Below are 58194 nucleotides of genomic sequence, written 5' to 3'. Positions count from 1 at the left end.
AGAGGAGGCAAAGAAGCATTGTTCTGGGTCAGCCATGAAGATGCTGCCATGTTGTGGTGTGATGCGTGCGCCCATGGCAGCACCATTGACTCAAAAGCAGTGGTTCCCAACCTGTGGTTCGGGACCCCTTTGGGGGGTCACCTAAGACCATTGGGAAACACCTATTGAATTACAGTTATGAAGTAGCAATGAGAATAATGTCATGGGTTTGGGTCACCACAACATGAGGAACTGTATTAAAGGGTCGCGGCATTAGGAAGGTTGGGAACCACTGCTCAAAAGGCATGCGATTACCAAAAAGGCAAGAACAAAGTGGCAAACCTCACTGGCGATGTCTGCTATGGCCCCATCTAGAATGATGTTCCCAACAGCTGGCAACCCATTAATAATAATAACAACAACCCATTCTTATGTGGGACGTTGGTACGTAGCGACTCCATATCCATGGTGGCTAAGAAGGTGTTCCCTGGACTCTAATGTTAATGCTGAACATTAAAACTTGGGAAATTAACTTACTGTTAATGATTAAAATAGTTTAATTTGTTGAATGATGTTGGTGGATTCGTTTCTTGGGCTACTACAAAATCAGGATTTTACACAGAATCCATTAAGTCCTAGGAAACATCAGAACTGCTCTTAATTTAAATCTGCTTTCTTCAGCCTTTTAACAGTTGGACTACGAATCTCATAGTAAGATTGTTGCTTGAGAATGGTGAGAGTCCAATACCTATAGAAACGTACGCCTGAATTATAGTGGTAATCACAATTAGACTGGAGTAGATCAGTTGGATTTACCTATGTGTGAAATCACAATTCAATTCGATAATTAATTCAGTGGGTCTACTCTGGAACAAGCCACTAGGATTTAGACCTCAGGTTGAGAAAGGCAGTCCCACAGCATCAGACCTCCCCTCACAACCTGTTCATTTAAGTGTTACCATTGATCTGCATTTCTCATCTTCGTTCCACCTTCACTATCCAACACATACACCGCTCACATGTCAGTTGCTTTGTTTGTTAAATATTACTAAGGAGCGATGTGTTACTTCAGTTAGGATATTGACCCACTGAAACTGCAGCAACAAATAATTGACTGCAAAGATCAGTCAGTGAGTCAATGGTGGATTTGCTAATCATATTATTTTGAGTGCCTCTGAATGTATGTGGAATACTTTTATGCTCAGCTGAATCACTGCACCTTCTCTGCCTCCCTAGTTGCAAAGTTCTGGGCTGCAAAGATCCAGAGAATGGAACATATACTTGTATTTCAAAGCCATAGATTTGTTATCTCCAGCTTAAAAGATAGGGTTTCTGACAACTTCACACCACCCTGTATCCATCTTACCTTAATACTGTAGTTGTTTAACTCGCTTAGCCTTGCACTGTAAGCCTAATGAAATAGTGATGCTGGCATTCCTTTATTTTAGTATGTCTGTTTCATATGGCATGTTGGATGCTTGCAGTGAAGGTCCAAGAAAGAATTAATCTGCCTAATGATAGAGAGGGGTGTGTGTATAAGCCTTGAAGTTGCCTGTTGGCTTATGGTGACCCCACAAATTTAATAGGGTTTTCTTAGGCGAGAAATACTCAAGAGGTGGCCTTTGTCAGTTCCTTCCCCTACAATATATGCAATAGCACCTGGTATTTCTTGGTGGCCTCCCATCCAAGAACTAACCAGGGCTGACTGCTTAACTTCCAAGATCAGATGGGGTCTGGTCCCTTCACCTCCTTTCAATCTTTGTTATTGCTGTTGGTGCCTTGAAGACATTTCTGATTTATGGTGACCCTATGACAAACCTATCATGGGGCTTTTCTGGGCAAGATTTGTTCAGATGTAGTTTGCTACTGCCTTCCCCCAAGACTGAGAGCATGTGATGTGCCCAAGATCATCCAGTCATGGGTTTTATGGCCAAGCAGGGAAATGTACCCTGGTCTCCAGAGTTATAGTCCAACACTCAAACCACTATATTATGTCAGCTCCCATCAGTGTACAACCCCCTAAATAAAAATGATGCTGTGATTCAGTGGAAGTTGTACAGTCCTCCAGATGTTGTTGGATTGCAACTCCCAGTAGCGCTAGTCAGCACTGCTGAGGAATGTTAGGTGTTGCTACACAACATCTGGGGGCCCACATAATTCCCATCATTGGCGCCAAACAAAGGAGTTAACTCTATCCACGTAGTTTCCCACATCAATTTCCTTACCCTGATGCTGCAAGTAGCTGCACTTACCTTCAAACCACCAGACCATCCTGTTCTCGGGCAATGATTTTCAAATAGAGTAGACCTCTGGTATAGAGCCAGTCTGTGCTATAATGGTTTGAGTGTTAGATTAGGACATTGGGAGACCAAGATTCAAATCCCTGCTCGGCCATGGAAACCCACTGGTGACCTTGGGCAAGTCCCACTCTCTCAGCCTCAGAGGAAGGAAAGGGCAAACCCCCTCTTAACAAATTTTGCCAAGAAAGCCCTGTGGAAACAAATGGAAAGCACACAACAAGAACTCAGGGACAGGTCGTCACTGGACATGGGGAAAAGAAAGAGACAAGATGCACCAATCAATTGTAGCATATTGTATATATTATATGTATAAAATATTCAGAACAATGTTCTCAAAAGCATGTATATGCCAATGCAATTCAGGAGCAAGATCACACATACACTGCGAAGTCTGGCACAAGTATGTGAGCTCCACATCATCAAACCCATCCCCTTTTATCCCTCAAGATTTTCAAAGAGAGTCACTGCAGGGCCTTTCCAGGTGATGATATATATATATATTTTCTGAGAATGTGAATATTTGTGGAAGCTTCACCTGAGGGAGTAATATTTTTCCAAAGTGCTCTTCTTGCAACAATATTGTATTTATTACAGCTGGTCAAGTGTGATCCCACTGCCCGCACCATAACATTATGTACAATGCAACAGCATAGGTATTTATGACGTGTTCATGAGCCAGAGATAAATGACACAGTTCTCCCTTCAGTGTCTCCACCACTTTGTAAACTTATTAAAATGTTTTATTCTTTTTATAAAAAAAATTAATCCCCACAGTGCCCCCCCCCCCCAAAATAACACTTGACAGGCTTATGCATGTAGCCCTTTCAATACTGTGCAAATGGCAACCATCACACTTAGTTCCTCATTATGCCAAAGCGATCCATCCTTTCTTCCGCAATTCCACAGCAGAAAGTGCAATCTCAACCTCGTCCTAAGGCATTCCTGGCACAAAACTAAAATTAGCACAAGCATCAGGTAATGAGGAAGAAAAACAACTTGAGAGACCCCTTACAATACTTTAGCAAGAGATTTGGTAGGATTAATTCACTTTGGTCTTATACTTTACTTTTGACATGGATAGTGTTGTAAGAAAGTACAATTTCTGTGCCCGATGTTTCTCCTTACTCATTCTAAAGATGTGTGCAATGAAATATCAAGAAATACACCAAAATACCTGGATTTGATCCCCCCCCCCCAAACCATCTTCTCATAATTCTTTCTTCCGGTACTAGAACCATGACATTACTACTCCCTGTCTTCCCATTGCCAGAGATTATGTTGGAGGCCAACAAACAACATGACTACTTCATATGATCATATGCAGTAACCACAGTGAAGCAGCAATGTAAGAAATGTCACACATCTTGTGAATCGGCTAGGAAGTTTTGAAAATTACCCAGCTGAGTATTCCAAAGTCTCTAGCAAGGCATTACATCTTTGGGTATTTCACTGTATCTTCTATTTTTACATGTTTTAAAAAAACAACAACATGAGAAGCAGACCTGAGAAACCCTGCCTCAATAACTGCAAAAGGCACAAAAATATCCATCTTAGGATAAGGGGAGCACAGAGTTCAGAACCAATTAAATCCTGAACTACTGTGCATGTCAAAGGCACTTCAATATGTAGTAACGTAATGGATAAAGCATGACTTCATATGGTTCATAACATGAGAATCCAGAACTCTGAGTTTTCTTGTCTGTTGGATATGGCTATTTATGTCTGTAGCTCTTCAACTTCCTGTGAACAAGACAGCAGACATGCCCATTGGTATCTGGAATTTCTTGCAGTCTTGAAATGTTCTGAGCTTGGGGGTGGGGAGGGGTCCGAAAGGGTGGAAAAAGCTTTGGAGGCACCAACTATTTGTAGCACCTTAAACAGGGATTGGATGGCACCTCTAAAAACAGCTACACAGAAGATACAGATTTCCCAGGCCTCCTCCCACATGGAAGAGAGTAAGCACCACAGCTGCCAACCTGTGTTGCACAGGATTCCTCCAGTGAACCAACTAGAACTAAAGTGCTGCTTCTAAAACCGAGGACATTCTGGGAATAAACAAGACTTCTCCAAAAAGCTATATGAAACCAACTCAGGTGGCCCAATTCCAAGCAGCAATGTATGATTAAGCCTATATTCATTATTACTCAGTACTAATACACTGAGGATAAGATCCAGGACTTGAGAATATGAACTGGCAGAAGTTAAGTTACTCAATAAGTAGTTTTGGTCCCAAAAGAATTAAGGCCACAAGAGAGGAAACACATTTAGTAACTGACACCTGATAGTAGAACGGGCCCCAGTGTCCCAGGTGAATATCTTTTCCTGGGGATGCCATAACCCTATGGCTGCAACGGAATGGTCTTGTACTACCCGGCTCCTACTGAGGAGTGTCTTTCTTCACCATTCAGGTTCTTGGCTGGAGATGCCAGAAACCACAGCATACCATCTACCACTAAGCTGCATCATCTCCCCAATACCAAACCTAATCCTTATCAAATGACAAGAGATAGTCTACCCAGACTACTTGGTATTGCCATTTTTCATTCCCTTGTGTGGAGTATTGGAGGACAGAGGCTTTGATGCAAAGGCAAGGAAGTCTGCTACCTAAAGGCCACTGATGGGACAGAGTATTTGGATGTGCTTATAACAGAAAATGCCCATGACACTGTTAGTGTAGCACATACACAAAATAAATGCAAGAGGAGATCTGAATCTCAGGCATGATCCAAAATAATGTTCTGACTTGTCCCTTTTTGGTTGCTCAGCGTCCCAGTAAGCAGAGCTTGTTCTGGCTCTTTCAGGAGCTCTTGTGCACACAAGCAGTCAGGCTCCCAGCAGCCATCCTACATCATGGCCATGTTTTCCAAGTGGTTGTGCACGTGTGACATACTTGGTGTGCTGCTGTCCACTTTGTAGCTTTTAGAGGTCCGCCTGGCTTTCAGGAGAACCAGGAAGGTATCTGTGGAAATGGCTCCGAATTCAGCAGTAAAGGTGCCATAGAAGACAAGGACATTTATGATAAACATCCATTCACAGAGAGCAGCCAAGTGTTGAAGAACAAAGCTCTGCTGGATAAAAAATACACCACCTGGGGGTGCTACAGTCAAGGCAAACAAGGTCAAAAGGAAGATGTAGAAACAACAAGGAGAACAAGCACATTGGAAGTATTCATGGAAGACTCTCTTCAATTACGAAATCAGCTTGGCAAGTGTCAGCTTTAAGGGTCAGGTTTAATAAATACAGCCCCATCCAGGCAAGTGCCAAGTCAGCATTTGTTTTACATTTCAAGTCTAGTACTTGAAGGCAAGGAAGGGCTCTTGGAATACAACTGAATATTGTACGCTGGGAGAATTAATATTCTAAACCTCTTATTTCTCACATTAAGAGGCATTACAAAATATTAATATTGAGGCCTGCTAGTTCCCCTTGTGAAATTCCCTAACAGTCTGATATAAGGAGGCATTCTGTTTTAAGGGACAAAAATGGAAGACAAACATGTTTCTTCTATGGGCCTTGCTTCTAGTTGTAACATGCGGTGATGAAAGCACAGCTGGCTGAAAATGCAAATGTCATTACCTGATGTGAAAGGTTTTATTTCTTCCTTGCAAAAAGGACAACTCTCTTTTTGGAATTTAGAACTGAAACAACCCTCATAGAGCCCTATCCTGGCTTTGCTTGTTTAAATTTCCAAAGGAGGCACATGGAACCTTTTTTTTTAGTATATTTAGTTGAAACCTGATATGCCATCCCTTGGTTTTTTTCTTCTATCCTCAGTGGACAAAAGGTGCCATCATCATCATCACCATCACCATCATCATCATCACTATTTCATTTATACCTTTCATTTTTACCTTTCTCCAGTACTGAGACTGAAGGCAGGTCACAAAAATTAAAGCAAATACAGTTAAAATTACCTGCAAAGACATAAGTAAAAAACTTACAACAGTTAGTAAGTTATTATTAAAATGCAATTAAACTATCCCTACAATTAACACAATTTAAATAAATTATTAAAAGATAAAATGAACCAAAGCAGCACATTATTAAAAGCCCTTGTAGTCAACTCCTAAAAGCTTGTCAGATCAGAAAAGTTTTCGCTTCACGAAGTAGTTCCAAATATTGGAAGCAACCACTGAAGTTGTATACTTCCTGCAACTAGCCTGTTAACAACTTGCTGTAGTTCCTTGGGCCACTTTTCAAAAGCAGCTCCATGTACAGCATGTTACAGAAAGCCAAACATGATGGCGACATGTTGCAGTAACATCCGAAATCCACAGTGATCTTTATTGGTCCAATCCAATGATACAGAAGTTTCCTTTTGTGTTGCTAATGAAGTTTAACTTTTATTTCCTGAGTCTTATGACTTTTTCGTCTCCTAGACACCACATGGCCAAAAGGGAGGAATGGCCTCTACCTACATGGATATTCCTCCATACCATCGTGAGAACAACTATAACAACATTTAGGCAAAATGTAGGCCTGGACTCTAACATCGCCATTTTCTTTATGCTTTTTAACTCCTTTGTGTGATGAAGAAGCCAGTGGAGCTTTGAAGGCTTGCAATCATGTATTTTGTGCATTTTGGTTGTCCCAATGACGATATCATTGTTTTGTGGATTTTGGATATTATTTTACTTTGCTCTATGGCCAACATAGCTACCCTCTGCATATGATGGCATCAGACATCTCCAGGAATGGCTGTAGCTGGCACACCAGCTTGAAATAATGCAGATGCATTCCTGGTCATAATGAAACCTGGTCCTCAAAGAACAAGCTGAATCCAGGAGTACACCCAAACAGCAGACCTAAGCCTTCAGGTGGGAATACAAAGCACTCCAGCATAGGCTGAAACCCCATTCCCTGGTCTGCCTTTCAATTGATCAGAAGAACCTCTGTCTTGTCTGGATTAATCTTCTATTAGCATATGTTCATCCAATCCCTTATGGATGACAGATACCAGTTTAACACAGAAACAACTTCCTTGGAGTTGGATGGAAAGCACAGATACGAGTTTAGTGTCATCAGCAATACTGATGGTAGTACACCCAAACCTCCAGACAACCTTTCCCAACAGTTTGATGTAAATGTTGAAAAGAATGAAAGGACAAAACAGAATCCTGAGGGACTGGGGTCAGTGGCCATGGAGTCAGAAATCACCACCATCACCTTTTGGGCTCATCTTTACAGGTAGGACCTGAGCCACTGTAAAACAGTGCCTTGAAGCCCCATCCCAGTGAGGCAGCACAGAAAGATACCATGACTGATAGTACTAAAATGAGAGGTCCAGCCAAACCAACAAGGGTCTCATCCTAGCCCAATTCCTAGCATAGCTCACTCATGGCAACCAAAGCTGTCTCTGCCCCATAACCTGGCCTGAAGCTAAATTAAAAGTCTCTAGATGATCTGTCTCATCCAGGAACCCTTGGAGCTGAGAGGCTACTACATACCTCAGTATCTTGCCCCAGAATGGAATACTGGAGAATTCCCAGTGTTTTATAGGCTATAAAATGCAGAATATATATAGTGTCTTATGCTTTACATATACAACCCAATCTTTGGCCTGTTTGTTTAAAAATACTTTACACAGAATTCAACAGGATTTACACTCAAGGCAGATCTTTCTGCTACTGCTGTTCTGGATTGCCTAGCAAAATTCAATTTCATTCAGTCTCATTCATCAGCCTTATTTGACTCTGGACCCACTTATTTTACCCAGCTATAATGCTGCAAGAAGGATACTGAAGATGAGGGTGATGAATGCCAGGGTTGCAAGGATGCTGCGCAGGTGGCCAGTCCAGTAATGGCCTCTCGTTGTTGCCATGCGGTAAGTCAGAACCGACTGAAGGAATAAAAAGAGCATGCTGGTTGGGAATGCCACGCCTGCCCCGATATAATGCAGCACTTTTGCATGGTCCACCTATGGGGGAGAGAAGCAGGCTTGCTCAGAAATTCAAACTGAGCCATCAGGACATAGGTCGCCTGGGCTTATCTCTGATCTATTCATGCATACAGCACCATGATGGGACAGAATCCTGAAGCAACCACATATTTTCAAGAAGTCTAATAGTATATCATTATTATTGTATGCCCCTTATGAGACAAGTTTGCTTTCTCCCTATATGTAGGTGTGTATCTCCGTTCCACACACACACACAGAGGAAATATTTAGATTTTATTCAACACATATGTCCTGTATTACTAATACTATTAACATTAAATATACAGTAAATATGATGTTCTTGCATTTTCTGCTGTGGAATGGGGTGTATGTGTGTAGTGTGGGTTGAAAATTGGTCAGTTCACAGTGAGCCCTAAAAGTCTATGTCTACAGGTCAAATGTTAATTTTGGATCTGCACAGCTCTGCAGCAAGGGAGAATGAAGGATGCCAGGAAACACGAAAACTTCTTCTCTCCACCTTGAGATGGGGGAAGCATCTCTTTGGGATTGTCGTAAATCTGAAGAGTCACAAAGCAACTGTCTGCTCCTGGCTGGGGCCTGGCTACCAGTAGCCACAGTCCGCTATAACTCACAGCCAGTTGCTAAGGGCAGCTTGTTGCCAAGAGGTTTACAGGGGCTGATCCTATTCTGCAATTAAACAAATATCACTCTATCTCCATTAAGAATAGCCAGAGGCAGGAAGAGAAAACCAGACACTCCAAGAAAGCAGCAGCTGCCCAAACATTTTTTTTAAAAAAGCTGTTTTTTACTCTGGCATCTCCTCATTCAGACACAGCAAACATCCAAAGCATGGCTGCCAATATAGGGAAAGCAAACATAGCCATGAATCTTTGGCCTGGCCTGCCGGGTATCCCAGTCCACTCTGTAGAAGAGGAGGTCAGCAATCAGGCTCTTAGCAACTTTTCTCAGGCCCAGACACCAAAGGAGGCCAAGGCACTGGCTGAGATCAACACAACCTATTGAAACACTTCAAGGAGTGTAGCTATGGGGGAGCAGTATGAGGTCTCCGTCCTCACAAGAATTCTGTCCTCTCAAATGAAATTTCCTTCAGTGCCCAACTTTCTAGCACTGCAGAGAGTGAGACAATAAAACTAGTTCACACCTATTTGCTTTGTTCACATTCCCTTGGTTACTTTGCCTTCCAATTTTTCATACCCTCCAGCTGTCCTGATTTGGCAGGGAAGTCCCAATTAATCTTCTGCCATCCCACATTTTCAGCTGTTTTTAAAATGTTACAGTTCCTCACTACCTCCCCCATTTCCCTCTTTTGTCTTTGGCTTAATTCCACCGAGTTTAGAGTGCAAAAGTACTTTGCACTCAGTTAACTGGGTGCACTATAAGTAAAAAAAAATTACTTGAAGACACACAACCTATGGTTAACCAAATAACCATTGTTGTGATGTGACAAGGAGAGAGTAAGCTTCAAGGGAATTTTATTAAGGAATGGCCTGCAGCTCACTTCTGTGAGTAACATATACTATGCCCTATCCTCTCTGTGGATTCCAAAGAATCCATTGTATGTGCATGCTCCTTCAAGTCACCTGTCACCCTATGGAACCCCATGAATTTCACAGGATTTTCTTAGACTCAGGTGGTTTTGCCAGGTCCTTCCTCTGAAGGAGGAAGTGCCTAGTATTCATTGGCATCTCCTATCCGATGCCGCATTCTGGTGACATCACATGGGAGATGGGACGAGGCTCTCTTTTGCTAAATATGTGATTAGAGTTCTAGACTGGGATTTAGGAAATAACAAAAAACTGTGGCCTGTTACAGACTGCCAAAATAAAGCTGCTTCGGGTCTCTTTGGAGGTTTGCTGTTTAAATGATGCATGCCTCCTAAGAATCCAGAAGCTGCACCAAAGCTGCACTCCAGTGCTTAGGAATGGAGTGTGGCTTTGGCGCGACCTCCGGACTCTTAGGACCCATGCATCATTTAAAGAGCATACCTCCAAAGAGACCCGAAGCAGATTTATTTTGGCAGTCTGTAACAGGCCTTAGTTTGAGCTACCTTAAAGAGATGGTGTGAGGACCAAATGTGGAGGATGAGATCCCACCTATACTGACTTATGCTCACTGGTGGAAAAGGTGAGATAGAAATGTTAATGAATCAAATAAATAAACATTGTGATGTCCATGGAAGTATTCAGGTACTTCTTGATGTATTCACATGATAATCACAGAATCCTAGGAAAGTGGTGCTCCCTTCTTTTCAAAATCTAATGGGCTCCTCTCTTGCCTTGAGGCTTTATATAGAGGGAGAAGTTGACTTACCTGGAAGTTGCCAACCATTATGAGGCCAGCTGCACAGATCCAACCTGCAGCCAGTCCCAAGGTGTTGAGAAGGGAAGGGCCATAATGCTCTATGACATGAGCATATCTCAGCAGGCCAACCAGCACCACTAGGAAAAGAAAACAGTGGCCAGAATCAGGTGTTAATCTTCACCTGCATGGTGAACAAGACCACCCTATTCCATAAGCACTAGAAACAGGGAGAAGAGGAAGAATACCAAACATTTACAAATGGACTCTCATTCCTCATGCTAAATCAGTGAGAAACGACCAAGGCCCAGGAAGAGATAACCACTAAGGCTTCAGGGTCAGGTATATACAAATATAGTTAACATCTGTAATTTCTTATTTCAAATACAGGAAACAAATGTCCAGCCTCTGGGTTAAAAAGTTTTAAAACATGCAAGTATTAACTGCTAACAGCTCCACCCTTCCTGGAATAGAGATGCTATGGCAAGTGTATAGCTTTCCCTTTTTCATAGCCTTCTGTCATATTATCCTACCCAAATGTGTCAGCCTTTTTTCCTCCCATATTTTGTTTCTGTAACACCTCTTCTTACACACAAGCCAACCTTCAGATGGGGATTGGGTTGAAAGTAAAGACTTACCCATGAAGGAGCCCAGACTGCAGATCAGACTGAAGAAGCAGCTCTCTGGTGGGAAGGTACCACACTTGCTGTGGAGCGGATATGGAGAGAACAGCAGAACATCAGAGCAGATCGGACTGAGGAACTGAAAATATTCCTATACTATACACTGGAGCTGTTTGTACAGTGGGCCCACCATATTGATGGACTAGCCATCCATGGACTCAAACCTCCACAGGTCTTCCCACCCCATTATTGTCAATGGTGGTGCATGCATGTCGCCACCCACTGACTATAATAGGGCTTGAGTATGCACGTTTCTTCTCATTTGTGGGGGGAGGGCAGAACCAAACACTCCCAGATGGGAAGGGAGTGCTGTGTTATATTTCTTGAACTCTTTGTAGTTTGTATTATACTTCTAATTGTACATCTGTGTGTTCTGAGAGCATGACAGGAGGATAGCCACATGGGTCTGCTCCATCCTGATGATTATTAGAACAGGAGAAAGAACAGTTCCTTTATAATACCACAGTTCTCTTACATGTACACTCAACATCCAGATCCACCAGTTCACCACTTAGATTTCTGGAAAGATGTTATACAAGAGGATTCATAATGATATCATGCTCTGAGACATATACAGAAGACCTTTAATTTCTTCTTTTTATCCTTCTTTTTCTTAAATGCAGCATCTGCAGTTTACTTTGTTGTGATATTTTTTTATTTATGTATATTGTATTGATTGTTCTTCTCCTAAAATAAAATTGATTTTTTTTTAAAAAAAACAAATAAACCACCTTGTATTTCCTAGAATACTTTTATTATTGGAAGAGAATGTGTAGAAATTGAAAGTGTAAGCTTAGGAATTAATTTTTTAATTGCAGCGCAAAGGTACTTTGCCAGAAACAGGAATTCTTAGCTGCACCTTATGAGTTGTTGCAGAGGACATAACTACCATATGTATTTTTTTTTTTAAATCACAGATTTACTTAAATCAGAACCATTGAAATTAATGGGACATAGACTAGTTGTGATAAGTTCCAATCATTTCAAGAGGTGTACTCTAGGTAATACTAAGGTTGGGTTTGTTCCCTGCATACATGTCATTTGAGGCAGACATTGCAAAGTCATTTTGTGCAGGATGGGAAAATGCTTACAATTTATTTATAGCTAGAATAGGTACTCTCAAGAAAATGACACAGAGAAAAAAATACTGAATATGCCACCAAGTGCTCAGTTGCATTATATGTTTTGTATTATAATTGCTCTTCTTGTAGTAAGTTTTCTTATAACAAATTAACTTTTTACTTTCCACAGAATTTGAAATAAAAAGTATTGACAACTTTTTTTAAAAAACACACAGATTACAGGAGAAACCTGAAAATAGAGAATTTGCATGGTTAATTTACTTCAGCTTCTGACAAGCAACTCTGGCCTGGCTGATCATCCCATTTCTTCTGAAGCAGAAGTGGCTGATTCTTAGGCTACATAACTTAAAGTCCACATAAAACATACATATACACATTAGCTTTCTTTCTCTCTCCTTCAGTGACTTAGCCACTTTAAAAAATGTAGAAGATTAAAAGATCAGCAGAGCGAGAGATAGTAAATGAGTGAGTGAAAGTTCACACTTGGAACATAATTTAAAAAGTAATTCATTACTTATTAATTTTAGGGATGTGTAGTTGCTGCTCTTCTTATTTGAAGACAAATCTGTTACCAATGTTTTGCTTTTGTTAAAAAAAATACAAATATTGCCCCTACTGACCCCAAAAGCAAGTTCTTAATAGCAATGAGTCAAATGTACTTTTCACAGAAAAACAGTTTATGTTGAAAGTCTTTATGTTATTTTTAAAAAATAATTTCATTATGCACCCTTATTACCACAAATGCTATTGTGTTGTGGTAACACTGTTACCTGTAATGCATAACTTCCAAAGTATGAGACGTTTTCTGATTGAAGAACTGGCGATAAATGCTTTGACTGAATTAACAGATAAATGATCTGTTTTTTAAATACTTTCTAGGTATTCTAAGGCCCCATACAGACAGGCCAAAATAAAGCTGCTTTGGATCACTTTGGAATTATGCTGTTTATTTGAAGGATGCGTCCTAAGAGTCCAGAAACTGCGCCAAAGCCACGATTCAGTCCTAAGGACTGGAGCGCAGCTTTGGCGCAGCTTCCGGACTCTTAGGACACATACATCATTTAAACAGCATACCCGAAGCAGCTTTATTCTCAACCATATTCTTGATCAGGAAGGGAACAAGACATCCTGGCATTTCTCATGGGCCCCAGAACTCTTCTATCAATCAATAAAAGTTGCCTCAAGCAACTTATGCAAGACGTCAAACTTTGCAAAAAGGGATGTCAGCACTGTTTAAATCAGGGTAACCAACAAGTGACACACTTATAGAGATGTCACCTGGGATAAAGGAGAGACAGGCCAGCCACATAGGCACTTCCAGAACTCTTCTAAGCATCATATGCACATCCTTTCTACCCCAAGACAGAAGAGGCAGCATCCCTTACCTGACAAGAGGAACATGATCCAGAGTGCAACAGAAAATAGGGCTATCCAGTTCACAGGACTGGTTATAAATCCTGTAGCAGAAGAAAAAAGGACTGGGTTACCTGAAGCCTTTGACCTCCAGACAAAATAAACAAACTTCAACTGGTACTTCAAGAGGATCACTTCACACATCGTCCTATCAAAATGGAAGAAGCTAGCCCAAGCTTCCGAGGAAATGAAAGGTGCATCTGTCATAATTCTGAGGGTCAGGTGAAAAATACTGGCAAGAGGAGGGTCTTCATTGGCTATTCCCCCACTTCAGCTCTGGAAGGTTGCTAAAATCCAGGATTTCCCACATGGGCAACAGTAAATATGACTATAAACCCAAGAGCCTGTGCACCAACAATGTCAGGAGGTTTGTTAATGCCCAGTTGGAAGAGTTTTTAAAGAAAAATGGCATTGAGCATCAAATTATGAGCCTTACACCCTACAACAGAATGGCCTAGCAAACAATATGCACAGAACTCTCAAAAAGTGGCAATCACCATGCTTTTTAGAAGCAAACATGCCTGAATGCTATGGTCTGAAGCCTTTATGACTGCTACATATTTAAATAACTGACTGCCAGTCAAATCCAGAGATGTAAGTCCAATTCAGTTATGGAATGGAATCAGACCTAAATTGAATCATCGCAAGGTTTTTGGAAGCAAAGCATATACCTATATTCCCAAGCAGAAAAGAGACAAACTTGACTGCAGGGCCAAAGGGATTTTTTGTCAGTTATGCTAGAAATGCTTATAGGATTCTGGAACCTAACTGACACACAATAAAATTAACAAGTGCAGTTGCTTATGTTGATGAAAGACCACAGCCCAAATTTAATCCAAACCAAGATGTAAGCAGATTTATTTGCAGTAGAAGAAGACTCCCACCAGAGTGTGTGGAATTCTTTCATCCTCCAGATGCCTTGCATCCAGAAGAGACATCGCACCCAATGGACCCGCCCAATTACGACAAACAGGATGAAGTGCAACCAAGTATTACAGGTGAGAATACTGCAACCGAGGTATGCCACATGACTGATTCCCTTACCTAGCCACAGAAGAAAGGAGTCCATGATAGGGTGGCTGTTGGGTTGCCATAAGTCGGAAACGAAAGCAAGCAACACACACACACACACACAGAGAGAGAGAGAGAGAGAGAGAGAGAGAGAGAGAGAGAGAGAGAGAAGAGCAGTAGCAAACCCCCCACATAAACTGGGGGACATTTTGGAATTCCTCCTGGCTGAAATGGAGGACATGTCCTGCAAAAGGAGAGCATCTGGCTCACCCTGTTTTGACTTATGGCGACCCTACCACAGGCTTTTCTTTGCTCAGAAGGGAGAGTGTGTGCTGCCCAAGTTCGCCCAGGAGGTTGAAATGGAGGACAGGTGCTGGAAAATGGAGGATAGGTGCTGGTCACCCTGGGCTGAGGGAAGCGACGACAAGAAGCTGCCGGGAGGTAGTCAATAGGCAAAAGACAGCCCCTGCTTACGAAACCTTTTTGGGAAGGGTCGTTCAGATCTCCAAATCGATTTGAAAGCGCATTCACACCGGCAGCGATGTGGATCTTTCAGGAAAACGTGGGGGGAAACTCAGTATCGAATATCCCCAGTTAAGTGGGGTTTTGGGTAGTCCCCCCCCCCCCGCTCCAAAGTGTACCAAGTACATTTGGGACCAGTGTGAACACCAAGGGAATAACCCAGCTTCACACTGGGGTTTTTTTCATAGTGGGAATAGGGCCCAAATTTGTTTTAGTAAAAACAGCATGTGATGGGGGGAAATGGCTACGTAACTTACTTTTGCACTTGGCAACAACACAGTCCAAAACAATCATTTTGATGTAAGTTAATCAAGACTGCATTAAGATTTTTCAGAGTGAAAAGCCACTCAGGAAGCATCTTAACATTGCCTTTCTCAAGGAGCAAGAGATGTAAAAATGAACTTGTTCAGCTAGAATCTGCAATACTGAAAAGGGGACTGTTGGAAAATTCTCTCTCACCTGAATCTCTCAGCCTTCTCTCTAACATGCTACAGTTTAGATAGGACCTAACTCCATGCATGTGAAATTCTTCTGTTTTTCTCATCTAAAGCCTCCCCATTTGCTCTTATCCTTTGAAATGCATGGACATAAATACCTTTTTAATACCCACATAACTAGATCATGTGACCTTGGAAAGGATGTCCACGCATATGTATGTAAATGTAAAAAGCTATTAGTAAACTTTTTCTAAGCTTGTAGCTTGGAACTGCCTGCCCTGTTTATTCTGAATCACTTTCAATTCTGGGAAGCAATGTGAGATTGAGGCATGCTTTACTCTGTCACGCTGCTAAAAGATGGCTGATCCCTGACATTTTTAGCTTTCATATTGATTCCCAAAAAGGCTAAACACCCTGGGAAACTCTAATTTCCAACAGAATCCATTGCCAAATGGTAGACAACCCTTACTTAATGATTTAATGTGTCTATTCTAGTAAGGAGAGATTTTGAGGGGGAAACCCTGAGTTCTATTTCGGTGTCTACTTCACATTACTGAATATGGATAGTGAGGGAGCTACTGCAGTCACCTGCAACAGCTATGGTATGTTTGTGTTCTTGCCAGAGGATTGGGTAGGTACATCTGCAGCAAATACAAAATTGGTTTCCTTTTTGGAAGAGAAGATCCAGCATTTTAGGGAGCATGAGGTTTTCTTGGACACAGTGGAGCAAACAGGGGAAACAGATGGGGATGTCTCTGAGGAGGATGTAGGTCCATTGTAGGATGTAGTCATTTGGAGGAATGTGACATGTAGAAGGACCAGGGATCATTCTGTGAGTTTGGCACTACAGGATCAATGTGATGCTCTCTCTCTTATCAGAAATAATAAGGAACAGCAAGAACAGCAACTGTGTCAATCCTCAAAAAATGTGTATGGGCCCATACAGACAGGCCAAAATAAAGCTGCTTCAGGTCACTTTGGAGGTATACTGTTTAAATGCTGCATGCGTCCTAAGAGGCCAGAAGCCGCGCCAAAACCATGCTCCAGTCCTAAAGACTACAGCATAGCTTTGGCGCAGCTTCTGGCCTCTTAGGACACATGCATCATTTAAACAGCAAACCTCCAAAGTGACCCGAAGCAGCTTTATTTTGGCCTGTCTGTATGAGCCCTATAAGACCTTGGAAAGTGAAGTACATGGAATGGCCTTTGCCAATCCTCGAAAGAGGCATACGGTGATAGTAGGGGACTCTGCCAAAGGGAATAGAAGCAGTAGTTTTAGGGCCTGACAAGATGCCTCAAGAGATGTGCTATCTTCCTGGGGGAAAATAGACAGTGTAATAAAAAGGCTGACAAGACTCATCAAATCTGCTGACTGTTACCCCTTCCTTTTGGTCCATGTGGGAACCAATAGCACTGCAAGGCATATAATAAGGGATTATGAGGCTCTGGAGAGGAAGCTGAAGGACCAGGATGCACAGGTTGATATTTCCTCTATCCTACCAGTGGAAGGGCCTGGCCCAGGTAGGGAGAGAAGAATAGTGGAGATGAACCACTAACTCTGCAGATGGTACTGCTAGGAGGAAAAGATGGCATCTTGGACCATGGTGGGTGGTTTCAGGAGGATGTGCTTCTGGCAAGGGATGGGTGGTACCTCAAAGCAGCCAGCATGAACGTTTTTGCCAAGAGTCTGAAAAATCTGATCAGGAGGGCTTTAAACTGAGTTCTGTGAGGGATGAATACAGTATGGGCAGGAGTTCATAAAGTACTGGAGATATGTTAGACAGAAAAGCAAGGCGAATATAGTCTTCTTATACACTGATTTTTTATATATGGATTCAAGCATCCACAATTTGAAAATGTTCAAAAAAAGTATAAATTTCAAATATCAAACCTTGATTTTACATTTTTATAAGGGACACCATTTTGCTATGTTGGGACTTGAACATACATGGATTTTGTTATTCATGGGGGATCTTGGAACCAAACCCCAGCATAAAACAAGGGTCCCCTGTATTACAAAAACCCAACACTTGAGGAAAAAAAACCTAAAGGCAAACGGAGTAATGACTCATGATGTTTCTACACTAATGGGCAGAGTATGGGAAATAGACAGAATGAACTTGAACTCAATACCGCAAAGTAATAATAATAAATGGCTGGAATGTATAATAGAGGAATATAACCTATTTCAGAGAAATAGACCAAGCAGGAATGGAGGAGGAGTAACATTATATATCAAAGATGTTTACATCTGTGAAGAGATTCATGACTTCAATTCTGGAAGGCAGGCTGAAAGCATCTGGGTAAAAATTAAGGAGACGAGAAACAACACGGATGTCATTGTGGAGGTCTCCTACAGACCTCCAAGCCACACTGAGGATTTGGGTGATGCTTTCCTGGAACAGATGACCACACATTCAGAAAGGAGAGATGTAGTAGTAATGGGAGATTTCAGCTATCCTGTTATTTGTAGGAAGTAAAACTCTGCCACGAATACAAGGTCTAACAAATTCTTCATTTGCCTTTTAGTGTCCAGAAGGTGAAAGAGGCAACAAGAGGATTGGTCATTTTAAATCTGATCCTAGCCAACAGTGATGATCTGGTTAATGGGCTGGAAGTGGTGGGATCCTTAGATGGAAGTGAGCGTGTTCTCCTGGATTCAGTTATACAGCAGAGGACCCAAATAATTACCTCCCAGTTAGCCTGACATCAGTACCGGGTACGGATTCTAGAACAGGTCATGAAACAATCTACCCTTTGAAACAGTTCCCAGAAATGGCACCCTCTGGAACCGAATTGGAACGCGATGGGAACGCACGGCGGCTGCGTTCCCCCATGCGGTAAAGTCGCGTTCTGGGCCCCATCCCGTGCTCATCGCGTTCCGTGCGCGCCCCCGTTGGAACGCGCTGGGGAACAGTTTAAACCCCATGCAATAAAGTTCATAGAAAAAAATGTTGTGATCCCTAAAAGTCAGCACGAGTTTCTCAAGGTGAATATTTTCTAGAAATCAGAAAAGTGCTCTAACTGGTGATCTATTTACTATACTAAATGGAATGCAATCTACTGTCCCTTGAGCTTTTGATTTGCCAATGGTTTATTTAAAAACAAGTTTCCTGTTTTTTAATATTTCTGTTCCCAGAATATCTGATGATTCATAATATGTCATAAATACAACATATCAAACCAGAAAACTAGGGATAGGAACTTTTAAGATTCCAGGAACAGTTTTTGCCCACTGCCAGACCTCAGTGGAAAAAATAACAAAGAACATCCCCAAAGACCTTAGAAGAGAGGTGAAATGCCATTTAAAACATTATTTCAGCCCTGCACTACTTCTTTTAGGTACAGGAAGTGACCTATTAAGAAGGCTGGGGATCAGAGGAGGCCCAGAATGATTTAGAAAAATAAAGAGTAAGTGCCAAGCAAGTTTTTTGGCGGAAATGTTCCAGAGATGGAAATGGCATTTTGGATTTTACCAAGAAAACTGGACTCAGAGAATTCCTTCTATAAGGAGAACCAGAAGAGTAGCCAAGAAAGGAAGTCCTTAAGGCCCTTCCAAAATGCAGGCAAAGAGCAAAACTGTGAATACATTGGCCTCAGAACCATACAGGGGCCTTCTGCTTCTAGCAATAACTTGTAATTTTGAATAAATGGTGACTAAATGTCAGCATGGTTTAGTGGTTTGAGTACTGAACTATGACTCGGGAAATAGGGTTTGAATTCCGGCTTGGCCATGGAAACCCACACTCTCAGCCTCATGTTAGAGTTTTTATGACTGTATAAGTGGTCATCGTTGTATTGTATTTTATCGCTGTGCTGGCTGTGTGTCGTAATAAAGCAGTTTTCATGTTTGGGACTCTCAGCCTCAGAGGATGGTAATGGCAAACCCCCTCTGAAAAAACCCATCAAGAAAAAAACATGATGGGGTTGCCATAAGTCGGAAACAACTTGAAGGCATACAACAACAAAAGGGCCTGTTTTTTAAGACTAATCACAGAAGCTTGACACAGTGTACAATATGAGAATAACACCACTTCGAGTTTCCAGATGCATGCACTCACATATCTAAATATTAGTTTATGGCATCCACACAAAACAGGTGTGAGCAATTTCTGAGGTTTCAGTAGCCATTTTGCCCCCTGGAAAAATGTTGTGTAGTGAAAGTAACCTTATTATTTTCTGCACACCCAATCCATATAAAAAAATAAATATCTGTGTGGTTAATAACCCACACCAAGAGATCAAATGAATATTATTAACACAGTGAAAAAGTGAAGTTACTTGTTGTAAATTCCTGTCTTCAGTAAATCTTGGAGGCATCCCATGCTCTGTGAGTTACCTTTCTCCATTTGGTTCACAAATAAGGAACAATCAATTCAACAATCAGCAGATAGAGGCCAACCCTGCCTTTCCTAGGAGTTTATCATACGGGGGAAATTCCATGCAAAAATGGAATTTAAAAGCTGGAGAAAACCCGCAATAGCAGGTTGATTTTCACACACATTGTTGTTATAGTGGTGTTAACCTGAACTAAAGTAGATTAAAGCCACTCCTTTTAACTTTCTGGATTTTTCAAAAGTAAAAAGGAGCAGCTTTTGTCTACTTTTCATTTGGGTTAACACCACTTTAACAACAAGGTTGTGTGAAAATCAACCAGCTTTTGCGGTTTTTTTTCTGATTTAAACCCCCATTTCTGCACGGGATTTCTCCCATGTGATAAATTTCCTAGACTAGAAAAAGGGCAATCCCTCAGCTTTAGTCCCTGAATTTATACATCAGAACCATACCCCGACCCTGTAGTGCAACCACTGCAGCACCACTGAACAAACAAACACCTAGAAACTCTTGGGATGGGAAAGCACCCAGTCTGCAGTTCTGAGAGTCAACTTGTTCAATGCTAACACTGACATGTGGCAGATTTTCTTTTACTTTTTGTTTTTCCTTATCTCATGTTTTTCTTTTTTCTTTTCTAACATCTATCCTGATTAGTGCAAGAGAGAGAGAGAGAGAGAGAGATGGGGAGAGGGAAAAGGTTTTTGTTTTTTTAAACTAACTACATGTTGTAGTTATGGGCAGTTAGACGAACTCCCAAAATTGCAGACTAGGTAGTCTCCCATTCCATAATTTTCTAGGTTTTTGTTCTGTGGTGTTGCAGTGGTTGCACTTCAACATTTTCTGTACCATCTAGCCTGATTCATGTTGGACTAGGACTTCAGGAGATGAGAGTTCAAATCCCTGCTCAGCCCCAGAATCCCACTGGGTGACCGTGGACAAGTCACACTCTCTCAAGCTAAGAGGAAGGCAGGAGCAATCCTCCCCTGGAAAAAAATATTGCAATAAAACCCCTATTAAAGTGTTTGCTTAAGTCAGAATTGATTTGAAGGCACACAGTCAGAAAAGAGAGATGTAGTAGTGATGGGCGACTTCAACTATCCTGATATTTGCTGGAAGTCAAACTCAGCAAAATCCTCAAGGTCTAGCAAATTCCTCACTTGCCTGGAAGACAATTTCATGGTCCAAAAGGTGGAAGAGGCAACAAGGGGCTCAGCTATTTTAGATCTGATCCTAACCAACAAGGATGACTTGGTTAATGGGGTGCAAGTGGTGGGATCATTAGGTGGAAGTGACCATGTTCTCCTGGAGTTTGTAATACAGTGGAAAGGAGAAGCCAGGCATAGTCAGACACGCATCCTAGACTTTAGGAGAGCGGATTTCAGTAAACTTAGAGAAGTATTGAGGGCGATTCCATGGTCAGAAATACTAAAAGATAAAGGAGTTCAGGACGGATGGGACTTTCTCAAAAGGGAGATACTGAAGGCACAATTTCAAACAGTTCCAGTGAGAAAGAAAAACGGGAGGTGTCTCAAGAAACCAGGATGGATGACTAAGGAACTTTCAACCGAGCTAAGTTTGAAACGGAACATGTATAAGAAATGGAAAAAGGGGGAAATCACGAAAAAGGAATTCAAAGAAATAGCAGGCATGTGTAGGGGTAAAGTCAGAAAAGCTAAAGCGCAGAATGAACTCAGGCTTGCTAGAGAGGTTAAGAACAATAAAAAGGGCTTTTTTGGATATGTCCGCAGCAAGAGGAAGAAGAAGGAAACGGTAGGGCCACTGCGTGGAGAAGATGGCAAAATGCTAACAGGAGACAGAGAAGAGGCAGAATTACTCAACACCTTCTTTGCCTCAGTCTTCTCAGAAAAGGCAAAGGGTGCTCAACCTGAGGATAATGGAGCAGAGGACAGAATAGGGGAATTTCAGCACAGAATAAGTAAAGAGATAGTAGAGGAACACCTTGTTAATCTAAATGAATTTAAGTCTCCGGGACCAGATGAACTCCATCCAAGGGTATTAAAAGAACTGGCAAAAGTAATATTGGAGCCATTGGCAATCATATTTGAAAACTCCTGGAGAACAGGAGAGATCCCAGCAGACTGGCGAAGGGCAAACATTGTCCCCATCTTCAAAAAGGGGGAAAAAGAGGATCCCAACAATTATCGTCCAGTTAGTCTGACATCAGTTCTAGGAAAGATTCTGGAGCAGATCATTAAACAGAGAGTCTGTGAACATCTAGAAGGCAATGCCATAATCACAAAAAGTCAACATGGGTTTCAGAGAAACAAGTCATGCCAGACAAATCTAATCTCTTTCTTTGACAAAATTACCAGCTTGGTAGATGAAGGGAATGCTGTGGATATAGTATATCTTGATTTCAGTAAGGCCTTTGACAAGGTTTCCCATGACATTCTTGCAAACAAGCTTGTAAAATGTGGGCTAGACAAAGGAACTGTTACATGGATTTGTAATTGGTTGACCGGCCGAACCCAAAGGGTGCTCAACAATGGCTCCTTTTCATCCTGGAGAGAAGTGACCAGTGGGGTCCCACAGGGCTCTGTCCTGGGCCCAGTGCTATTCAACATCTTTATCAATGACCTGGATGACAGAATTGGGAGCATACTTATCAAATTTGCAGATGACACCAAATTAGGGGGAATAGCTAATACCCCAGAGGACAGGATCAAGATTCAAAATGACCTGAATAGACTAGAAAGCTGGGCCAAAGCTAACAAAATGAAATTCAACACAGAGAAATGTAAGGTATTGCACTTAGGGCGGAAAAATAAAATGCACAGATATAGGATGGGTGACACCTGGCTGAATGAAACTACGTGTGAAAGGGATCTAGGAGTCCAAGTAGACCACAAGTTGAACATGAGTCAACAGTGTGATGCGGCAGCTAAAAAGGCCAATGCTATTTTAGGCTGCATCAATGGAAGTATAGTGTCTAGATCAAGAGAAGTAATAGTGCCACTGTATTCTGCTTTGGTCAGGCCCCACCTAGAATATTGTGTCCAGTTCTGGGCGCCACAATTCAGAAAGGACATTGAGAAACTGGAGCGTGTCCAAAGGAGGGCGACAAAAATGGTGAAGGGTCTGGAAACCATGCCCTATGAGGAACGACTTAGGGAGCTGGGGATGTTTAGCCTGGAGAAAAGAAGGTTAAGAGGTGATATGATAGCCCTGTTTAAATATTTGAAAGGATGTCATATTGAGGAGGGAGCAAGCTTGTTTTCTGCTGCTCCAGAGAACAGGACCCGGAACAATGGATGCAAGCTACAGGAAAAGAGATTCCACCTGAACATTAGGAGGAACTTCCTGACAGTAAGGGCTGTTCGACAGTGGAATGCACTTCCTCGGAAGGTGATAGAGTCTCCTTCCTTGGAGGTCTTTAAACAGAGGCTGGATGGCCATCTGTCAGGGATGCTTTGATTTGGATTTCCTGCATGGCAGGGGGTTGGACTGGATGGCCCTAGTGGTCTCTTCCAACTCTACGATTCTATGATTCTATGATTCTATAATAACAGGAAGCTTAATTAACAATTTAAAAAATACACATTTTTATCGTATTTTGATGGTCCAACAATTACCCAGTTCTGAATTTATCAAGTCAATTTTGACTTATGGTGACCCTATGAATGAGAAACTTCCAAGTTATTTAACCATCAGCAGGATGATGACAGGTCCTGCAAACTCCAGACTGGGGCTTCCTGGGCTGAGTCTATCCATCTGCAATGCTGTCTTCTGCTTTTCCTACTGCCTTCCATCTTGCAAAGCATGGTTGTCTTTTCTAGGGAGTCATTCTCAAGAGTTTATCAGACAAGGGAAATTGGAAATATAATCCAATGGCAATCCGAATGCAATCATGGGGTTTAACGTTATTGCGTGATAGACTACCACACGCAATTTTGGGCAATGGGAAGTCAGTCCGAACGCAATCATGGGGTTTCATGTTATTGCGTGATGGACTACCACACGCAATTTTGGGCAATGGGAAGTCAGTCCGAACGCAATCATGGGGTTTCATGTTATTGCGTGATAGACTACCACACGCAATTTTGGGCAATGGGAAGTCAGTCCGAACGCAATCATGGGGTTTCATGTTATTGCGTGATGGACTACCACACGCAATTTGGGGCAATGACAAGCTATTTTTGGGCAATGGGAAGTCAGTTCGAACGCAATTCGAATTCACGTAAATTCGCTGCACTAGCGAATTCATGTGAATGCGTTCTGGCCCCACTCTCTTTTCATTCGAAATTAAGAGAAATTCCTCAGGTGTGATAAACTCCTCAGTTTAGTTATGTTGGCTTCCAGGAACCGTCCAGGCCTAATTTGCTCCAGGATCCATTCATTGGTCTTTTTAGAAGATCACGGTATCTGGAGAACTCCCTAAGTCGTCTTCTCCAGCACTACATCTCAAATAAGTCGATTCTCTTCCTACCAATTTTCTTCACTATCCAGCTTTCACAATTGTACATAAAAATGGGAAATATGATGGGAGGGACAATTCTAACTTTAGTATTCAATGATATATCTTTACATTTCAGGATCTTGTCCAGTTCTTTCATAGCTGCCCTTCCAAGTCCTAGTTTTCTGATTTCCTGACTGCAGTCTCAATTTTGATTAATGACTGAGGCAAGTGTATAGGGAATCTTCCACTATCTCAACGTCTTTACTGTCTACTTTAAAGACAGTGATATGACAAGAATCCAGTAAAAGCTCACAAAAAAAGAGAGAATGCAAAGAGTGGCCCCTATAGTCAAAAGTGGACTTGCTACCTCCATTGTCCTCCTGACTGAAACTGGGCTCCTAGATCTCTGGCCTTCCCACTGATCATTCTTTCCTTTCTCCTACAGCAGCCAGAAAGCTGAGCAAATTCTTCAAAAACTAAAACTATGTAAAGTGAACCATGTTCATAACATAATCTTTCCCAACCTATTCTAGTCACAGAATTTAGGATTCCTTAGCCCAGAATTTGACATTTTTTACCCCTTCACACACTGATGACTACATTTTTTCATCTACAGTCCTTAATCTACTGATAGTATTGAAAGGAGTTGATGAATAAAGCCTATTACTAGCCAGATTACAAGAACATGGATTAGTATAAATTAGGAATAGGGCCTGCTAATTTGCCTAAGAGATAAGTGCGGTTGGGAACGCAAGAATTTGAATCAGTTTAGAAATGTAAGGGTTAAAATCAGAATCTCTCCAACTCCAGCCTAACCTCTGCTTTGTTTACACTTGGAATTATTTAAAGACACTTCCTCCCCCCAAAAAACCACAGGCAACTTCCTTCCTTTTCAGTCCCCCCCCTTCCCCACAGTGGTCTTGGCCCAATTCAGTCCTATCGTTTTTCTGCTTGTGTACAGAAGCAGTTGGAAAAACTTGGTGAATTCTTTCAGATCAGTATAAAGTATTTTGTGACATGTATTTATATTTAGTTTGTTATTTAGAATCAAATATTTCCCAGATGGTAGAGCAGAAACCAACTCTTAAAGGCACTCCTTTTCTTGACTGCACCATTTGCTTTAAGGAGCAAATACTGCCAACTCTCAGCCTCATCTTCCTGCACTCTGTTAACTCCTCTGGAATAATTTCATCCTTGATTACACTGTCAAAACTGTGAGACATTTTCCATTATGAAAACTAAGACAGAGCTGCTGTCAGAATTCTCAAACTCAAAGGAGGCCAACCTCAGCTTTTAACCCTCACTACCTCATAATTTATTTTTTAAAATGGATTTTCTACATGATAAGAAAGGCATGTTCTGACTACATTTGACCTACAAATCTCGAGAGAGGAGTGCCCAATTTCCAAACATAATGTATGCAGGAGAACTGTCCAAGATAATCTTACTGCAGCCAAGTAGACGGGTAGTGTATCAGACATAAAGTCCAAATCACTTTGAAAATAAACAGGGAGAGGGAGCAGAAAAGGAGTTTTACTATCTTCTTTTGCTGGTCTGATGTATGCTTTAGCAAAAATGGCAGCTCTTTTGCAGTGTGTGGCATTTGCACTAGATAGAGCTCAGGGGTTATCTTCCAGGCTGAGAGCTATGTGATGTTAAGGCACAGAGTTCATATGTCCAGATGTGTGTTTCTTGTTTCCAATGTTCTTGGATCAGATGGCTGTAACCAATGTATCGCACAGTCTTGTGATTTTCTAAACTGCTGGTTGTTCTAATTTCATCATCAAGATTGGAGATTCATAGTTGCTGAAAATTATGTATTGGTCAGTTGTTGTTTCATCCAACATCTTGGGAATTCAATAACATAAATTGTATTTCATGATTTGCAGGTGACATCCCCTTTGATACAACAGCTGTAGCACTCTTTAACATAACTGAGTTAAAATTAATGCAAACAGACTTTAAATTTTCTGGACTTTGCCCAATTGCTGCATGACCAGAAGAAGGAGGAGCCAGCCTGCTAAAGATACCCTCCCCATACCATCTTAACTAAGGACAGAAACAACAAAATGCATGCATCTTACTAACATCTCTAATTTTTCTTCTGTTTGGTATGTAACATCTTGCTTGATGAAGCCAGTGGAGCTTCGAAATCTTGCAACAAGTATGTTGTGCATTTCGGTTGGCCAATAAAGGTATTACTGTTCGGTGGATTTTTGTTTGAATTCACTAAATGGCCAACACAGCATGAGTTAAAATGACAAATTCAGTGCTTTGATTCACAGGGATGAATATTAAGTCAGAAGTATATGACATATGTATCTCTTCCAGGTAGTCCCTGATTGTTAAGGGCTTTTCAGCTCCAAAACAGTTCCACAGAATTGCATATAAATTGTAAATTACACACTTCTGGGGACACAATTTGCCACTCCTTCTTTTTGTGATGGTGCTGAGAATTTGGAGGGTAGCCCACCAAATGTTGGGTGTGGCAAAAATGGTGCTCAAACCCCTCAGAAACTGCTTACCTTAGGGTTAACAGACTGATGACATCCTTCTGGAATTTGGAACCATTTTTTGCAAGAGCTGTCTGGTACTTTTAAGGCTGTTTATAAAGTAAGAGTGGCACATACATGCCAGTCATTACAACACAACATAGTTCACACTGGCACGTTACAGACCGCCCCTTTGGGGCGGCCTGTAGGCGCGCCTTTCCCTGGTGTATCAGGGCCTCAGCTGCCACAACGGCAGCCTCCGAGGCCCTGATCCGCCGCTTTTCAGGCCGCAGGGAAGCAGCAAAAGGCCGCTTCCCCGCGGCCTGGAAAGGGCTGTCCTTGAGGCTTCAAGCCCCAAGGACATCCGGCGGCGGCGGGGAGGAGGAGAAAGGGGCCACTCGGCCCCTTTCTCCTCTGCGTTGCTGGGCGCAGCCATGTAAAGGCTGCGCCCTGCAACGCAAAGCTGGAAGGAGCTCCAAAACGGAGCTCCTTCTGGGGCCGCAGAAAGGGCGCTCTATGCGCCCTCGCGCGGCCCCACTATGTCACAACCCGCCGCCTCATTTGGAGGTGGCACGGTGGTGACATCATCATGGCGGCCCCCATGTAGAACGGGCGCCGCCATTTTGTACATGCTCAGCACGTACTAGGGTTGGGGGCATCTGGAAGGGACGCCCCTTTCTAACCCGAATACATGCTGAGCACGTACTTTCATGCCCGTCTGTAATGGGCCACTGTTTCATTTTAGACTACTTTATATCTGGTTCTGCGGCCTTTCTATTCTGTCTTCTTGTTTGGTAGACAACATCTGCCCCATGTCTTAGGCGGGTTATAGACCGCCGCTTTGAGGCGGTCTGCTACCGCCGCCATTTGCTCCGTAAGGGAGTCGCCACACCCACACCGCGCGGCTCCCTTGCGGAGCAAAAAAGAAGCTCCAAAATGGAGCTTCTTTAAGCGGCGCCTCTATGACGTCGCGAGGCGCCAGGGGCGGACTCGCGACATCATAGTTGCCGCGACACGTGCGGACGCATAGCGTCCGATATGTAAACATGGCGGCCCCCATGTGGAAGGGGCGCCGCCATGTTGTACGTATGGAAAACGTACTAGGGTTAGGGGGGTGCGGAAGCACCGCCCCTTCCTAACCCTAGTACGTATTCATTACGTACTAAATGGCGGTCTGTAACCCGCCTTAGATAAGGCCACTAGCAAAGTTGCAGCTCTTCTATGTATAATAGAATCCTTATTCTAGAGCAGTGATTCCCAAAGTGGCCAGTGTGCTTCCCACCCAGATGTGGTGGAAAGGAAAAAAGTGGATGGCAGGGGGGTTTCAGTCAAAGTATTGGTAGCGAGAAAGACGGGGGGAATCAGAAGCCTTTAAGACCATGGTGGGGATGAGGGTTGCATGAAACTTCTTTTCAGGGTCCCTTAAAGTCACAGTCTTGCTGATCACTTCATGTGGTGGTATCTCCCACTCTTCACTGTCCCACACAAGCTCACTCCCTTAGCTGTGTCTTTTGCTCATAGTGGTGGTTGGGCGTACCCATGAGGCTTGGGTGCAGAGCATTCCTTCTGTGGCTTGAAGTGGCACCATTTTGGGATAGACTGACTGACTGAAGTGGGATGTTAGAGCACCAGACAGTGGGAGAGAAGTGGCAGCAGAAAGGAGCTTTCAAATTTGGGACCCAGCTTTGTGAGCTTGATTGACTGTTTCGAATGCACATAGTGCTGGTGGAGCGCTAGGATTTCCACCCAAGAGGAAAAGGGGCGGTAGCCCCAAAAAATTGTGGGGACCACTGCTGAAGAGTAAGAATTTAATCTTTTCAACTTGTTGGCCAAGAATTTTGAACTTGTAAGGGGTCCCAAAAGGAATTTGTTCCTAATTTCTTATGAAAAGGGTCAGCGGAATAAATAGTAGGGAAGATCTTTGATTTCATTTTAACCACAGTGACAGACACACAACTGATACGGCATTTTGGCAAATCTGCCCTCTACTACTGCTGAAGATATTTGCTGAAATCTGGCTAGTGTAAATTCCCTCCATAAATAGTATTTGTCTGTTTTAAGCAAATAATCCTCTGGGCTTTAAATAAACTTGATAGTGCCCAGTGCAGGACAATCATCTTGCAGAGAGATGTCAAGCACCCAAAATTTAAATTCATTCTTTGCCTTTACTTTATCTTTTCAATGAAAGAACATCTCTGAGATTACAAATTTGCTGAGATAGTGGGGGGTACATTATCCAACCATATCTTATCTCTTGAGAGGGCAGGGGTCAATTCTTCATTGTAATGAAGTTTAAGAAGCCGATGATTAGCAATGATCATAGTTAAAAGTACATATTTTACTTTAACAAAGTATGTAAAGTATGTTAAATCATGTAATACTGTTGAGTCATGTATTCCACCATTCTATATCTGTGCATTTGGTTTTTGTGGCCTAAATGTAGAAATACAAACACTGCAACATAGAAATGCAAGGCCTGGTGGCCTGAATGAAACAACATCAGAAGTGCTATGATGAAGACAAAGGAGCTTCAGGTTGGTAAATGCTTTGATTTCATCACATTTTTAAAAGACTGTCCTGAACAAGTAATCTTTGAGCAAATTATATTTGTTAATAATTACTGTATGTTACTGTCATTTTGATACAGTGGCGGTGAATACAATGACTAACACTCAATAAAGCAATAATGGTATAAATAATGAAATAACAGAATTGGTTTGTTTGGTTTGTTATTGTTGTTGTTGTTGTTTAGGGAAATCCATCATCAGCATAAAGGATTCTGAAAATTGTCTGCCTTCAAGATCACCATCCTACTGTTCTACAGTTTCAGAGTTATCTGTCCATGACAGTGTTTCAGTCGCATCATATAAATCACACATCCATAGTATGTTTGTGATTCAGTTTCCTTGATTTTATTTTGCTGAACATAGTGGTTTCCTCTGTCTCTGCTCTCTGTAATTATTTTTCTCTCTCTTTATTTTCTTACTTTATAGGCAAGCCACTTCCCTGGTTTATTCGCATGTTCAAATTATCATTGTTTCCCAAATTTTAACTTATTAGCCATTTCTTGTGTCCTCTCACATTCCAGTTGTTTTTGTAAACTTACAATATCTTTTTTCAATTCCGTTTTTCTCAGGTATACTTTGAATTTTTTCTCTTTCTCTTTTAATTCCTTCATTATTCTTTCTTCTACTTCTTGTTTTTTTCTTCCTCATAATTGCTTCTTGCTGTATAAAGTAGCCTCTTATCACTGCTTTCCCCGCATCCCACACTATATCTATCCATTGGTGTCCTCAGCAATATTTCTGATTTTTTGATTTTCTTAAACATTGATTTTGTTGTTAAGGAACATGTCTATCCTTGACCATGATGTCTGTCCAAATAATATGTATAATCTCTTTCACCCTCCAAATATTTTCCAAATATCCATTAAATGCATCTCCTTCATCGTTTCCAATGCTATTTGGGGTAATTTCCCTTGGTTTTTCTGGTTCTTTGCTTTTATTGTCCTATCTACATCAGGGTCTAACACCCCAATCCAATCCCCTGCAAAAATAATTTCCTTATAATCTAATTCTGCTACTTAGAATCATAGAATCATAGAGTTGGAAGAGACTGCATGGGCCATCCAGTCCAATCCCCTGCCATGCAAGAAATCCAAATCAAAGCATCCCCAGCAGATGGCCATCTAGCCTCTGCTTAAAGATCTCTAAGGAAGGAGACTCCACTACACTCCAAGGGAGTGTGTTCCACTGTCGAACAGCCCTTACTGTCAGGAAGTTCTTCCTAATGTTGAGGTGGAATCTCTTTTCCTGGAGCTTGCATCCATTGTTCTGGGTCCTGTTCTCTGGAGCAACAGAAAACAAGCTTGCTCCCTCAATATGACATCCTTTCAAATATTTAAACAGGGCTATCATATCACCTCTTAACCTTCTCCTCTCCAGGCTAAACATCCCCAGCTCCCTGAGTCGTTCCTCACAGGGCAAGGTTTCCAGACCTTTCACCATTTTAGTCGCCCTCCTCTGGACACGCTCCAGTTTTTCAATGTCCTTTTTGAATTGTGGTGCCCAGAACTGGACACAATATTCTAGGTGGGGCCTGACCAGAGCAGAATACAGTGGCACTATTATTTCTCTTGATCTAGACACTATACTTTTATTGATGCAGCCTACTTCCCTGTACAGTTTCTTAAAGAAGTTAGCTTTACTCTTGATAGGGGTGGTAAATGAGAAATTATCTATAAGGCACATCAGGAATTTGTTGGACAGTCTACGCTTAGCAGAGTTAGTCTCCAGGCAGATATCAGGGTAACTGAAGTCCTCCATAACTACTCATTCTTGCATCTTTGAGACTTGTCAGATTTGTTTCTGAAAAAGTATCGTCTGGGGTTGGTGGCTTGTAGTAAACCTCTAACACCATGTAGCATTTATTTATTTCTCAATACTCTCCACTGGTCCACTCTGTTCAGTCTCATGGATTGCTGTACAACTCAATTTGTCTTTAACATACTGTATAATGCTACTCCCCCTTCATTTCTACCACACCTCTTTTCTTTGAATAGATTATATCGTTCAATTGTAATATTCCAAGCATGTGAGTCATCCGATCAGGTCTCTATTATTCTATAAAAATATATTTACCTTCCTCCACAAGCTCATCTTGTTTGTTTCCCAAACTCTATGTGTTGGTGTATACACACTTGAAGCTTTGTTTGTTCTCATCTATTAATCGACTGTTAGTTACTCTGTGGATCCCATTCTCTCCTTCAACTTCTCCTCTAGAATTTACATCAGTGTGTTTAGAGCATGCCTTTAGACTGATGTTTGAGTTATCATCACCAACCCCCCCCCCCCCCAAAATGAGTTGGTTTAAAACCCTCTTGATTGGACTTCCATGATACTATGAAAGGCGTTCTTCCCAGTCTTTGTGAGGTGCAGCCCATCTATACCTAGTAGTCCTCTCTTGAAAGACTCAATTGAATATAGCTGAAGAGATATCAAAAGAGATGTAGATCTGATCATTAGTGGCAGTAGGTCAGGCCAGGACTGAAAATCAGGTGAACTGTTACCCCAAGGGCTAGCCCCCTGCACCCCTCCTTTTTTCAACACTGAGTTGATATCAAAAGGGATATTTTAGGGATGTAGCCAAGAAGATTCCCCCAATGCAGGAAACTAACCATGCCATATAAGGACATCCATGACCATGTAAGGAGACCCAACTGGCTCAGCATGGGGAAAGCTCAAGAGCACATGACTAGGATCAATCAATCAAGATCAGAATCTGCATAATCCCTTCATTGATAAGAGTGATGATGGGTGATAAACCTTGTGCTTGCAAATGAGCAGACACCCAAGTATATCTCATCCTGGAGGAGATACTCCATGGTCCTGAGACATTTGCACTAATTGTTCAACTTACAAGTTCCTTTCACATTCTTCTGTCCTGGAAGCTTAATTTTAATCTCAAAATCTGCCCTGGAATACGTCTTGCCCTATAAATATGCCTGCCGAGGCACTTCCCATTTGGCCTCACTTGATATTCAGACAGACACTCTGTCACTTTCTCACCTGACTCCTCAGCATTGCGGGCAGCTGCTGAGCCATTTCAGTTCACCAAATCCCCCAAGTGGAACCTTGCTGCCATCTTTTATATCATTAGTGTGTGTGTGTGTGTGTGTGTGTGTGTGTAAGCATGCTTTTGTGCGAGTGGTAGTTCCCACTAGGGCTTATGCAACAAGGAGGCACATGAGATAGACGATGGTTTTCCACCTTGTACCTTGTTCCTAACTCTACAGTGGGACCAGCTCTCTCCCCAAGCACCCCAACTTATTCCAGTCACCAGCAAGACGGTTGCACTGAGGTTTGCTTCTTTGCTCAGAGACCTGGGGGAAGCATAATAATTCCTTGAGGTCTCAGCCAGTGCTTTGAGATCTGGCAACCCTAATTGGGATGTACAGCCTTTACACTAAAATGGGCCAATGATCCCACATTTTTCTCCAGAACATGAAGACTACCAACTTGATTTAAAAACAACAAAGACAACTCCCAAACTATAATTCTAAAAAGAAAATATTCTATATGGTAGATGACAGACTACACAAACCGTACTTATAGTTCAGATAATTACAGACTTGCACAACGTTTATCTTTCATGGCTGGAATTCTTTTGGTTAGATAACAGCTTGTGCCATCTGGGCAGCCAATTCTAATTTGAAAGAGACTAAATAAAAAGTGAAACTCCCTAATTAGTATAGAGTCTAAATAAATCTTCCTGTTTTATATTTTAATGCCAGACCTAGATCTTCTCCCTAGAATTGGTTAAAAGCCAATTGAGTTATGATGAAATGAACACACAGACCAGAAAAACCAGCACACACACATTCCCAACCATCAACAAAAGCCACATTAAAAGAAAGGATTCTTACCAGTTGTGGACTGGACAGATGTGATTGTTTGAGAGCGCAATGGCATATCTGTGGGAGTGAAAGACAAAGGTGATTACATTTACCCTCCTTAAATATTGAAGACTTATATCCTAGTTCTTTGCATCATATAACTCCAGACTCACACTCAAGCCTCCATTAACAACATACAGCAGATATGACACTGGGACTAAAACTGGTTAAAATCCCACCCATGGATTCAGGCTGAAGCTTACTGCAGATCAGTTTTCTCAGATCCAGTCTGCATGGGCCAAATAAAACTGTCCCACCCCAGAGCAGCATAGTGGTGGTTTCAGTGTTGGACTATGACTTTGGAGATTGGGATCCGATTCCCCGTTCAGCCATGGAAACCCACTGGGTGACCTTGGGCAAGTCTCACACACACTCAGCCCCTGAACCCCATGATAGGTTTGCCTTAAAGGTTGCTGTAAGTAGGAAACAACTTGAAGGCACACAACAACAAAAACAGGGGCAAACGTAATAATTGCAAAGGAAAACAAGGCACTGCAAAATGTAGGACATTACCAAATAAAAGCTAAAAACACTAATATAAATGCATGCCTCTTAGTCATGTTCAAAATGGAGGCCATTTTGGAATTTTTCCTGGATGGAAGGATGAAATGAAGGAGGTGTCCTGGAAAAGGAGGACATCTGGTCACCCTACGTTTGTAGTTTAGGCACTCCCCTCCTCTCCTACAACTCCCCCTGAGGTTCTGACTTTTAAAACACAAACCCTCTCTGGGATTTGGTCAGTTTTAAAGATCTCCTTTTCTTTAGCACTCCTTACATTGACATGCATGCTTCACTTTCTCTTTCCTGTGCAAATGCAATGGATTATGGAGAAACACAGTGTTTGTTCTATGCGTTTCTATGGTACAAGTTGTGAATGAGATGTTTTCCCTGTTATTTTGCAGCCTTCCTCCCCACCCCAGGGCCCTCCCCTTTCTCTGTTACATGCTCACACTGGGGGGCAAGGTTACAGGCATGCTCTTACACTTAATGTGCCTCAGGTCCTCTTTCTATGGAAAGAGTGGCTACTTGCTGGTGGTTCAAAAGTCTACTTTTCCACTCTGAGGATGCTAAGATTATCATCTCATCCTATTCCACCTGTACCACTTGGCTTATAGGCACAATCTTAAATTTGATTTGCAACCCTTTCACATTTCTTTGGTATTTTGACTGTTTTACTTAAATTGTTGCTTTGCTCTTTGTACTTCATTCTGAGATATTGTAGCATTGCTTTGCTCTTTATAACCTCATTCTGGCACAGGGTGAGATCTAAATATTGTGCAAAATAAAAATAAATGTGGGTGCTTTGGCATTGCCTATGGTGACTCTAGGCTCTACCCCACCAGTCCCACTAATTACATTCCAAGAATTATATTTATTATTAATTTTATTTATTTCAAGGATGTATATCCCATCTTTCTCCCACAATGGGACAATAAAGTGGGAGCCATCTCCTCACTCCGATCAACCCACGCAAAACCCATGGCACATGCTGTGAGGGGCTTGGTTATGATAATCTGGAGACTTCTTAAACTCTTTCAGGGCTGGTCTCACAACGGCTGCAGAATCCTTCTCATGATGGTCAGTGCTTTCCTATGGGCAATTCAACTCAGGAGTGAGCATATAATTCTATGATATTCCAGAGTATGGTCAACCAGGCCTGTTCCTTTGGTACTGCACCTTCATTTTTCACCAGTCCCAGGTAATACACAGAGTTGCAAAAAATAAAAGCTGTGACAGCACCGAGGATTGTCATCCACCTCTTTTGTTGCCAGTGCAGGCAGGTGACTTTCATGACAGCAGAGTGGTGAATTAGGTTCAGATTTCAGTCTGAACTTGAAATGACTTATGAAGTCGAAGGCTTTCAGGGCTGGCATCCATTGTTTTTGGTGGGTTTTTGGGCTATGTGGCCACGTTCTAGAAGAGTTTATTCCTGGCGTTTCACCAGGAATTTCTGAAGATGCCAGCCACAGATGCTGGCGAATCATCAGGAATAATAATAATAATAATTTGTTTTATTTATATACCGCTATTCCAAAGATCATAGCGGTGAACAGCAAGTAAGCTAATTATCAATAAACTGTTCTAGAACATGGTCACATAGCCCAAAAAACCCACCAAAAACTCTGAAATGAATTGCTATCTGGTGACAAATGGGAGTACACTGAAGCATCCTGGATAGCTCCCCTTAAAGTTCAGACAAAAAAACGGAGAATTCATCACAACCACTGGCTTTGCCTGACAGTGTTGTTAGAAGAGTGCAAAACACTGGGCTACATAAATGTAGTGCTATATTAAATTACGGTAAGTAATGACATCCTTCAGCCTCATTATCCCTTCCAGGCCACTCTCTACCTGGATGTGCATTGTGATGGAGTTTTAAAAAATGCACCCTCTATTAGTGCCAATAGAAGCGTTTCAAAATTTAATTGCAAGGAGGGATCACACTATGAGAAGAGGGGAGGGGAGGGTGCAATTGTCAGGGCATCAGAGCAATAGGGAGGGGTAAATTAACCTACTTCTTCCAAACAACACTTAGGGCAGAAAAAGACTGCAGAAATAATCCATCTTGAAACAGCTTTAACTGCCCTGGCTCAATGCTAGGAAATTGTGGGAACTGTAGTTTTGTAAGACATTTAGCCTTCCCTGTTAGAGAGCTCTGGTGCCACAACAAACTACAGTTCCCAAAATCCGCTAGCACTGAGCCAGGACAGTTAAAGCGGTTTCAAACTGGATTATTTCTGCAGTCTGTTTCAGCCCTTAGATAAGGCTTTTAAAATCCTCAGTGCAGTGGGAAGGGGACAATTTGGAAAAGTACAGTGGGCCCTCCACATTTGCTGGAGTTAGGGGCACATGGCCCCCATGAAGATGGGAAAATAGCAAATAAAAAACCCAAACCACCTCTCCAGGGATCTCTAGGTCCTCCAGCACAACATCTGTTGGAAATTGACCACAGAATTGCATTTGAGGACCTACAAATGCCTAGAACATTGTTCTCATGAGGAATTTCTAGGTCCTCTGGCATGACTTCTGACAGGCCTTGACCACAGAGTTGTGCTGGAGGACCTAGAAATTCATAGAGAGAACAAATTAACCACATCCGTGAATAATCAAATCCGCCAAAAGTCAAAACTGCAGATGTGGAGGGACGACTGCATTGCTATCTTCTAGATGTTTTTAAATCTGCCTTTTATTCAAGTGAGTGCTCAATGGTTTGGAAAAGGAATCAGAACTGACGGGGTGTTCAGCCACAGAGAACATGTCCCTTTTGCTTGTTTTCTCAGGTGACAGCTACAGAAAACAGAGTTAAACCAAATCAGATATCAGATGCCCTGCAAAGGGACTTGAAGATCTTTGAACCTGGTTATATAAACAAACCCAATCCAATCCAGAGGCATCTGGAAACAGCCCTCAACTCAAAGAAATGACTGTCTGCTCAGTAATGTCTGTGTAATGCTGGAATCCGGTGTGCATTCCCCCTGAAATGGTCAACATGTTTGGTTCCTCGCTGTATAACTCCCTTTAGCAGGATCAAGGAGAGAACGGCAATCTGTGCAAAGATCACCCCTGCTAAATTGGGGACATGACTATCCTTTCCACTCAATTAAACAATATGAATTAGCATAATATCCATCAGTCCACTCATGATTTTCAGAAATCCCTGTCTTATTGCCTTGATGGAACAGCGAATAAAAATTAACTCATACCTCATTTGCTATCCCTGCTCAGGGTGCAGTTGGGTATATATAATTTGAAGTTGAACAATGCGCCTGCTGAAGAAGCACACTCCCTGTGTTTCATCTGGATTCAGCTCAGAAGAAACCAATTGGGTTCATACAGAAGGAGAAGCTGGCCATGCACCAGCTCCTGCATGACAGCATTAAACCACTTCCTCACCAAAGCAGGGTCCCCCCCCCAAATATTTAAAAAATATATTTTGTTTCTTATTTTAAGAAAGGGAGAAAACTGTACAGATATTTTACCTGTATATAACAAAAATTACACATGCACAGTTAAATCTATTGTTTTTAAAAAGTAAACAGCCTGTCTGGAGAGAAAGCTGGAGGAAAGGGGAAAACTGGCTGCTGAATATGTGTCCAGTTTGCTGACTAGTACATCTGCGCAAAAGAGGAAAAGAACCCAACTTTGGTCTTTGAGAGCAAAAATGGATGTAGAGTACATTATATTTTGCAAAGAAACCAAAACCTGCCATTAAATACTGCCTCACAATGTAGCACATGGAGCATTCAAACCAGAGAAGTAAACAGTTCTGCCAAGACCACATTCTGACACTCTGAAAAATTGGAACAATACAAATTGACCAACAGACTGAGTTCAGTAGGGCCATGATTTTACATGAGAACTGCATAGCATGAATCTCAGCATGTGGAGTTATGCACTGACTGTGTTGCACAGCCTTGTACTGAATGGCAATACTTTGCAAATGACTGCACAATTAAATGCATGTCCTAGAGTATTACCACCACTTCAGCTGGGGCAGGCAGATTCTCACTGGCTGAGAATGATCATTTGCATTCACAACAGCACTGTATGCACAATTCTGCCTCTGCAACTTGGATCTGAATGTTGATGTTGTGCATCAGACAAATGTTCAACCACTGGGCAACCTATCCATGCAGAAAACATTAGCAAAATTTATTTAATTCCTTTCATGCTTTTTAATTTCTGCAAGCTGGTATGAACTTCATTCTAATTTTATTATTTATATAGCATCATCATGACTCACTGGAACAGATGATAATTCTTATTCTTATTCTTAATCTTTATTTATGAAGCGCTGTAAATTTACACAGCGCTGTACATACAATCTTCTACATAATTCTTAATGGATGGAAGTAGAGAAAGGAAAATCACAAGGAAGCCACAGCCCTGAGTTTGTAAGACAGGGTGATTACAGAATTACTTGGAGGTAGTGATGTAAATTTCTCTCTATATTCCTCCCATCCCTGAAGAGAGGTGGAAAATTTTATTAGACTTCTTGCTCCTCCGTGGAGAACAAGATATTTTGACTTGGCCACCCCTCACAGAGAAGTAAATCATTCCTGACCAATTCCTAAAGAACTAGGGATATAAAATGCTCAGCTGTATTTCCCTCCATAAGTCTCCTTGCAATTAAAGGTGTGAACCACAAAACTTCATTTGCAGTGTCTAACAATGAAGAGTGACCTGTGTTTATTTTACAATGAAATTTGTTCTCCCCCTCTCCTCCTGCAGCCTAATGGAGCAATTTAAACTGTCTTGACTGAGACGAACACAATTAAAATGGAGATAATAATAATAATAATAATAATATGTTTTATTTATAGACCGCTATTCCGCGATGATCATAGCGGTGTACAGTAAAATCGTTAATACAATAAAAATACAGTTAAAGGAGGGAGAAGTCTCATCCTTCAGGCAGTCCAAGATGTTGCTGGTCTATTAAGATATTAATAGATATTAATATTAAGCTATCTAGGTGATCCTACTGCAGTGGTGCATGCTTGCGCACAATGTAAAGTGCACATGAAATACATATGCATACTTTTATGGTTTGAAACTATAATGGCTCTTTTGGTGGTGATTGAAGAGTGCCATAAAATATTTTCCTTCTGCAGTAACTAAAAAGGAAGGATGGCCTGTGTTTATCTTTAGACTTGAACTCCTCCTGCCAACATGTCTCTGGATCTGAATGGAGTAACACAAAGTGCCTTGATAGAGACTAACACAATTATAATGAATGGCTGAGGCACTTTTGTTGTTGTTGTTGTTGTTGTTAACTGCCCTTGAGTTGACTACAACTCACGGTGACTCTGTGGATGAGGTATCTCCAAGACCCCCTGTCCTCCACTGTTTTGCTCAGGTCCTGTAAATTCAGGCCCATGATGTCCCTAACTGACTCCATCCATCTGGTGTGCAGTCTGCCTCTCTTTCTGCTGCCTTCTACCTTTTCTAGCAATATTTTCTTTTGTAATGAACGGTTCATGCCTTCTCATGACGTGGACAAAGAATGACAGCCTCAGTTTTGTCATCTTGGCTTCCAGGGAGAGTGACAGAATGCAGCCTTGTTTGATCCTCTTGCAAACTGGGAACCATTTATTACTTAAACAAACAAAACAAATTTTGAAGATCAAATTTCTCACTGAAATGGACCCATTACTTCTTTTGCAAATAATGTATATGCAAATTCTCACACTTCAGTCAAGCAGGTGCCTAGTTTCAGAGCTTGTAAATACTTGAACTGAGTATCAACAAAACCAAAAATCCTGTGTGTTTAATGAATGGCAACAAGCTTTCCTCACATTTGGAGGTCTCTCATTCAGAAGGGCAGCATAAGTCAAAGTCAACTTGATGGCAAACAACAACAACCTCATCAACACACATATTGTATTAGAAGCCTACAATCTAAATACAGTGGAACCTTGTTATATGCTGGGGTTTAGTTCCAAGATCCCCCGTGTATAACAAAATCCATGGATGCTCAAGTCTCATTAAAAATAATGTCATAGCAAAATGGTGTGCCTTATAAAAAATGGAAAATCAAGGTTTGATATTTTACATTTATATATTTTTTAACATTTTCAAACTTGAATCCGTGTATAACAAATCTGTGTATAAGAAGGGCCGACTGTAGTGCTTCTTGTTATTTTAGAAGGGCTCCTATAATCCTACAAAAAGTTATACTAGTGGCTCCACACCTAGCATTGGAAAGCAACGACAAGGAATTCTTAGCATATAAGCAGATGATTTTTTTATTGTACCTATCTGATCCCAAGAATGTATGCCTAGAACTGAAAGTTCTTTGAGCATTTTAGGATGTTACTCCTGACTGAAGATCAATTACCAAAAGTCCACAAAGATATCTACAGTGGTCCCTTGGCTTACGCAGGGATCCGTTCCGGACTCTCCCCCCCCCCCCGCCCCCCGCATAAGCCAAAACACAGGTAAGCTTGAGTTCCATTCGGTTGAATGGGGCTCGTGCTCGCATTGTGAGAGAGTGTGCGCGCCATTCACTCTCCCGTCTCGTGGCTTCCACGTAAGCTGGAAGCCACGTATGGGGCACCTGCCTATAGCGTGGGCGCACTGTATAAACATCCTTAAAAACAACAAAGCTCCTAGCCAAAAAAAAAAAAAAATAGTGTTACTTTCTGTCCTTCATCTTTTACATATTTAAGCATAACAATAACCAAAGATTTGAAACAAATTATACCCAGAAATTTTAATCCTCTGACTAAATGGATCAAAACAAAACCCAGTGAATGTTCCAAGCCTAATCTGTCACTGCTTGGTAAAAGTGGAATAAAGATGGCTCTTGCACTGAATCCTCCCCCCTTTTTTCAGAAGATCCCTCTGCATTCACCTCAAACTAGGATTGCTAACCGGCAAAACATGACAGAACAATCTGTGACAAACTGTAAAAAATGGGGGTCACCAAAGGCAACTGCAAATGAGAGGTTTAACTTTATCTAATCTCACCTTGTACTATGATGCTTTTCAGATAACACAACTGATTTCCTTTTTTTTATAATTTCTACCCAAGACTGGTCAAATTTAGAACCAAACAAAACTCATCCACCTGATCAAAATGTGTGTTTTTTCCCATTAAAGATAATCACATTTTACTTTGCCAAATTACAAAGCCATTCCTAATAAATCAAAATATGGGGGTGCTGGATGAAAGTTCTTGCTTCCCCTCCATTACCTCCCACCCCCCCCCACCCTTTCCTGATGTCTCACAACTTTTGTAGTTTTGATAAGTTTTCCTAGTTTAAAGACTGGATGAATGCTGGATATATGGCATGGTGATTTGCATGTGGGACTGTAACTCTGGACACCAGGGTTTGACTACCTGCTTGCACATGAAAACCCACACACTCTCAGCCCTCAGAAAACCCTGTGATAGGATCGCCATAAATCAGAAACAATTTGAAGAGTCATATCTTCTGTGCCATCACGTTGTTTCCAACTTATGGAGACCCATGGGGTTTTTTTGGCAAGTTTCTTCAGAGAGGGTTTGCTGTTGCCATCCTGGGGCCAAGAGAGTGTGACTTGCCCAAGGCCACCCAGTGGATTTACATGGCCGAGCTGTGGTTTGAATCCTGGTCTCCAGAGTCAGAGTTCGACGCTCAAACCACTATACCACACTGGTTCTCAACAACAACATATATAAAGGCGAAGATTTAATTGTTAAGGAAAATGCAACATGGGACATACAGTAATAGAAATAAAATATGTATGTGAAAGCCACAATGACTAAGCAAGAGCAATTAAGAAGCTACACAGGTGAAAAAGCTAATGTAATTTTGAAGTCTTGAAAGTCAAGGACAGAATTATAGAATGTACAATTGGAAACACCTGAGATTCATTAAGTGTACAAGGTAAAATGATGAAATACTTGGGTTGGTCTTAAGTGTGGGTTGAACTATGTGAACCAATCAAAATGAGTGTACACACCCACTGGGTGGAAACTGACTAGTGGGTGGTGATTAACAATGGCTATAATAATTGCAATGTTTGCCAATGTTTTTTGTTGGGTAGTTGGAGTGGTTTGGAGATATTGTGGAGTATTGGAGATTGTAGAGATTGTGATTTGTAGGGCATATAGTATTTGTATATACAGTGGAACCTCGGGATACGAAATACCCGGGTTACGAATTTTTCGGGACCCGAAAAAATCCAATTGGAAATTATTGATCCGGGTTACGAACGTTTTTTCGGGTCCCGAAAAAACTTTTGGTGCTTTTCGCCGCGATTTTACACCAAATCGCGGCTTTTCCCCATTAGCGGCTATGGGGATTCGGCTTGCGAAAGCCGTTCGGGTTACGAAAGCGGCCGCGGAACGGATTATTTTCGTAACCCGAGGCTCCACTGTAGTAGAATAAAGTAGATCTTTTATATAAGACTACTGAGTTGTCTGGTGTCTTGAGTGAAGATACAAGAGCCAGCAGAATCCTGGAGAAGTTTGGAGACATCTGAGGAAAAAGAGTGAGAAGGCTTGAAGAGTTTGTCAGGGTCTTCAGCCTATTCTCTGAAACTCTGCTGCTTTGGAAGAAAAGCATTAACCACTGACCAAAGCTGGTCAGCTCCGCTGCATAACAAGGTGGTGAGTTAGAGCCAGAGGTGAAGAGCTACAACTCCCATCATCCCTGACATTAATCTATAATGGCAAGCAAATTAGTAGAGAACAAACTGTAGCTAAATTTCAAACATCTACATCTAGTGGCTGCATATGAAGCAAGTGATCTCACTGGCAAGAATGTCAGCAACCGACAACAGTAACTCAAAAGCTTTATTTGAACAAATGTGTAATACTTCTAACTTTAGCTGTAAAGACTTTTCAGTCAAATTATATTATTGGTTTGTGGATGCTAAAGTTCCTAATGAAAATTGCAATCAGTTAGTTTGGGGAAAGAACCGTAATACAATTGCAGAAGATCCAGAATGGGTTCAAATGTTGAAATCCTCCACTTACAAATCTGCATCAGCCTCAACTAGAGAATCTTCTTTAACACTTTTATACAAGTGACATGATATACCTGTTAAGGTGAATAGAATGAGTTATTGTATCTCCATGTTATGTTGAAGAGGCCTCAGGGGAAAAGGGGATCTTTCTTCAATTATGGACATATTATGAAGATGTGCATAATTACTGGTTAATGATATTAGAAATAATATCACTCATTACAAAGCAAAAAGAGGGGAAAACTCTCTGTTTTTTCTGGGCAGAATAAAGACCTGTTGCACAAGAAATGAATTCTCTTCTTACTTGCAACAACCTCTGCAGTTATCTTGTGTAAACGGGGGATTTAGAAAACTTAAATATACACAGCTGGTGGGCAAGAACATGGAATGCCACTTTAAAGGAGAAGCTGAACAGCAGGGCACTGGAGATGAAGACACATGTGGTTCCCCTTCAGTCAGTTCATAAATGAACATGGTCAAGCTGAAGACCCACCAGATTCACATTCTCTGTTCTAGGAAGATATCTGCTGAAGACAAAAGATTCCCAGATGCATCATGCTTTGTTATGTTAAATTAAATTTTTAATTTTAAAAAATTAAAAGAAGGCATGCTCAGGGACGTAGCCAGGATTTTAGGAAGGGGGGGTCCAGACTAAGTGCCACCATTATAATGGGGCTTGGGCACGGTGGCGCAGCAGCACACACCATTCATTTTTCTAATGGAAGGGGGGGGTCCGGACCCCAAGAACACCCCCCCCCCTTGGCTACGTCCCTGGAATGCTGCATCTTTTACTTTACTGACTGGTAGGCAGCTATCAAAGGTAGAGAAGTGGAGACAGAACAGGAAAGTTGTTAACTACACTATTCTTCTACCTTGCTTTCAACACTCATGCCATCATTGATGCATATCAGTACAATTTCAGCTACTATGTGGATGTTGCAGGAAAGAGTATTATCCCAGCTATCTTCGAGATGAGACTCTCACTAGGATGATGCTTTCTTCCCATCACATCAGGAGTCTTGCTCGTTTTTATCCCCGGTCTCTTGAGAATAAGAAAAGTCTAACAGCTCACTTCCACACCCACGCACCTTTCTGCTGGTATGCTAAACTACACAGTCCAGATTTATAAAGTAGGTATACAATGGGAAGTGTCTGAAATAGACAGGAAGGTCTGCTGGTATAATAGTAGGAGCATTCACCCAAGTAAAGTGACATGGTGGAATTGTGACTGGGTAGGATGCTGGGGCAGACCTGAGAATGTTACTTTTAAAGAGAATAAATGTAACATACTGAAGCCCAGAGCATCATTCCACTGCTACTCAGCTATGGATGGCTTTAGCATGTCATTATTTAACATGCTATTCTTCTTGAAAGTAATTTTCCAAGCTTCGAAGCTTAGGCAACAGAACAAGCATTGCAAATCATGTGAGAACCAGACATGTATCCAAGGAGTATAACAGAGCCTCTTACCTGCCTGTGGGCCCATAGTCTTTTGGTACATACCTTTGGGGGAGGAAACCCTACCTTTCTGCCAGCTGCCCACATTCAAGATGGTTACTGAGGGCACCATGCGTGTTCAATCCATACTACTCTCTAATAGCTTCAACAGTTCTGGTATGTACCTACAGACTGTGTTCCCCCAACCCCAAAATCACAACTGCCCCATATTCAAGGGCCCATAAATGTCTGTGGCCTTCTCCTATAAAGTGCAGGAGAAAAAAAGCATTCAGTGCAGGAATTTCTGTGATGACAAGTGCCCTGTTCACCATAAGATGAGCAGGGGCACACACTTGTCCCTGTCATATTGCCTACTAGATTTATGGGCCCTTGCTCATAACCTGTCATTTTTATTTGTTCCTGTGGTGAAATGGCCACAATAAGGTTGTCCCAGTGTTTTCCATAACTGTTTGGTCCTGTATCTTCCTTCTTCCTCCACTGCACTTTTTTTTAAAAAAAACACACCCATCCCAAAGAACTAAGGGGTCCAGCCATGTGTATCTCTTCATATTATGTCCTCCTCCCCCCAATAGGTGAATTACAACAGGCTCAAAAGCAGCTCTGAATTACCGGATTTATTCCCCTTAAATTCTGCTTATTGGCTTTTTTGTAATGATCTGGTTGCCACGGGGGGGGGGGGGGGGGGGGAGGGATCAGATGCTGGACTAGATGGGCTTCTGAGTAGTAGCCTCAAGACCAGGGGTGGGCAATATGGCCTCCTGGTAGATTACTCCCATTAATCCTATTCACCAAAGCTGTAAACTATCTACACTTACAAGACTGAGACAAATCTATCAGCAGTGATCCCTACCCTACAGAATCCTCCCTCCCTAAGATACACGGCTGAACCCATTAGCTCTTAAAGCTTCATCTGTATATTGATTTTCTAATGGCATTTAATGTTCTTTGGTATCTTGAAACTGTTTTATTGTAAATGATTTTATTTAAAGTGGTTTATATTTAATATTGTTCTATTAATATGTTTGAATCATTTTTATGTTACATATGTTGCCCTGGGGAAATAGATGTAAAATGGTTTGAATGTGTAACTAGTAATTAGTAAATGGGTGTGATCCAGAGCGACTGCTCTTCTTATGGTGCTGGCTGGGATGTTCGCCCGTACTTTCCTCTGAATTGCCTGGCCTATGGGAAATCCCTCAAAAGGCAGATAACTTTCCAGCTGCTCTAGGATGAAAGGAAAGGGATTCCCCACCCCACTTGCTCCAATTAAGCTTTTGAAGGAGACCCCACTAGAGCATGGGAGGCATGTGGAGTGTAGCTGCTGGGAGAAAGGCATAAGATTTCCTTTACTCTTAATGCTCCAACCCCCAGATGCCTCCCAAAAAATCAATGCTGCCCCCTTCTTCTCCTACAAGCAGTGATCTTTTGAAGGCCTGATTTCTTTCGGAGAAGTGCTGTATATATTTAAGAAAGAGAGTTTGAAAAGATGGGGAATCTTATGGGGATATAATGCCAACGGTGGGGTAGACCCACTTGCTGCTGCCGTATGCCTCCCCATCATGCTTTCCAGGATCAAACTGAGCACTAAGAAAGCTTCTGCACATCTATGGAGGCTCTGCAGCAAATCAACTAAATTCTGGGATGCAGTTTTCTCTGAAATAAATAACATTATTGACATCACCTTACAAAGACTTCAGAATCGCCCCCATGGGCTCCTTTCAAGGAGATAATGCACAGGTAGCTCATTAACTCTTAATTGGTCATTTATTAAAAGTTACTAGGTTATCCATTTTTTAAACAAGATTTAAAAAGGAAAACCGTAAAAGCCAAGTATAGTAAGTTATGGCAATTAGCTTTGGTTGAAAAATTAACTAATAAACTCCAAATGGCTAAAAGAAGGGGGGGCATGATTTTACAATGATTTGGAATTGTTTTCATGAATGTAGGGGGTAAAAAGATAATGCTGGACTTCCAAAGGCATTCAAATCTTTTCCACTGACTGTGTGAGGAAACACTTTTGACATCATTAATTTATTATGGCTGATTATTTCTACTCAAAATATAACTCTGTACAACACTTTTTGTCTCATCAAATTTCAGCTACATTCACAAGGTGTCAGCACCCATGTGGTGCAATGGCGGAGCCATAGGATTTTTCTGCCCATATTCCTTTCTATAATAATATAATTTTAAATAAAATTTAAATATTTACATGAATGTAAATATAAACATATTAAATCCTACACAAAATCTCTTAAATCTGAATCTATAATCCCCGTTGTTCAACCCTGCTAATTAAAGCTTTCTTTAAGAAAGAGACATTCATTTTTAAGTCAAGTTTTATAAACGTCACACTAAGCAATGCATATTTATTTTTATAAAATATTTGGTTTATTTGTGACTTTCAACCAAAGCACATGGGTATTTTCTTCCCCTTTAATGAAGAGCCAAACAAAAATCTTTCTAAAACTGCACACAGATTTTATTTTCCACAAATAAATATGGATTTTGTATGCCAAGAACCTCTGGATTATGCTTTCATGTAGTATAAAGATTCTATTTAACTGCAAACTAATGTTTATGTTTGTTTGACCAGCAGGAAAACAGAAAGCTTTTTTTACTTGCTAAAGGTGTAGTTTTAATAGAAGCAAGTCCTCCACTACACCTTTTCTTAGAGACAAACCATGTTTTTATTTATTTAGTTTCTGCTACCTGGTTATGCCTATTTGCTATGCAGTAATAAAAATGAAAACTGGGTTGGAACAAAAAATCTTCTTTGTTTCAATTGCTTAGACCAGACAGACTCTCTCAACGTCAAGTGAGGGAAACATCCCAGGAGAGAGACACAAGGATGCTAGAGACTCCACTGTCTCCCATGAAAGAGGCTGAAGGAAAAGATGTATTTTGGTGTGAAGACCTCTGCTGTGCAGTTGCTTTTGGCCAGTACCACCAAACTTCCATGCTTTACATCCAGGGGTCGGCAACCTACGGCCCACGGGCTGGATCCGGCCTGGCGAGGCCTTGGGACCGGCCCCAGCCCGGTCCTGCCACCAATTGCCGCCCCTGCCGCAGCTTCCGCGCCGCTCCAGGCGCCATTTTGAGTTCGGCCCCCCAGTTGTCTGAGGGACAGCAACCCGGCCCCTGGCTCAAAAAGGTTGCCTGCCCCTGCTTACATCTGTGGTGAGGGTTCCTGGCAGTCTTAGTGGGCTTCATAATTACTTTTGTGGGTGTTTTCTCTGCCACGTCTGACGAGAAACATTTTTGTTACCATCACTATTTTGGCACAGAGCAATTGACATGATACTCATGTTTAAAAAATATATAAGAAGAGGCGTGAAAGGTTATCTGCTGCCTGTGATCACCTCAACCTTTCCTTGTATTGCCCACCTAATCTGAACACAGTACTGTACAACAGGACAACCCCTATGAAACAAATCTTCCTTCATCCCACATCTATATCAGTAGTTATCAACCGGCTGAAAATTTAAGTTGAAAGACCAGTATTGTTACAGGTAGATCTAAACAGATGTTTCATGTACCTTGCCCTCTGAATAGCATACCATACATGGTTCTCCTTCTCCTACTTTAGCAACAACATCCCTGCACAGTAGATTACATTAGGTTAAGAGATAGCAGCAGGCTCATGGTCACCCAGCAAGCTTTACAGCTAAATGGAAATTTGGTTTTCACTCCCAGGCTCTAATCACTACACATCTACACAAAACTGCACAAAACATTAATGTTTTCTCACACACATACCCGTTTGCATATATTTCTGTCCCAAGCAACCACGTAGCTTGGTCCCCATTCTGCCTTTCCTCATCCTGATGTACTTAAGAAATAACTGAGATCAGCTCTTTCTATTGGCCCAGGTGTAAAATTCATCAATCTCATTGTGAGATTGCCATAGTAAAACCTTGCATCTTGACCTTATCATGGAAATTCACTCTTCTTGAACCCTTGAAAGAGTTTTGAGACAAATAGTCGTCTTGGGAATAACAGAAAAAGATGCCAGAATATTTTCCCATTTAGCCTCTTGTCACTGCTTCACATTTTTAACAAAGTGACAACATTTCAAGATAGGACTCTTTCCTATATACTAGGGGAGGCATCTGTGAAAGGTTGGGAGGCCGTATTAGCCACCTAGAAAAATTTGGAGGGTCGCATCGTGCCACAGAACCCCATTCAGTACCCTATGAACCCCACTAAAACCGCCATGAGCTGGGTTCTGTGTACTTTTTTCCTTGCTGAGGTAACTGGATGAAATTTCAAGTGTAGGATTACAACTCTGGAGACCAGGGTTCGACTCCCCACTCAACCATAGAAACCCACTGGGTGACATTGAGTGAGTGATAACTCTCTCAGCCTCAGAGGAAGGCAAAGGCAACCAACACCCTCCCATGAACAAGTAAGAAATGACTTGAATGCACACAATGATCCTGCCAGATGCAAAAATTAACCCATGTTTTGCATCCAAATGCCCTCAAGGGAACATGAGGATATTTTCACCATGTTTTGGTCATCTTCTGGGCTTAAAGATGACCCAGAGGCCCCAAATGAGGTAAAATTTCCTACCACCACCCATTCAATAAATTGAAACATTTTGCAATTCTCTGACTCCAGAGGAGTACAGGGGGCTCCCAAACATGGTGGGAATGGCCTCCATGCCCTTCTATGGCATTTTGGAGCAAAATATTTTTTTAACCCCTGTAGGGTCCTAGGAGCTACTTGCATCCCATTGGCTGCATTTCCATTACACACACACACACACACACACACACACCATTTAAACTTTCTTTAAGGCTAGAAATCCCTTCCACTGTGCAATAGGGTGGGGTTGAGGGGGGCACTGCTTTGCTTCCCAACTCAACTGGCAAGAAAGCTTAGATGACCTCTGTTCAAGCATGATAAAACTTCTTCCACTGTATTTTCCCTTCTTTTAGTACTGATGGCACTCAGACTATGCTCTCTGGCATCTTTAATTCTTAACTGTTCATGTTTACAGAGTAATTGCAAAACTAAAATGCAAAAGCAACCAGATATCACAAGCCCACCGGCTGCTGTACTTGCTTTCCTTCAAAGCACACACTTTTCAGATTCTATCAAACTTTCTAATAGAAATGCTGGGACAAAGAAATCCAGAAGGCTTCCAGCAAGGTTATTGTTGAATGTGCAGAGAGTGAGATAAAAAAATTTAACCATTCTGGAATATGTACCACAACAGAGGTCTTTCTGAGAGGGAAACTGAGCTCTTCTCAGGCTTTGCTAGGAGTCTATGCAATTCTGGAAAACTGGCCAATACATCAAACAGTCCTAGTCTACAGCAGCAGCGGCCCAAAAAGTGACAAGAGACACAAACAACATAGATAATCCCAAAACCAAACAAGGACTCAAATCTGCCTTTTCAGGATCTACCAGATCAGCTATTAAGTCCAAACCAATGCCTCTTGTTTCTCCTCCAATGAGCTCAGAACAATGCGCAAGTCACACAACACACTTATAGGTAGCTTAAGCTGAGAGTTATTTAACTCAGATCCAAAACAAATTGCAGAAATAATCCAGTTTGAGAGTGCTTCCACTGTCCTGGCTCAATGCTAGGGAATTTTGGGAACTGTAGGTTTGTCAGACATTTAGCCTTCTCTGTCAGAGAGCTCTGGTGTCACAACAAACTACAATTCCCAGGATTCTCTAGCACTGAGCCAGGGCAGTTAAAGCAGACTGAAACCAGATTATTTTTGCAGTATGTTTTGGACCTCAGACTATATACCAATCTTCACAGATCAGTAACAATCACTTTGTGTTCTTAATAGCCCCCTTTGGAGACTGTCACTGCAGCGGTCCCTCCACATTTACTGGAGTTAGGGGTGAAGGACCCCCCCCCCCATAAATGTGGAAAAACCACAAATAATAAAAATCACTATTCTTTTTACCTCTCTAGGAACCCCCAGGTCCTCCAATGCAACTCTATGGTCAACATCTGCCACAGGTTGATCATAGAATCATGCTTGAGGTCCTACAAATGACTAGAGACGTGTTTTCTCTAGGAACGTCTGGGCTTTCCAGCACAATTCTATGGTCAACTTCCGACAGAGTTGCACCGGAGGACTCAAGAGACTCCTAGAGAGAACATCTCTCTTACGGCAGGGCTTTCCTGAATAGATGCCCGGCCACCGAAGAGAAAAAAGTTATGTACTGAGCTTGTTTGCTGTTTTGCTTGCTTATTGTTCTTTGTCTGTTTATTTATTACTGTTTTTAATTGTTAATTATTTTAATAAGTTTTATACTGCAAATTGTATAATTCTATTTTAATGGGAAGGAGGGTTGGGGGAATATGATATGTATACTTTAAAAATTGTAAGCCGCCTCGTTGCCTGAGTACAGAGGGGTGGGATATAAATAAATTTTATTATTACAGCGGACCCTTGTTATACGCTGGGGTTTGGTTCCAAGGTTCCCCCGTTGATAACAAAATCCATGGATGCTCAAGTCCCATTAAATATAATGACATAGCAAAATGGTGTCCCTTATAAAAAAATGGAAAATCCAAGGTTTCATATTTGAAATTTATACTTTTTTGGAACATTTTCAAACCGTGGATGCTTGAATCCGTGTATAAAAAATCCGTGTATAAGAAGGACCAACTGTATATTATCATTATATTAACCAAAATCGCAAATAAAGCCACCAAAAGTCAAAGCCTCCTCATGCACTAAGATCTTGCAACTCTGGTCTCTTGGCCCAGCCGAGGATCTTCTCTTCCTCTGCTCCTATCCACCCCTTATCTCTTGCTGCCCCCTATACCTGGAATCTTCTTCCCACACAATTATGGTCCTTGGCCAGTTTTAAAGCTGAGTTGAAGATGATTTTATTCAGGGAAGGGTTCCAGATCGCCACCTGATTCGCCGGTTGTTAAAACCTTCCTTGTTTGTACGCTTTTATAATTGTCAGTATTTTGCTATGTGATGCCTTAATTTTATAACAATGGCGGGATACAGACCGCCCAACAAGGGTGGTCTCCCGTCGCCCTGGTTTGCTGCTCGAGGGAGCAGCAGTGGACAAACTGCACGGCTCCCTCGCACAGCAAAAAGAACCCGCAGCACGGTTGTGACGCCGCAGTGCACCAATGGCGCACCAGCGGCTTCACGATGGCACCAGGACGTGCAGATGCTAGGCGTCCGTCACATCAAAATGGCGGCGCCCGTATGTACAGGGTGCCGCCATTTTGACGCCCTCGTCACATGCAAGGGACAAGTCGCGTCTGGAAGTGCCGCCCCTCACACGTAACGACGGTGCCCCGTAGGTCCTGTCTGTACAGCACCTTTGTTTGGTTTGTAGATTGTACACCGTCTGGCAGGTTTTATGTCTATTTTATCTCCTATATGTAAAATTTTAGGGATACAGTGGCTCAAGTGGTTCAGACGCTGACTCTGTTGACTGCAAGATCGGAGGGTTGGCAGTTCGAGGCCTGGGTGCCGCATGATGGGGTGAGCTCTTGTCCCTAGGCCCAGCTTCTGCCAACCTACCAGTTCAAAAGCATGCAAATGCAAGTAGATAAATAGGTTGTAAGCCTAATAATAATAATAATAATAATAATAATAATAATAAATAATTGTAAGCCACTCTGAGAGCCTTTAGGGCTGAAGGACGGGGTATAAATACCGTAAATAAATAAATAATAGGTGCCACTTCGGTGGGAAGGTAAACAGCGTTTGGCGCAATCATGCTGGTGCCATGACCACCAGAGCAGTCCTCTGATAATGCTGGCTCTTCGGCTTAGTAGCAGAGATGAGCACCACCGCCTACGGTTGGACACGACTTGACAGCCTTGTCAACCGGGAATACCTTTACCTTTTTACCTTTATGTAAAATTTCACAGAACTATATAAATAAATGTTAATAACAGATAACGGGACTTGGAACCTGGAACAATGGGTGGAAGCTACAGGAAAAGAGATTCCACCGTAGCATTAGGAGGAACCTCCTGATAGTAAAGGTTGCTTGACAGTGGAACTCACTTCCTCGGTGTGTAGTGGAGTCTCCCTCCCTGGAGGCCTTTACACAGAGGCCGGGTGGCCATCTGTCGGGGATGCTTTGATTGGGATTTCCTGCATGGCAGAATGGGGTTGGACTGGATAGCACTTGTGGTCTCTTCCAACTCTATGATTCTATGGGCCCAAACAGACAAGTCAAAATGAAGCTGCTTCGGGTCATTTTGGAGGTATGCTGTTTAAATGACGCGTGGGTCCTAAGAGGCTGGAAGCGGCACCAAAGCCATGCTCCGGTCCTAAGGATTGGAGCGCAGCTTCTGGCCTTTTAAGATGCGTGTGTCATTTAAACAGCATACCTCCCAAGTGACCCAAAGCAGCTTTATTTTGGCCTGTCTGTTTGGGCCCTATGGTTCTATGAAAGGAACCCCTGTGGACTCTGTGGACTCCTCAGTGGCCAGCCCTTTCTTTCCTCCTTGTTCCTCCTGCTCTTCTGCCTGTGAGCTTTGGGGCAGCAGCAGCAGCAGCTCATGGCAGCCTGCTCTCCAAATGCATGCAAGCTGGCTTAGGGACAAGTGCTGTCACAAGGCCTGCTGGGCAGGCAATAAACAACAGCCAAGGAGCCCCAGAAGGGAAGCCCTGGGCCTATGGGGAATCAGGGGGGCTCCTCTGACATGGGACACCTCTGAGAGGGTCAGGCCAACAAGCAGGGACACTCTGAGGGTCTCTTGAGTTGGAAAGGGGGTCATTTTATTTTGCTGCAGAGGAGAGAGTCAGGAATTGCCCTCTTGGTCTTATGCCTTAATTATTACCAGGTCATGGATTTGGGATTTTGTACTTTGTATTTTACATGTGTATTATATATATATATATATATATATATACACACACACACACACACACACAGAGATAAAATACAAAGTACAAAATCCCAAATCCATGACCTGGTAATAATTAATTACCATGCTATGTCATGTACTTTGGGTTATGTTTGTTGTATTCTTTTATCCTTTATTTCTGCTTTTGTATAATTGTTGTTATTATTGTTGTTGTTGTTGTTGTTGTTGTTAAAAAGCCGCTTGGAGAAAAGTTCTCATAGCTAAGGTTGTCCTTAGAAGAAGAACATAAACAACAACAGCAACAACAACTGGGGAATTCTGGGGGTTGGAGTTTGTTGTGGGCCCACAAGAAACTCCAACTCCCAGAATTCCATAGCATTCAGACAGACAAAGAGTTAAAGCGGTCCCAAAGCGGGTTATCCGTCCAGTGTGGATGCAGTGAAGGGCCAGGGAAGGGGAGCTGCTACTCACACGATCCACATGCCCGAGATGCTGAAGGCCGGCAGGGCCACGGGAAGCACAGCCCAGGCGGGCATCCCCAGCCCCGGGAGGCAGCAGCAGAAGCAGCAGCAGCAGCAGCAGCAGGAGGGGGCAGCCCCGGGAAGGAGCCCCGCCGTCGCTGCCACGCCAGAGCCTAGTTCCCTCCTTCCCTCCCTCCCCTCCCCTCCCCAGCGCTGATCCCGCCCTCCTTCCCGCCCTGGGCCCCAAAGAGGAGGGGAGGGCAGGGCAGAGCCCCAGGGAGGGGAGGGAAAGGAAGGAAGGAAGGAAGAAAAAGGAAAGGAAAGGAGAGAAAGAAAAGGAAGGAAGGAAAGAAGGAAAGGAGAGAAAGAAAAGGAAGGAAGGGTGGGAAAAGAAGGAAGGGAAAGGAAAAAGAAAGAGAAAGAAAGGGAGGGAAAAGAAGGAAGGAAGGGAAAGGAAAAAGAAAGAGAAAGAAAAGGAGGGAAAAGAAGGAAGGGAAAGGAAAAAGAAAGAGAAAGAAAAGGAGGGAAAAGAAGGAAGGGAGAGGAAAAAGAAAGAGAAAGAAAAGGAGGGAAAAGAAGGAAGGGAGAGGAAGGAAGGGAAAGAAAAAAGAAAGGAAGGAAGGGTAGGAAAAGAAGGAAGGGAAAGAAAAAAGAAAGAAAGAAAGAAAGAAAGGGTGGGAAAAGAAGGAAGGGAAAGGAAAAAGAAAGAAAGAAAAGGAGGGAAAAGAAGGAAAGAAGGGAAAGAAAAAAGAAAGAGAAAGAAAAGGAAGGAAAGAAAGGAAGGAAGGGAAAGAAAAAAAGAAAGAAAAGGAGGGAAAAGAAGGAAGGAAGGGAAAGAAAAAAGAAAGAGAAAGAAAAGGAGGGAAAAGAAGGAAGGGAAAGGAAAGGAAAAGAGGAAGAAAAGGAGGAAAAAGAAGGAAGGGAAAGAAAGAAAAGGAGGGAAAGGAAGGAAGGGAAAGAAAGGAAGGAAGAAAGGGAAATAAAAAAGAAAGAAAGAAAAGGAGGGGAAGGAAGGAAGGGAAAGAAAAGAAGGAAGGAAGGGAAAGGAAGGGAAAAGAAAGGGAGGGAGGGAGAGGGAGGGAGAAAGAAAAAAGGAAGGAAAAGAAAAAAGAAAGGGAGGGAGATAAAGTAAAGAAAGAAAGAAGGAAAGGGATGGGGAGGGGAGGGGAGGGAGAAAACAAAAAGAAGGGGAAGGAAGGAAGGGAGAGAAAGAAAGAAAGAAAGAAAGAAAGAAGAAAAAAGAAGAACGAAGGAAGACCAAGAAAGAAAAAGAAAAGAGAGAGAGAAAGGGGGAGGGAGGAAGGAAAGAAGGAAGGAAGGAAGGAAAAGAAAGAAAGAAAGAAAGAAAGAAAGAAAGAATTAAGAAAGGAAAAATAAGAAAGAGCACTGAAAGTGCCAATCCCAAACTGTCCTACTAGATGCCTCTGGGAGCAGCAACTGATCTTTGAAATAGAATGCTGGAGCACTTTGCATTAACACTTTAAAAAAATACCCATCTTTTCAAAACCATCATTGGACTTCCAGCCATTTCTGTGTGTTAGTTTGTGGGTACTTTTTGGCAGCATGTGGCATTTCCTGGGCATGCCACCTTTGTCTCATCTGCTGTGGGTCTAGAAGGCTTTCCCCTGTGTGTGCCCAGCGTGAGCACTGCAAAGACTATAAACACAGCCATTTATACCCCCCACTCCTCCTCTTCAGGACATGGAAGGTGGTTTGCCCAAGTCCTCATGGAAGTCCTTATGAAAGTGTAACACCTTAATAGCCATAGGATGTAATGTAATGAACATGTGATGCCTTATGTGCAATGTAATGTAATGCAATTAAGCTCACCACCCAGACATTGACATGTCTGTGTTTCTCCCTTTGGGAACTGTGCATGTTTATTGATGGATTCATATGATACCATAAAAGAGTCCCAGACAAGCCTTCTCATTTCTCTCGTAAATATCAAGTACAGTCTGTCCTTGTTGGAGATGACCTTATTTGACCACCTTTAAACTTAAACTCTGCCAGCTCTTAACTTTTTATAGTTTTAGGTGTCTTTGCCAGTTAGGTTAACAAGTGGACATACAAACAGCATGTCATAATTTCCTAATACAAGAGCTTACAGTTGAACAAACTGACTACTAACTACATGACTAAAGGGAGGACTTCTACTCCTTCCCAAACCAAAACTGGAAGAGGGGGGACATTTTTCACCTTGCCTTTTCAGCCTTATGATTTATATTCTGCATAAACAAAGGGCAAATTTGGCAGTGGACTTACAAAGAATATTATGCACTAGGAACAAGAAAGGATCAAAATGTTCTGTGCAGTTTTATCTGTCTCTCCCATGCAGGTCTATGAAGGATGACTACAGGGGCACAGACATTGCCTGCTCAATATCCAGGCCTCATTCCCGCTACCTTTTAAACTGGATCACGATTCGGCTCAAATTGGTTCAAACGACCCTGGTTCCCACTTAATCCGAACCGCTGAAGTGATTCCGAGAGGGGGGCCATGCGCTAGACCCATTTAACACACATTTTTTAAAGCTGATTTTTTCCACGTCTTTTACGATAAATCGATTCTGCGCAAGTGTGAACCACAAACAGATTGGAATCTATTTAAATTTGCCCTTCGGCTGGCTGGAACCGAATCATTTTGAATCGAAACACAAGTGGGTTATTTTGATGCCAGAAAATGTGATCGGGGCAAATGTAGTGGGAACCACACTCCGATGTCGAATCGATCCATCGATTTGGATCACACACCGATTTATCTGTAAGTGGGAATGGGGACCCAGAGCATAAATGTATAAGAAAGGGGGGACCCCTACCTGGTATCCAAATGGTTCTTTTCCGCTTTTGGGATGTACAAAAGCAGCAGTATTCCCCAAGGTGGGAACTCTGTGGCATAAGGAAGTATCTCGGGAAACCAGAACTATTGCTAGGCTCTTTGGCCCAGTTAAGTGAAATTCCGATTCATTTAAACTCTATTTTATATGATATCCCTATTGCCATGCCACCTAGTGATGGTATTCTGCATGCTACTATATACTTTAAATAATACAGCAGAGGCATATATTTTTCTCCATTTTCCTGTAAGAGCTACTGATTTCCTTTGGAGGCAACCTTTCAGGCACTATATGCCACTGCAGTGGCCAGAGCCACCCCAGTCTCTTCCTTTCTCTGCTGTTCCTCCTCCTTCCTCCAGTGCTAGAGATCTGCACTGACCATTTGCAGAGGGGCTTTTGCAGTTAGGCCAAGTGCTTCAGGTTACTCGGCCATGCAAATGCATCTCTTCTCAAAGTGCAGCTGTAACCTATTCAGGACAGCATGTGGCCCGTAGCCATCTCTTGTTCAGGCTTACAATTATAACGATACCTGTAAATTTTGCTACTGCTGCTATTCCAGCAAATACAGCAGCAGCCCAAGGTCTCCTCCATCTTCATAGGAATAGAGATGTGTACCAGTCTGTGAGCTGCTATATCTAGCTGAAAAGGCACACGAACTCTGTGTGGGAAACTTCAGGTAAGTCCACTGCATCTTTAGTTTGAGTGATTTGGCTTTGAGTGATCATCGCTCTTTCTCTGGGTTCCCCTGCTTCTGCTTGTTTTCAGAAAGCTCTATATTTTTGGTCAAAGTTTTGGAGAACAGCAGCCCATTGTCATCCATGGTGAAATAAAAGGTTGATACCTACTTTGTCTTATCAATCTAAGGTGGCTGAATCCACAACCAGTGGGTTATTCCTGCAGGCCAGCTGACTGAGGCAGGAGTTCCAAGTTTCAAAGGCATTTCTTCCAATTACTCCTCTCCCTCCCTCAACAGTTTAATTATTGCTTACTCTTAATGTTTTTGAAACTCAGAGGAGGATAGAACAGGATAGTTTCAGAAGGGGTTTTTTTTGTAGTACAGATTGGGAGTGGTTTCCTCCTTCAGACGTCCTAGAATTATCATTTATGGTAGGTATCAACCTCATTCTCAGCCGCCCAAAGGAGCAATTCACAGCTAGTGAAATACAGTGGACCCTTGGTATATGCTGGCGTTTGGTTCCAAGATCCCCCGTGGATAACAAAATCCATGGATGCTCAAGTCCCATTAAATATGACATAGCAAAATGGTGTCCCTTATAAAAAATGGAAAATCAAGGTTTGATATTTGAAATTTATACTTTTTTGGAACATTTTCAAACCGTGGATGCTTGAATCCATGTATAAAAAATCCGTGCATAAGAAGGGCCGACAATATACCTAAGCTGCACTCCTTAACAGCTGCTGTCTTCTTGAACTAATGCTTTCAGAACAGTTCTTCCAAATGTCACTTAAATTTATGAACCTTGTAATATTTAATAAGTGTGGGATTCTTTTCATCTTGCCACTCTATACCCTTTGATTCTGTATCCCTGAATGGCAGGAGGTTGGACTGGGTGGCCTTTGTGATCTCTTCCAAATCTACAATTCTGTGATTCTTCCAAGGATGTTACTACTCTAAATCACATAACCATAGGATCATAGAGCTGGAATCTATGGCCACAAGGGCCATGCAGTCCAACCCCCTGCCATGCAGGAACTTACAATCAAAGCACCCCCGACAGATAGCCATCCAGCCTCTGTTTAAAAACCTCCAAAGAAGGTGACTCCACCACTCTCCGAGGGAGTGTGTTCCACT

The 58194-nt window shown here is 42.1% G+C and overlaps 1 protein-coding gene across 1 annotated transcript; it reads right to left on the bottom strand.

The window, feature by feature from the left end:
* Window positions 1-2561: 2561 nt before the first annotated feature.
* Window positions 2562-53657, bottom strand: LOC149318969 (transmembrane protein 150A-like). Its single transcript, XM_089510842.1, has 7 exons — window positions 53556-53657; window positions 33314-33361; window positions 13648-13719; window positions 11136-11203; window positions 10510-10637; window positions 8019-8196; window positions 2562-5367 (listed from the first exon to the last, which is right to left on the bottom strand). Exons 1-7 carry the CDS (start codon window positions 53618-53620, stop codon window positions 5123-5125), a joined length of 804 nt encoding a protein of 267 aa, XP_089366968.1. The 5' UTR covers window positions 53621-53657; the 3' UTR covers window positions 2562-5122.
* Window positions 53658-58194: the final 4537 nt, after the last annotated feature.

The sequence above is a fragment of the Sceloporus occidentalis genome, unplaced genomic scaffold (assembly GCF_023333645.1).
Source record: "Sceloporus occidentalis isolate IW3139 unplaced genomic scaffold, rSceOcc1.0.p SCAF_2, whole genome shotgun sequence".
Taxonomy (NCBI): Eukaryota; Metazoa; Chordata; class Lepidosauria; order Squamata; family Phrynosomatidae; genus Sceloporus; species Sceloporus occidentalis.
Note: the sequence above shows the minus strand (reverse complement) of the source record. Positions and strands in the feature narration are given on the sequence as shown.

What these genes read in the sequence shown, in the direction of transcription:
- LOC149318969 (XM_089510842.1), bottom strand. Translation starts at nt 53,620, where the DNA reads ATGCCCGCCTGGGCTGTGCTTCCCGTGGCCCTGCCGGCCTTCAGCATC. An exon ending in ATCTGTCCAGTCCACAACTG is followed by an intron (nt 13,720 to 33,313) that starts GTAAGAATCCTT and finishes CTTCTGCTACAG; the next exon opens with GATTTATAACCAGTCCTGTG. An exon ending in GATCATGTTCCTCTTGTCAG is followed by an intron (nt 11,204 to 13,647) that starts GTAAGGGATGCT and finishes TCCGCTCCACAG; the next exon opens with CAAGTGTGGTACCTTCCCAC.